The 57,211-nt window shown below is 36.5% G+C and overlaps 1 long non-coding RNA gene across 1 annotated transcript; it reads left to right on the forward strand.

Annotated features, from left to right (window-relative positions):
- Positions 1-8,726: 8,726 nt before the first annotated feature.
- LOC117796464 lies at positions 8,727-50,792 on the forward strand. The gene is made up of 3 exons (XR_004620991.1): positions 8,727-8,803; positions 28,793-28,930; positions 50,566-50,792. It is a non-coding gene; the product is annotated as an uncharacterized LOC117796464 (long non-coding RNA).
- Positions 50,793-57,211: the final 6,419 nt, after the last annotated feature.

Here is a 57,211-nt window from a genome sequence, read left to right on the forward strand (position 1 = left end):
GATATCCAGCTCGACTCAGGGGACCAGCTGAAAAAGGGGTCCCCTACTCCTCCGCCATCTTTTCTCCTCCTTCTTTTTTATGGATGGGTAATATTTCATTGTGTGTGTGTATACACATATACCATTCATCTTTATGCATTCACCTATCAGTGAACACTTGGGCTGCTTCCATAATTTGACTGTTGTAAGTAATGCTACAGTAAACATAGAGGTATATATATTTTTTTGAACTAGTGTTTTTGTAAATACCTAGTAGTGGGATTACTGGTCATATGGTAATTCTATTTTTAATTTTTTCAGGAATCTCCATACTGTTTTCCATAGTGGCTGCACCAGTTTCTCCAAAAGGTGCATCTTTTTCTCCACATCCTCACCAGCACTTGTGGTTTCTTGTGTTTTTGATTTTAGCCATTCTGACAGGTACAAAATGATATCTCATGTGATTTTAATTTGTATTTCCCTGATGATGAGTGATGTTGGTTATCTTTTCATGCATCTGTTGGCCATGTGTATGTCTTTTTTGGAGAAATTTCTATTCATGTCTTCTGCCCATTTTTAATTAGATTATTTGTTTTTTTGGTATTGAGTTGTATAAATTCTTTATATATTTTGGATACTAACCCTTTATTGGATATTTCATTTGCAAATATCTTCTCCCATTTGGTAGGTTGTCTTTTAGATTTGTTGGTTGTTTCCTTTGCTGTACAGGAACTTTTTATTTTGATGTAATCCCAGTAGTTTATTTTTGCTTTTGTTTCTGTTGCCTGAGGAGACCTATCTAGGAAAATGTTGCTATGGCCGATGTCAGAGACATTACTGCCTGTGCTGTCTTCTAGGATTTTTATGGTTTCATGTCTCACATTTAGAACCTTAATCCATTTTGAGTTTACTTTTGTGTATGGTGTAAGAACGTGGTCCAGTTTCATTCTTTTGTATGTAGCTGTCCAGTTTTCCCAATACCATTTGTTGAAGAGACTGTCTTTTTCCCATTGCATAGTCTTGCCTTCTTTGTCTAAGACTAACTGACCATATAATTGAAAGTTTATTTCTGGGATCTCTATTCTCTTCTATTACTCTGTGTGTATTTTTGTGAGAGTATTGTACTGTTTTGATTACTACAGCTTTGTAGTACATCTTGAAATTTAGAATTGTGATACCTTTGATTTTATTCTTTTTTTTTTTAAGATTGCTTTGGCTATTTGGGATCTTTTGTGGTTCCATACAAATTTTAGGGTTATTTATTCTAGTTCTGTGAAAAATGTTGTTGGTATTTTGATAGGGATTACATTGTTGAGTAGTATAGACATTTTAACAATATTTGTTCTTCCAGTTCATGAACATGGAATACCTTTCCATTTGTGTTGTTTTCCATTTCTTTCATCAGTGTCTTACAGCTTTCAGAGTATAGACCTTTCACCTTCTTAGTTCAGTTTATTCCAAGGTATTTCATTATTTTTGGTGTAATTGTAAATGGGATTGTTCTCTTTATTTCTACTTTTGCTACTTCATTATTAGTGTGGAGAAATACAATGGATTTCTGTATATTCATTTTTATCCCACAATCTTATTGAATTTATCAGTTTTAGTAGTTTTTTGATGGAGATTTTAGGGTTTTTCATATATAGTTTCATGTCATCTGCAAATATTGAAAATTTTACTTTTTCCTTACCAATTTGAATGTCTTTTATTTCTTTTTGTTGTCTGATTGCTGTGGCTAGGACTTCAGTTCTATGGTGAATAAGTGTGATGAGAGTGGACATCCTTGTCTTGTTCCTGATCTTAGGGGAAAAGCTTCCAGTTTTTCACCATTGAGGATGATGTTAGCTTTAGGTTTTTCATGCATGGCATGACTGCCTTTTCTATAGTTAGCTCTTACCTATAAAGAGGAACCAGTGCTGGACATCCTCATGATGCGAATGCCCCTGTAACTAGCACATTCCTGTTAACCTTGTGGAATGATATGTTCTCCAAGTCCTCCTGTGGAAAATACTTTTCTGGTAGGTTTTCTGGCCTGTTGTATTCACTCCAGTATACCCACTTTCCTGAGCGTTTTATTTCCTTTCTCCGGGGTCAGCTATGACAATTCAGGTATTTCATTTTTACTCAGCACAAGTCATTGCTTTCTCCAGGTCTCTGGTAGTCACCCTACTGGTGAATTTGCTCCATGCCCTTGGATCCTTCCCAGAGTGTTCGATCCTGTATTCTAAGAGAGTACCCCCAAATCAACAAACTCTTCCTATCTATTGTTATACTTAGCAGTTGCACTACCATATTGTGCCAAAGTCTAATTTTGCCCCACATACCACCTGGGATGGGTTCATCTTTGCCAGTCAAGCAGTTAGGGATACAGTCTCAAAATCCCAACTTACACTTGCTTTTTTTAGTCGTTCCTGGTACCACTGTGTCATTTGGGCCTTCTAAGAAGTGGACACTGAGATGAAGACAGGCATATAGCATATAAATGGTTTATGTGGGAGTAACACCTGAGAAAGAAAAAGGCAGAAAGTAGGATTGAGCAGAAAGAGTCAACAGTACCATGATGCAGATCTGACAAAGTCTCTGAAAGCTCAACAGAGAGGTCCAGAGTGAAGATGGCCTATTAGAAGAGTCTTGCATTGGGTAAAAGTCTAGGCCCTTGTGAGACATCTTGCTTCGTCATTAGCTGGGGCTACCACAAGAGGACCCTGACCTGAGCTCAAAAGCAGAGTAAAATAAGTGGTTTTTTTTTGAAGATTTTATTTATTTGAAAGAGATAGCATGCATGCACAAGCGGGGAGAGAGACAGAGGGAGACAGGGAAGCAGACTCCCTGCTGAGCAGGGAGTCCGACAGGGCTCCATCTCAGGACCCTGAGATGGTGACCTGAGCCGAAGGCACACACTTACCCGACCGAGCCACCGAAGCACCCCTAAAATAAATATTACTTACAGTGGACTTAATAAATTAATGAGGCAAATTTTAATGTGGAAATTACTCAGAATATGTTTAGTGTTATTTTAATGTTGTATTTCTCATAGACATAAAGAGAGAGAGCTCTTTCTTTCTTTTAAGCTATTTGAAGTCTTCAATAGACTCTGCCTTAGGGATCTGATGCTCACTGACTTCTAAGAATTGAGAAACGAATATTTTTACTAAGTCTACTTTCACAGCAGTGTGATTTTTTTACGTAGGATCAATAAGAATATTTCCTTCTTTGTACGAGGGTGTAACGGGACAAATCAATTGTGCAACAAGGTTATGCTTGAAGTGTCACATTTGAGAATAATTCTCCTTTAATTGTGTATCAACAAGGGTTGTCTGTACATGGAGACCAGCTCAGGAATGACACTAGCTGTTGACTTTAGCTGTGGAGGCTAGCCAGCTGAGTAATGACCGTTGCCTTGGAGACCAGAGGACCTGGGAACACTGCACTGATTTAAGGATCCTGGCTAATTCCTTTTCATGTAAAGCCTAGATGCCATCTTGGAGGGGAGGTGGGGGAGAGATGGATCTCATGCACTACATGTTTTACCCAAATACCTGAGTGTCACTTAGATTTGTTATTTTTTAGAGGGAGGGCAGTATTGACCCACAAGGGGGTGGTTTGGAAATGTGTAAGGATGGTTAAGGTTGTCAGCATACCAGGAAAGGCTGCTACTGTCATTTTGTAGAAGGAGGTGATGAGAGGGAGAGGGTGCTAAATGCCTGCCAAGCTCTAAGCAGAACTGTCCTACCCAGCATGCTGCTTGAGTTATCATGAGAAATATGAAACGGGTTGTTTAAATCTGCTCTTCATTTGGGTTTAGAGGAGTGGGTTAGCAGCTTGGGTGTTTTTGTTTTTGTTTTGTTTTGTTTTTTCTTTACACACAGCCTGGTGGGTAGGGCTCTTGAGGAAGATAAGATTCGTTTAAATCAAATAAAGAATTACCTTTGCTTCCCATATCTGATTTGTAATATGACCAGTCCTGTTACAGCTATACTTAAAAGCATGGTCAGTCCAAATACAAAAGAATTTTAGCCATATTTTTAAAGTTAGGAATATAGGTTCCGGGAAGGAACAAAAGACATCCTTTAATTGATTTTCTTTAAGATATATTTTTGTCCAGGGTGCCTAACTCATAGATGATCATGTTAGTCACACTGAAAAGCTAAAGTTTTGACCCACTGTTGTGTGACTCAATTCATATCATATTTTGAATGTTTTAACAAGCTTCCAGTGCTTATGTAACCCACATGTAATAAGTTAAAAGTGCTCTTGGAACTATTTCTGATGGTTTCTTTGAAAACACTTTAATTGGGGTGGCCAGCAGCTTTTAACTGCCCTAAAGGGATATTTTGATATGGGAGGCAGGTGGCAACAAAAACAAAAAACCCACTAAAGAGGGTTCTCTTGCCCTCCCTCAAGCCCACTCTCCACCTGTGTTTTTCTTTCTGTTGATCTTTCCAGAAAGCTGTTCTTTTCAGACAAGCATTAAAGTTTCCTGGAGGCAAATAGTGCTTTTTTCTGTAAGTGAAAATAGAAGCAAGGGAAAACAGTTTACAGGAGAAAGTGGAAATGAAGAGGAAAATAAGGTCTAAGAGTCAAGAAGAACAAAAAAGAAGCAAAAGAACAGTGAAAAAAGAGAAAGTAGGGAATTGGAGAGAAATAAATGAAATGGTAATGAGAGTGGATACAAGAATCCAACGGGCATTACCAATGACTTTGTAGTGCAAGCAAAAGGACAGGAATCTTTCTTTAGTACATGAGAAGGAGCTGATTACGGTGTGTGCTCTGTGCTGGAATCTCGGCACTACTTGGGCCTTTGGGAGATAGGAGGGAACAACTGGGACTAGCTGCACATGGTGGCCTCTGTGACAGAAGCTGAGAAAACCAATCCCAATTCCTAGGGAGCAGAAGAGCATGCTGGGTAAAACATGATGTCCAGAGCCAGATCACCTGAGTTTAAATTTATCAGCTGTCTTAGTTACTTATTGTCACATAATAAATTACTTTAAGGCTTAGTGCATAAAATGACACTTATTATCTCACATTTTCTGCAAGACAGGATTCAGGTGCATCTTAGCGAGGTCCTCTGGCTTGGTCTCTCACAAGACTGCAATCAAGGTGTTGGCCAGGGCGTCCATCATCTCAAGGCCCAACTGGGGGAGAGAATCCCTTCCAGGCTCACTCGTGGTTGTTGGCAGACCTCAGCTTCCCACTGGCTGTTGACGGGAGTCATCAGTTCCCTGCCAGTGAGGTGGATCTCTCCCTAGGAAGGTCACAATATGGTGGCTGGCTTCCAATAGCACAACCAAGTGAGAACGGGTGAGAGAAGGCACAGTTTAATCTCAAAAGTGACATCTCATTATTTTGACCATCTTCCTTTGGTTAGAATCAAGTCACTAGGATCCTCCCATGCTCAGGGGAAGGGGATGACCCAAGGGTGTGAATTCCAGAGGTCATCTCAGAGGCTACTTTATCACCCCAGCTGGATAGCCCAAACTACCACATCTAAGTTTCCTTCACTCCAAAATGAGGATAAATAATAGCATTTGTAACATTAAACAACACGATAAACAACGTTAGGGTATTAAAGTATAAAGTAAGATGATGTATGTAAGATGATAAACATGGTGCCTTACGCAGAATAATAATTTTGAAATGCTGACCATTTTTTCTCCTAGGGTTTTCCTTTTCCTTTCTCCCATGCAAGCAGTTGATTTTCTTGGCTCATTCCTGAGCAGTAAGCTATGGCAGAATGGGATGCTACAGGCCTTCTGGTCTTCCTGGTGTGGTTTCCAAATGCCTAGATCCTTACAGTAACAGAAAGTTTGGGATGGAGAACGAATATATGGGAAAAATCATAGGGAAAGAGCAGGTCCCAGGAAGGAAGGTCTTTTTTCCCCTAATTCTTTTGAATAAGCAATTTGGTAAAAATTGTACACATTTGAATAAGCAATTCAGTGAAGGAAAATGGCCAGACTATAATTATGAAGAGGGAAGGTCTCTACAGTATCATTCAGTCCTGCAGTATGTGTTTGATAATCCTTGGATTAAGTAGAATGAAAGTATCCTGAAAAAGCAATAATGGGGATTTCACTGCCTGAAGTTGAGGTTTATATTGAGTTAAAATTTAATATCACTTGGGGTGCCTGGGTGGCACAGCGGTTAAGCGTCTGCCTTCGGCTCAGGGCGTGATCCCAGCGTTATGGGCTCGAGCCCCACATCAGGCTCCTCCGCTATGAGCCTGCTTCCTTCCTCTCCCTCTCCCCCTGCTTGTGTTCCCTCTCTCGCTGGCTGTCTCTATCTCTGTCAAATAAATAAAAAATCTTTAAAAAAAAATTTAATATCACTTGGTAGTATTTTTAAAGTCATATATCTCCAGTTAGCAAATTAGTTAACACTGTATTAGAATACTACAGATACTCTGTCATACACTCAAAGCTGTGCTAGGAAAAAATGCTAACTGTTTGGACAGCTTAAAAGTCAATGTTTAATATATTGGGACATTTAGGTATAAAGGGAAATAAAGGACATTTCTCACGTTTGTGCGTTTGATCAGTAACTGGGAATTTTTAAGCACAGATCACAGTGAGAGATGCAATGAAGTATGTGAAGTTTAGGAACTTGTTCTCTCCTTTCAAATTTTCTGTCTTGTTGAGAATTTTTGTGAAAAATGTTTTTTCCCCCCATCTACTTGAGAGCTTCTGTGAAAGGCCTGATTTGCCATACAGTTCTCTTCTAAGGTTTCCCTCCTGATTTCTGAAAATCCACAGGGAGTAGGTCCTTGTTTCACAAACCTGTCCCAAGAGATAGAATAGCACAGTGGTTAGGCCCTAAGACAACACTGCCTGCTAGAATTTGTACCTTGACTCTGCCTTTGTACCTGACTTTCTAGCTGTTTGATCCTGATCAAGTTACTTAGTATCTTTGTACCTCAGTTTTCCTATCTATACAGCAGGAATAATAATAATATTACTTACATGGTTATTGTGAGAACGAAGTGAGATTATCTATGAAAATGCTTGAAACCTAGTAGTTCAAAGGTGTCTGGCTCAAAAAACATGAATGTATTATTATTATTACCTGGAAAAGTGTTGCTCACTTTCCCCCACAAAATCACTGCTTCAGGCTTTTCTGCTTATCACTATCTCATACGTACTTCATCTAGTTTTCTTATCAGAGTAGTAATGCCCCACGGACAGACATGGCTCCTAGCCCTTAATTGCCCAAAGCACAGCTTTGGCGTTTTATAAAACTTTACTAAAGCATTCAAGAGATGATAATACAATTCAGGAAAAGAAACCTAAGATGAAGCATTGGGTGCCATTTCTCCTAGAGTTCAGTAGTCATGCCTTTCAAAAAGCCTTCTTAGCAGGCCTCCTCCTTCCTTTCCCCTGCTTTGTCTCTGTGGCCCAGAGCTTGACTCATTTTCCCCAGATGGATGTCCCTTCACTCCTGCTTTCCCCTCTCAGGAGTGAAGGTCCCCCACTTGCTCTGTCTCCAGCTTTCTCAAGGAAAAGCAAAAAACCAGCCAACGTCATCATAATCTCTGCAGGGATAACACATAGCCTCAAGGAAAATAGAGCACTTTCCTTTCTCATTGTCTCATGCATTCCATTTCCATTTTCTCCTTTGCTTTGCTTAACCTAAAGGGCCATAAAAATACATTATTTTACCAAGGAGCTGTCTTTCCCATACAAATTTTCTGCCATCCCTACAACAGGCACAGATTTCACTCTGATTTCATCTATGTAAGACTCCATCCAAAAAACCCCCACCTCTTTATAGTGTGTCACAGTTCCTAAATTAATGTTTTCAGTACAGACGAACGTGGGGGAGATATCAGATCAAAATGGTTAGGCTGTTAGTGTGGGCAATTGCAGCGCATTTCTGCAAAAGAACCTTTGATAAACTGTATATAGTGTTGTCCAACAGAAATGTAGTATAAGCCACATATATAATTTAAAATTTTCTAGGAAGTAAAGTAAAAAAAAAGGTAAAATTAATTTTGATGTTATATTTTATTTAGAAAAATATGTCCAAAATATTATAATTTCAGCATGTAATCAATAAAAACATTAATGATGTAGTTTACCTTTTTTTCATGCTACATCTTATAGAAGTCCAGCGTATGTTTTACATTTAAAGTGGCTATCTGTTTGGACCAGCTACAATTTGAGGGCTCAATAAGCACATTTGTTAGTAGCTACCGTATTGGACAGCATAGAGTCATACTTCGTAATTGCCCCTAATGGGACAGTGTGATCCTTCACTGACTAAGAGTTGCTCCTGAGGGAGTTAATTTCTTCTGGCAGGCTGGCATTCCAGCTAAGCTTGCTTCTGTAGCCAGAGAAAGGCCTCAGGCAGAGAGATGCCAGTGCTTGTGCTAAAAAGCCATTAGGGGAACAGTCCAACAAGGTAGCCTCTGCAGAGGCCAAGGGACGTGGTCGCAGTATCAACAGTGTTCGGTCTGTCCTTTTGAAACAGTAGCTGGCACTGTTCTATTCCAGGGCAAGTTAAAAATGGCTAAACTGCAGATCAGGAAAATTACTGAACAAATGTTCTTTCTTCTCCTCAACAAGAAAAGGGTCTTGGCTCATGAATAGGAAATGAAAATGTACTGAGTTTTTTTTCCTTATACTCTCTACTTTCCCCATTTCAAGCCTGCAGGTAGATAGAGACCACTTTCCTCAGGGAAAGTTAGTGATAGGTCTGGAAATAGAAACCACTTGGCCTAAGATTTTGCTGGCTTTTGTTTTCTGCAGGCAGGAACACCTGGAGGGGAGAATGCTGTAGTGGAGGGGGAAGAGAGGCTCACATAGTGAGAGGAAGAAAGCTGGAGGTGAGTAAGTCTGCAAGTATGGGGAACTTAAGCCCCATTCAATGGTGGTGCCTTGTTGTGGGAGGAAAGGTAGGATGGCAGGATTGCAAAAGAATGACTCTCAGGGCACCTAAGGTGGGAGGACCCCAGGTTTGCCAAGATTTCATTGCCTTTAAGCCTGGCACAGAAGTCAAGTGCCCATGGGAATCTCTGCAGTGATGTACCAAAGATTAGATGGGGCCTTTCTGGAGATTTCTCTGGGTAAGACTTCTGGACATCTGCAGGGCCCTGGACCCTAATAAATTTGGATTCAATTTTTTTCTTTTGGATTTGATATTTAAAGGTATCAACATTATCTTTTAAAAGCTTTCAGGAGGTTTGCTGGAAGTATAGGCAGGATTAAAAAAATTTTAATTTTTAAAAATTCTCTCCTTTCAAATTTTCTGTCTTATTGAGAATTTTTGTGAAAAATGTTTTTTCCCCCCATCTACTTGAGAGCTTCTGTGAAAGGCCTGATTTGCCATACAGTTCTCTTATAAGGTTTCCCTCCTGATTTCTGAAAATCCACAGGGAGTAGGTCCTTGTTTCACAAACCTGTCCCAAGAGATAGAATAGCACAGTGGTTAGGCCCTAAGATATTTAAAATTTTTTTTTAAATTTAAAAAATTTTTAAGATATTTAAAATTTTTTTTAAATATCAGATTTTATGAAACCAGTATAAAAATTTCACTTTTCACACTCTAAGGCTGTCCCTATATATCTGTTTTTCTGGCTTCCTATTTTAAAAAAAGAACATTTTTATTTCAAATAGTTGATATTCTCACACATGCATACATGTATAATGAATTATACACTCCAAAAATAAAAATAAGACCTTGAGGCAGTAGCTAAAAAATTACATATGCATTTTAAGCAAGTTGAGAGAATATTTAAGTAGAAGCATCCTTATTATTGCTGCTATTTATGAATTCTAAAATTTTGTTTTCCTTTAATTTTAAATAAACATACTTTCAGGCTTACAATCTATAAGAATAGTGCCACAAATTTGTATATGTCTTTAAACAAGATTTCTCACATTTAACATTTTGCCACACCTGCTTTATCATTCTCTCTCTCCACATACACAAACATATGCACACACATCTCTCTCTCTGTCTTCACCACCTCCCTTTTGTGTGTGTGTGTGTGAGAGAGTCATTTGAGAAGAAGCTTTAAAAATTGTGTCTTTACCCTTAAATACATTAGCATTTATTTTCTAAAGACAAAGATATTCTCTTATGTAACCATAACATGGTTAGAATAGGGAAATTAACATTCACAAAATACTACCATTTTATCTATAGACATTAGGCAACTTTTGCAAATTTACCAGTCCTTGATGGCAAAAGGAAGTCCTAGATCATATGTTGCTTTCAGTTGTCTTGTTTCTTTTGTCTTTCTAGATCTAGAATACTCAGTTTTTTTTTGTTTATTTGTTTGGATTTTTTTTTTCCTTTTTTAAGATTGACATCTTTGAAGAGCATGGGCCAGTTATTTTGTAGAATGCCCTTCAATTTGGATTTGCCTGATGTTTTTTCATGATGAAATTTAGGTGATGTGTGCATTTTGGTAGGAAAGCCCCAAAAGTGATGATGTGCTTTTTTTCCTCAGTGCATTTTGTTAGGAGGCACATGATGTCAATTCCACTGAGTCTTATGAAATAAATATCAGCTAACCTGTGTTTAATCTAGTGATATAGAGACTTACATTATGGCACAACTTTTGTTACATTGTCCTTAATTGGTAAGAAACAACTCAGGCGCTGATACTTTGAATAGCACTCTTAGAGTCTACATTTGTTTATTATATTCCCAGTGTCCATTTCTCAACTTGTCTCTTTCACAAGAGACTTTAATTTTCTCTCTGGGGTTGCTTCTCAACCTGAGGAAACCAACTCCATCCCTTTACCCAAGCAGAGGAGCATGTGAGTAAGGTCAATGCAGCATTGCATTCCCCTGCAGTCAGTATTGTTTCAAGGATAAGATGTTACCAAGGCAGTCTTATTATAGGATGGAGGCCAACCTGAGATCAGTGGTGGCCAGTGAAGGAGGGAACAATTGAACAACCTAAAGAGAACAGATACACTACTGACTTTACAAATGTGGAGATTAAGTCTGATCTGAAACCTGCTTATGAGCTGTTTAGCAGCCATTCTAAACCAAGGTTTATACTATCTTCTATTTTTGATTGTGAGGGATGCTATTGTCAGAACGTTTGCTACAGGCATTTAGTTCCTAAAGCTGGGGACGGTAAATATTTTGTGATGTAAAGAATAGCTGTGAATAATAAGGAATTGTCTTAGTTAAAATGCTAATAAGATTTCCCAGCTGAGAATCACTTTTAGTGTTTTAGGTTTGGATTGGAATTTTTACTTATTTTGAACTGAAGGTATTCTGTGCAGGGATTATGTATGGGTACCTCTGGACAGTGTGTTTATAACTAGTGTCTGTTTTGATGGTCAGGGCTTATTTTGTCCTAGTTATTAAATGTTTTGCATATTACCCCAGAATTCCCTAGAATACCTCTACGTACTGCTATGTCTAGGGTGAGGCTTAGTGCTGAGCTTCAGTATTTTCAATGAACTCTTCCCCAAATCCTAATTGTATCTGCAAAGTCCAAATGAGGGAACTTCTATCTTGGTTTCCTGAGTTTATATTCCAACCTGTCTTCTTACTGGCTTAAACTCTATCCTCTTGGCTTGGTCTCCTAGACCCTTGGCAATTTCCTCTTCCCAGAAACTAGAGCCCAGTCACCATCATCATGTCAATGATTGGAGGACTCTCTTGATCAGGTATCCTGAGAGTACTGCATTTTGCCTATCTCTCAAAAATGCTCCCAGTAGACATTGTTGTAGCTACACAAAACCACCTGTGGAGCTCCCTACAGTAAGGATGCCATCCTTGACTGACTGTGAGCTTGTTAACCTCATCTGGGTACTGAGATTTGGTCTGATGCTTGCCTCCCACCAGGAGGCCAAGTCCTGCAGCACATTTAGTACATCCAGTCCGGCTCACTCCAATCTTATGCTGCTTTTTCTGTGTTTGCTCTACCATGCCTCATGCCTCACAGGTTATGACGGTCTCCTCAGGAAATAACTAAGGCTCTTCACCCTTCCAAGCCATTTTATTCTTCATCAGAGATAAAAGTGGAGAGATTCTTGGGTAGTTACTGGTAGTAGGTAACATATTAAACTATAGAAAGGAGATGTAAGACAATTATCTAGGTAGAGAAATTTATGTTCAAAAACTAATAGAGGAAAAAGAGGTGAGGTTTACTTTATTTATAGTTACTAAAATTAGCTTCTTATATTGATATTGTCATTGAGTGTTCCTAAATATTTGGTGAAGAAGGTTCCTAAATATTTGCTTTTAATCTGAGGTATTTTTTTATTATTTATTGAGGTATAATTGATAAATAAAATTATAAGATATTTAAAGTATACAACTTACTGTTTTGATCTATGAACACACTGTGAGAGGATTTCCCTTTTGAGTTTATTAACCTATCCATCACCTCACTTATTTTATTATTTTTTTTTTTGGTGACATTTAAGTTTTATTCTCATAGCAAATTTCAATTATACAATACATTGTTCTTGAATTTTTTTTTTAGTGTAGTCTCTACAACTAATGTGGAGCTTGAACTCACAACCTCATGGTCAGGAGTCACATGCTCTACTGACTGAGCCAGCCAGGTGCCCCACAATACAGTGTTACTAACTGTAGTCAGCATGTTATACGTTAGATCCTGATACCTTATTCATTTTATAATGGAAGGTTTGTACCCTTTGCCATCCTCTACCTATCTCCACCCCTCAGTTCCTGGCAACACTTTTCCACTCTGTTTCTATGAGTAAGACTTTTTTTTTTTTTTTTAATTCCACATGTAAGTGATACACGTAGTGTTTGTCTTTCTCTGTCAGGCTTATTTTACCTAACTAATACTCTCCAGGTTCCTCTGTGTATTCCAAATGGAAGGATTTCCTTCTTTTTTAAGGCTCAGTTATACTCCATTATTGACATATGCCACATTTCCTTTATCCAGTCACTGGACACTTAGGTTGTTTCCATACCTTGGCTATTGTAAATAATGCCCCAATGAACATGGGGGTAAAGATATCTCTTTGAGATAGTGATTTTGTTTCCTTGGATGAATAACTAGAAGTGAGATTGCAGGATCATACAGTAGTTCTGGTTTTAATTCTTTGAGGAACCTCTGTACTGTTTTCCATAGTGGCTGTTTAATTGCCAGAGGTGTACAAACACCACCCTTTACACCATATCCCTGTCAGCATTTGTTGTATCTTGTCTTTTTGATAATAGCTACCCTAACAGGTATGAGGTATTAGGTCATTATGGTTTGGTTTGCATTTCCCTGATGTTTAATGATATTCAGCACCTTTTCATGTACCTGCAAGCCATTCATATGTCTTCTTTGGGAGAAATGTCTATTCGGGTCTTTTACCCATTTTGCTTTTTTTTTTTTTTAAGCTATTGAGGTATATGAGTTCCTCGTATATCTTGGATCTTAACTGCTTATTGGCTATATGATTTGCAAGTATTTCCTCCCATCGTATTCTATAGGTTGCCTTTATTTATTTATTTATTGGCTCCATACTGGTCATGGAGCTCAATGTGGAGATTAAATTCATGACCCTGAGATCAAGACTTGAGCAGAGATCAAGAGTTAGACACAACCGACTAAGCCACCCGGGCACCCCTACTTTTTTGTTTTTACTGATGGTTTCTTTTCCTATGCAGAAGCTTTAGTGTGATGCAGTCCCACTTGCTTATTTTTGCTTTTTTTTACCTTTGCTTTTGGTGTGAAATCCAAAAACCATTTGCCACATTCAAAGTCAAGGAGCTTACATACGTATATTGTTTTCTAGGAGCTTTATGATTTCAAGTCTTATGTTCAGGTCTTTCATCCATTTTGAGTTGATTTTTGTGTATAGGATAAATTAGGGATCCAGTTTCTTTCATTTACATGTAGCTATCCAGTTTTCCCAACCTTTTAATGAAGAGGCTATTGTTTATTTTGACTCCTTTGTCAGAAATTAATTGACCATCTCTGTAATTATTCATTTCTGGACTCTGTATTCTGTTCCATTGATCTATGTGTCTGGTTTTATGCCAGTACTATACTGTGTTGATTACTATGGCTTTGTGATATAATTTGAAATCAAGAAATGTGATGCCTCCTGCAGTATATTTTGTTCTTCTTCCTCAAGGTGCATTGGCTATTTAGGGTCTTTTGTGGTTTCATACAAATTTTAGTATTATTTTTTCCATTTCTCGGGAAAATTTCATTGGAATTTTGATATGGATTGCATTGAAAGTGTGGATTGCTTTTTAACATTTTAACATTTAACATTTTAACTATATTGATTCTTGCCATCAATGAATATAGGATATCTTTCCATTTATTTATGACTTCAGTTTCTTTCATCAGTGTCTTATGGTTTTCAGGGTGCAGATCTTTTACCTCCATGGTTAAATTTATTCCTAAGTATTTTATTCTTTGTGATGCTATTGTAAATGGGATTAATTTCTCTTTCTGATAGTTGATACATAGAAATGAAACATTTTTGTATATTGATTTTGTAGACTACAACTTTACTAAATTTGTTTATTCTAACAGGCTTTTGGTAGATTCTTTAGGATTTTTTATATATGATATTATGTTATCTGCAAATGGAAATGATTTTATTTTTTCCTTTTCCAATTTGGGTATTTTTTATTTCTTTTTCTTGCCTAATTGCTCTGACTAGTACTTCTAGTACTATCTTGAATAAAATTGGCATTCTTGTCTTGTTTCTAATCTAGGAGGAAAAGTCTTTAGCTATTCACTATTGAATACAATGTTAGCTGTGGGCTTGTCATGTAGGCTTTTATTATGTTTACATATGTTTCCACTATACCCAGTTTATTGGGTGTGATATCATGAAAGGATGTTGAATTTTTTCAGGTGAGTTTTTGCATTTATTGAGGCAGTCATATGATTTTTATCCTTCATCTTGTTAATGTGATGTGTCACATTGATTTGTGGGTGTTTATCCATCCTTGCAACCCCGGAATAAATCCCACTTGATTATGGCATCATATGATCCTTTCTATTGTTGAACTCTCCTAATATTTTATTGAAGATTTTTTCATCTATGTTCCTCAGTGATATTAACCTGCAATTTTCTTTTCTTGTGGTGGTCTTGTCTGGTTTTGGTATCATGGTAATGCTGGCCTTGTAACATGAGTTTGGAAACGTTCCATACTGTTCTATTTTTTGGAAGAGTTTGGAAAGGGTTGGTATTAGTTCCTCTTTAAATATTTGGTAGAATTCACCAGTGAAGCCATCTGGTGCTGGACTTTTCTCTGTTGGGAGGTTTTTATGTAAAAATTCAATCTCGTTACTCATAATTGGTCTGTTCAGATTTTCTATTTCTTCATGATTCAGTCTTGGTAGGTTGTATATTTCTAGGAATTTATCCATTTCTTCTACATTGTCAAATTAGTTGGTGTATAATTGTTTATAGTAGCCTCTTCTGATACTTCATATTTCTGTGGTATCAGTTGTAACATCACTTCTTTTATTTCTAATTTTAATATATTTGAGTCTACTTTTTTTCTTGGTAAGTCTAGTAAAAGTTAGTCTATTTTGTTTATCTTTTCAAAGAAACCAGTTACTATTGTCATTGATCTTTTCTATTTTCTTTTTAGTCTCTATTTCATTTATTTCCAGTTTAATTTTTGTTATTTCCTTTCTTCTACTAGCTTTGGGCTTAGTCTTTTCTTTTTCTAGTTCTTCAGTGTGCTTGTCCTTCTCTCACAAGCGCTCCAGTTTGACAGCCATTTGTGCCTCTTGATTCTCTTTGTTGGCTTCCATTTTGTGGGTCAGCTTTTCTTGTGCTGTTTTACTGAAGTTGTTCTTTTCTTCTGTTGCTTTTTGAAGCACTTCTTTCTCATGTTCTCGTTTCTCAGCAAACTGCTTCAAGACCTGAGCTTCATGGGACTTGCTTTTTTCTTCTGGAGCTTTTAATTTCTTTTGATTTCCCTCCAGGGAAAGATCCTTCTTCTTTGGAGGGGAAATGGGGAATTCTGGGATGGATTCTTTTGGTTAAGGGCTGAGAATAAACTCAAAAGCTTGGCCTGAGGCCTGCTTCTCCAGTTCTTTCACTGGGATCTCAGAAAAAGCCATGGTGAACAGCAGACAAGAGACAGGCAGTGCATTCTGCAGATTCCACTGGCGAGGAAGACCATGCTTAGTCCGAGCTGCCTAACCATATTCTCCAAGATGGTAAATTTGATGTTATGCATTTTTTATCACAATTTTAAAAACTTTAAAAATATGATGTAGTTTTTCAACTGTGTGTGTAGATTCTGATGTATTGATTAAGGATATGCCACAGCTCATTTCGTAAATCATTTTAACTATGAAGTCACCTTCAAAACTTTATCTGTTTCCTTCCACTAGTAGGAAGTATATAGTCTTTTTTGCAGAAGAGAAAATGTAAACACAAACAAGCAAATCCCTTTCTCTTCCATGTGGTTCATTTCCACATCGCTTTAGAAATTGACTTAACTAAATCAATCCCCAGCTTTTCCTGACTCCATTTCCTTTAAGCTTAGCTTTGAAAGGGTCTGGAGAAGGCATATGAAAAGGTCAGAATCTATCTATTGCTCCTTACCCCATTAGAAAATTTCTATCACTATGTGTGTGCCCTTCCATTATAGGTACAGTACAATTTCACAAGAGTTGATTTGTGAAGGAAAGTGAGGAATAAAAAAGAAATGCAAGTTGAAGGAAACAAAATCACATCTGATATTTAGAAATATTTAGAAGGTTTCTCACAACTATTTTATTTAACATGTTTTCTTGACCTTACTCAAGTTGCTTTTCCTTTATTCTACGCTGGAAGATGACTTCATCTTTACTTTGTTCCTTCCCTTCTTTTAGTTCTTTTATGCTTTATTTATTCATTCATTAACTCATCAGGCATTTGGTGCCTTATCATCTTAATGAGTTTCTTTTAGGTCTTTAGTTCTTCACAACAACCCTATGACATAAGGCGGTCTGTAGATGCAATGTTACACCAGAGAGGAAGAAATGACCAGAGTTATTCTACTGTCAGTAAACTTGAGGGCCTATTATCTGTTTATTATCACATGTACTCCAGTGATTGCCCTCTTCTGGAGTCGATACTTCTCAATTTTCATAGGAAGCTATATTAGAACTATTTCGTTAGATGTTATAAAAGGTTAGAGAGTATGAGGCAGTAGGGAGAGGGTATATTTGTAGTCTGCCAGTAGTGTTTGATCTATCTCTGGTATTTAGAACAAATAGACAATAAATCTTTTTAGTTATTAGGGATCAAGTAACATTTCTTGAATGGCCAATGATGCCATCTTGTATATTGCTATTTTAACTAAGATTCCAGAGTATGAAGATAGAAAAGTTTTTTGAATGTCTATTGTTGCTAGGCATAGTCCTTTTTTCCTTATAATGTTATGATGTATGCATAATTTATAATCCTCTTTTATGTGAATAAGAGAATTGAATTTGGGTAACTGGCTCAAGGTCATCCAACCAGTAAGTGAAAGACAGGGGATCTAAACCTAAAATAATCTGTCTCCAAAGTGTCTCTAAGCTTTCTATCTTGATGATTGGCCAAATTTAAAATACTTACTAGCTACAATTTTATCTCAAGAGGAATAATTTTATGTACTATACCAATTTCACTTCAGGCATTCATAGATTGGCACTTTTAACCCTTTTTCTTGACACAAAGACATTTTCTCTTCATAAAGACATTTGCATGAAAATGAGCTAATCCATGTTGTGGTCCTTTATCTGTTTAATCCACATTATAGTGGTTTATCTGTTCACATTTTCCTTATTTCTTACCTGAAAGCATAAGCCTTGATGTGCTGAAAGACGACAAATAAAGAATTTGATCAAAAACCAGAGGAGAAAGCTGGAGCTAAGAGTCCCTGGAAACCAAAATGTGTTGAGTCAAGAGGAATGACATTGAAATGAGTAATGGTTGTTTTCACTGACAAGCACAGTCTCTGGGCATCTGCCTGTGGTGAAAGACATGGTAAAAGCAGGGACATTTTAAGTTTGTTAGTGTGCAACACTTAATGTTTGGAAATCGTGCTCTACGTCACGTGAAACATTCCTAAGTGTACCCATATGTCTCATTAAATGTAATATCTGCACAGTGAACAGGATGTAAATGCTTTTTATAGTTTCATTTTTGAAATTGTTTAGTTCTGATTTCTAAAGAATCATTGTGCTTACTAGAGAATTATTTTGAAATGAGACAATCTAATCTGCAAATTGTTCTGGGTCCTTAAATTGTTATTAGTATTAAATTTAACAATATATGAAATAAACATAACGTTTATTTTGTGAACATTTTTTTGTTTTGTGTTTGGAGTCAGTAACTTTTGTTTTGCAAACCAGAACAATGCTTTTTTAAAAGGATCTTTATTGATATATCATTTACATACAATTCACCCATTACATTGTACAGTTCAGTAGATTTTAGTATATTCACAGATAAATGCTACAGGCACAACAGTGGATTTTACAGCATTTTCATCACCTCGAAAAGAAACCCCATCCACTTTAGCTATTACCCTCCCTACTTGTTTCCCTTCACTCCCTCTTTAGCCCTAGGCAACCACTAATCTACTTTTTATCTCTATAGATTTGTCAATTCTGGATTTTCTATATAAATGGAATAATATAATATGCAGTCTTTTGTTACTGGGTTCTTTTACTTAGCATAATGTGTTCAAGATTTATCCATGTTGCAGCATGTATCAGTAGTCTATTACTTACTATGGTTGAATAATAATTCCATTGTATGGATAGACCACATTTTGTTTATCCATTCCAGTTGGGACATGTGAGTTATTTCCACCTCTTGCCTATAGTGAATGGTATTGCTTAAATATTTGTGTACAACTACTTTCAATTCTTTTGGGTATATATGAGAAATGGAATTACTGGATCATATGGTAACTCTGTGTTTAAATGTTTGAGGAACTGGTATTCCAAAGTGGCTGCAGCATTTTATTCTTACCAGCGGTGTATGAGAGTTCTAATTTTTTGCACATCTTGTCAACACTTGTTATTATCTGGCTTTTGATTCTAATGTTCTAGTAGGTATGAAGTGCTATTTTGTGGTTTGAATTTATATTTCTCTGATAACTAATGATGTTGAGCATCTTTTTATGAGCTTGTATATTTTCCTTGGAGAAATGTTTATTTAAATATTCCATCTCCTTTTTTTAAAAAAATGGCTTGTCTCTCTAGTATTGAGTTGTAAAAGTTCTTTGTATACTTTGTTTTTTTGTTTGTTTGTTTCAAAGATTTTATTTATTTATTTGAGATAGAGAGCAAGAGAGAGCATGAGCCAGACAACAGAGGGAGAGGGAGAAGCAGGTTCCCCACTGAGCAGGGAGCCCGACTTGAGCCTCAATCCCAGAACCCTGGGATCATGACCTAAGCCAAAGGCAGATGCTTAATGGACTGAGCCACCCAGGTGCCCCATGTATACTTTGGATACAAGTCCCTTATCAGATATAGATTTATTTTTTTGTCCATTTTGTGGGTTGGCTTTTTACTTTCTCAGTGGTATTCTTAGGAGAACAGACATTTCTGATTTTGATGAAATTTAGTGTATCTACTTTTCTTTTGTTGCTTATGCTTTTGATGTCATATCCAAGAATCTTCTCCACATCCAAGGGGACTTATGCTTTGGTTTCTTTTAAGAGTTTTATAGTTTTACAATTATGTTGTTGATCCATTTTGAGCTATTTTTTGTATATGGTGTGGGGCAAAGGTCCTATGTTTTGCATGTGGCTATCCAGTAATTCCAGCTCCACCTGTTGAGATACTCTCTATTAAATGGATTTGAAGCCCTTGTCAAAAATCAGTTGGCAATAGACACATGATTGTATTTCTTTACTCTTAATTCTATTCCATTCATCTATCCATTTATCCTTTTGCAAGTACCACATAGTTTTGATTACCATTGACTTGTAGTAAGTTTTAAAATCAAGAAGTGTAAGTATTCCTACTTTGTTCCTCTTTTCCAAGATTATTTTGTCTACTCTGGGTCCCATGTAATTTTGTATGAATTTTAAAATCTGTCACTTTTTACAAAGAAGTTAGCTGAAATTCTCATAAGTATTGTGTTGAATTTGTAGGTCAGTTTGGGGTATATTGCTATATTAAGTCTTCCAACCCATGATCATGGATGTTTTTTCCATTACAATTGATTTTTGTATATTATCTTTGTATCCTGAAAACTTGCTGAATTCATTTTTTTTAACATTTTTAATTTAAATTCAGTTAATTAGCATATGATATATTATTGGTTTCAGAGGTGCAGATTCATCAGTCTTATATAATACCCAGTGCTCATTGCATCACATGCCCTCCTTAATGTCTATCACCCAGTTACTTCATCCCTTTACCACCCTCCCCTCCAGCAACCCTAAATTTGTTTCCTATGATTAAGAGTCTCTTATGGTTTGTGTCCCTCTCTGGTTTCATCTTGTTTTATTTTTTCCTCTCTTCCCCTATGATCCTCTGTTTTGTTTCTTAAATTCCACATCAGTGAGATCATATGATCATTGTCTTTCTCTGATTGACTTACTTCGCTTAGCATAATACCCTCTGGTTCCGTCCATTTCATTGCAAATGGCAAGGTTTCAATTTTTTTGATGGCTGCATAATATTCCAGTGTCTGTGTGTGTGTGTGTGTGTGTGTGTGTGTATGTGTGTGTGTGTGTATACCACATCTTCTTTATACATTCATCTGTNTTCATTGCAAATGGCAAGGTTTCAATTTTTTTGATGGCTGCATAATATTCCAGTGTGTGTGTGTGTGTGTGTGTGTGTGTGTGTGTGTATGTGTGTGTGTGTGTATACCACATCTTCTTTATACATTCATCTGTCAGCGGACATCTGGGCCCTTTCCAAAGTTTGGCTATTATGGATATTGCTGTTATAAACATTGGGGTACAGGTGCGCCTTTGGGTCACTACGTTTGTATCTTTGGGGTAAATACCCAGTAGTGCAATTGCTGGGTCATAGGGTAGCTCTATTTTCAACTTTTTGAGGAACCTCCGTACTGTTTTCCATTTCTTTTAGTTTTAATCGTTTTTTAGTGCATTCCTTATGATTTCTTTGATTAGAGATCATTTTACTTCTTCTTTTCCAATCTGGATGAATTTTTTTTTCTTTTTCTGATCTAAATTGCCCTGGCTTGAACCTCCAGTACAATGTTGAAAGAAGGCCATTCTTGTCTTGTTGCTGATCTTAGGGGGAGGACATCTAGTCTTTCACCCTCTCATGTGATGTTATCTATATGTTTTTTTGAAGATGGTTTTATCAAGTTGAGGAAGTCCCTTGTATTCCTTGTTTGTCTTGTGTCTTTAGCATGAAAAGTTACTGGATTTTGTCAAATGCTTGTGTTTCTTTAGATAATCATGTGATTTTTATTTTTCATTTTATTGATGCGATGTATTACATTAATTGATTTTCAGATGTTAAACTAACCTGGCATTCCTGGGGTAAATCCCACTTGGTCATGGTGTATAAGTTTTTAAAAAATAAGTTAACGAATTCAATTTGCTGGTATTTTGTTGGGGATATATGTTTCCATATACATAAGAGATATTGGTCTGTAGAGTTTTGTTTTTTTTTTTTTTTCCCTCGTGATGTCTTTGTCTGATTTTGGCATCAGGGTAATACAAGGTGATAGTTAGGAAGTGTTTCCTCCTCTTATATTTTTTGGAAGAATTTGTGAAGAATTGGTATTAATTCTTTGTTTGGTATAATTCCCTAGTGAAGCCATCTGGGCTTGGCTTTCTTTGGGTAGGTTTTGGTTGATAATTCTTTTCCTCAATTATTATAGATCTTTTGAGATTGTCTTTTTCTTCATGAGTCAATTCAGTAGTTTGTGTGTTCCTAGAAATTTGTTATTTCATCTAGGTTATCGAATTTATTGGCATACAGTTGTTTATAGTATTCCTTTATTTATTTATTTATAAAGATTTTATTGATTTATTTGAGAGAGAGAGTGAGAGAATGAGTGAGGGGAGGGAAAGAGAAAAGCAGGCTCCCTGCTGAGGAGGGACCCTGGGATCATGACCTGAGCCAAAGACAGATGCTTGACAGACTGAGCCACCCAAGCCACCCCATAGTATTCCTTTATAATACTTTTTTTCCCTATAAGTATGGTAGTAATATCCTTTATTTTGTTTCTGTTCTAGTATTTTAAGTTTTTCTATTTTTTTCTTGGTTAATCTGTTTATAGGTTTGTCAAACTTGTTGATCTTTACAAAGAACCAGGTTTCATTTTTATTGATTTTGCATTATTGTTTTTATATTCCCTATTTCATTAATTCTTTCTCTAATTTTTATTAATAATTTTTATTTTTTGCTTCCTTTAGATTTAATTTGCTCTTCTTTTTCTAATGTTTTAAGGTGGAAGCATAGGTGTATTATTTGAGCTCTTTCTTCTTTCTACATATAAGCATTTGCAGATATAAATTTTTCATTAAGCACTACTTTAGATAAATCCCATAAGTCTTGTATGTTGTGTCTTTATTTTCCTTCACCTTGGAACATTTTCTGTTTTCTTATTTGATTTCTTCACTGACCCATTGATTATTCAGGAAGTCTGTTGTTTAATTTCCACATATTTATGGATTTTCCTAATTTTTTTTTCTGTTCTACTTTCATCCCATTTCGATTGGAAAACCTACTTTGTATCATTTCTGTCTTTTTAAGTTTTTGAGATTTGTTTTGTGGACTAGCATATGATCTATCCTAGAGAATCTTCCTTATGTGCATAAGAAGAATATATATTCTGTCATTGTTGGGTGAAATATCATATAGATATCTGTTAAGTCTAGTTGATTTATAATGTTGTTCCATTCTTCTATTTCCTTGTTAATCTTCTGCATAGCTGTTCTATCCATTATTAAAAGTTGAATATTGAAGTCTCCAACTATTATTGAATTGTCTTTTTCCTTTCATATCATTCAGCTAATAACTTTTATAATCTCAATTTTTTAAGGCACTCAAATATCACAGACCAAGATCACTATGCCTCTGGTGCTCAGTGGGGAAACGTGCAAGGTAAAAGGTCTCGAGACCACTGATAAGGTCTGAATGTTTTGACAGATATGAACTTATTTTGTCAAGATTATTTACTCTGGATTTGGATCCAGACCTCTGGATTTCCAGTGATCTAATTTCCAATGATTGAGGATGGTGGCTAAATTCTGGCTGCAAGAAGAAGAGAAAGAGAAAGATTTTTTAGCTTACCAAATGCCAGAAACAGGGAGAAATTCAATTTATGAACTGGGGGTAAAAAGAGACTGATTTCTTCCTTAGATATTATGTGTAGAGGCAACAAAACAAGAAAAGAATAAGAAATTATCACAATAATGTAATTTATTGTTTGGGAGTAAAACTGAGTAATTCACGAAGAAACTGTATTTGTTTCCATTAAATCCACTTACCTTCCAGTCACTATTGCTGAACTTAGATTCTCAAGAGGTATGATAATGAAAACATCCCTGGTCAAAGACATTCTTTATTTCTAAACAGGACTTCTATCCTGAGTCTTTTTCCACTTTTCTTTCCGTATGAGTGAGGCATAGTTCCGTCTTTTATGACTATCCCTTGAAATTACTATAAGACCTAGGTCTGGGCATCCAGGTGAGGTCCTTTCTTTCTTTGGGGGTTGTCCTCTTATCCCCTTAGCTAACTATGGTCAAAGATGTCCCAAAACAAAAGGCTGGATCCCCAAATGTTTGCCAAGAGAAGAAAAATTGCAGGATGTAATGCCATATTTCTGTGATCCTTTAATTCCATCCACAAAATGTTCCATCTGTTTATACTGAGGAAGAGAGTGAGTTCAAGGCATCATTTCATAGTGGCCTTACTGTGTATCCCTAACATGACATTGTGCCTTGATACATGACAGAACCTTTGCTTGCGGCATTTGAAGTGGGAGTGCTGCCGATGATTGCTTTGTCACTAACTCTGGCAAAGGGTCTTGTGGAAAAATACTGTGGATCTTATGAATTTCTTTTTAATATGTTAGTGTTTAAAAATACAACTATAACCAATGAGTAATAATGCTTAACAGACTTTAACTTCTTAGTAATAAACAATATTTAAGCTAAAAAAAGTCTATTAAGAGTAGAATATATGACAAGTTAAGTTTTGACTAGAAGTTACTGTGAAGTAAAGACCTAAGTAATGAGGCCCTACTTAGGGTGGGCTGGTCAGAGAGGGACACTACATAGAAATATCTGGCCCACCTGGAGACATTAAGAGGGTTTTAAGTGCTTAGGGTTCTTCACAAAGTGACAGAGTAGAGAGTAAGTGATGTTTGGAGGGCGCCAAAGAAAACTTTTCTTTTTCCTAATTTGCCTTCAGCTAACTCTGCTCTGTTAACATTAAACTGGGCATCACCAATTTCTGGATCTTAAGACATATAAAAGTAAAAAAGTTACGTATTACCTAATTAATTTTTAAATAACAGCATTTATTATTTTGGGACACTTTCTCAGATTGCATCAACCCATGACAGCAAGTAATGGTGGACATTTATCACTTTTAATGATCCAAATGAGTACTCCCTGTACTTCCTATACTGTTCCCCAGAGTTACTCAGAATAAATCCTTGGGAATGCAGAAATTCTATAGAACATTTACTTTGAGTTGCTTGTAGGACTTGCTGGTTTGAGCCATAAGTCTTCAGAAACTTAGCAATCTTTATAAATAGTTTTACTACCCCAAGTGAAGCAATAATTCCAGGAGGGAATGTCCTTTTGGGGATTCTGATTGCACTCAGAGTTGCCAGAGAGGTGCTATTGATCATAGAGATTAAAAAAAAAGAAAAGTAAAGCTCTGTTCCTGGAGCCCCAAGCTCTGTTAGAACAGGCTGTCCTACATCTAGAGACCCCAAGAAATGAAAGACCAGGCCTTTGGGCATTGTCTCCAGAGTCCTAACCTGTGTTAAGACTGAAGGAGTTAAAGATTATCACAGGAAGTGTATGTGGAACTGTAATATTGTGTGCGTGTTGGAAGGAAGAAGCAAGAAGGAAAGAAAGGAGGGAGCCAATTCCGGATCTTGCATGAGTTTAAAGCTTGAACCTGTATCGAGCAAGTTAAAGCCAAATTCTCAATCTCAAAATCTCAAATGCCCTTTGAGTCACTCAGGACTTTGCTTATAGAACATCAAGAATAAGACAAAAGAAATCCTCAGGCACTGCACCTGCTCAAGCTTCATTCTTGTTTCCTCATATCTAAGATCTGAGGGATTATTTTTACGCTGGGTTAAGGTCTAGAGTAGGTGTAGGCCTGAGCTTCCTTCCAGCTGCCGCTCCTGGGCTTCTTTCACCCATCCTTGCTCTTGGGTTTCTCTAGATGTTACTCTTCAAGGCAGTAAAGAGAGAACTGATCCCTCTGGCTTGATTTGTAATCCCTTTGTTTCTCCCTGTGAGAATCAAATGAGGGGAATGAACTTTGATCCCCATTAAAAATCACTTCCTCTCCCCTCTCTCAACCCTCCCTTCCCTACTGACCTTTTTCCACCATGGTGGTAATCATTGATTGTAATGTTGATGTAACAGTGAATACTGGAGGATCCCATTTCAGCACTGATGTACTGAAGGTCTTGTTCTTGAACTTGGATGAGATCAAGGGAGGCCTCTGCAAGGTCATGTCTCTGTTGCCATAGAAACTGAGAGGAGAAAGTTGTTTGAAATATTAACAAAACAGCAGTTTGGAGGTGATATATTTTTTCTCATGTCATGCTTTTAGGAAATCATAGTATTCTTATGCTTTACAGATGAGAAAATTGAGTCTCAGCCAGATTAAGAGACTTGCCTGAGGTCTCAAAAGGCACAACTCGGGCTTCTTGACTGGACTAGTTTTCTTTCCACCATGCCATGGCTACTACTAAACAGTTTATTATTTTATGTTTTATTTATTTTTATAAAAGGTTGTGACCAAGGAAATTCCCCCACCATAATGTCTGAAGTTATCTGATTCAGGTTAGAAGAATGAAGTCTTGGGAATATTTCCTAGTAGAAAAAGAAGGGAGAGGAAGAAAAAAAAATTAGATTAGGTATTCTATATCAAGGACTATTTATAATAAAGAGCTGGTAGATACCACGTGGTTGTTTTATTAAATACAGAGTGAATTTAAAGATCTACAGGGACTCACTAAAACTGTTGTGTCATTGGATTAGAAAAGAGCACTCACATGAATACAGGGTGTTTTTCGGTTTCTTTTGATCTTATTTTGGTTTGTCAAATACAGTACCTAAATGAACAACTTCTGGTAAATGACTTGTAAGGAGTAGGGTGTAACAAATGATGATTATGAAAAACATCCTTTAGTAAGATGAGTTTAGGAGCACTGCATATGCGTATTTGTCTTTCTTCTCTCCCACAGCCCACTTCCCTTCTTCACCCTGAACTGCTGTCCAAAGGGCCAGAACCAATATGTATTTCTACTAATTGTATATATGTATACTACTTTCTTCACTCTCTTGCTAACCCTGGGTCCTATTAATGCCTTTATAAAATTTTAGCACTCAAATATGGTAAAATTAAATCTTAATTTACAGTTTCCTGAGTACTAATAAGGTTGAGTCTATATTCTGATAATAGTAATAATAATTAATATTTATTGAGTGCATATACCATGACAATTATGAATTAGAATATCTGATCCTCACATTGTAGATCAAAAGACATAGAAGGATCAATGACTTGTCCAAAGTCACTCAGCTAGGAAGTGATAACCTAGACTTGAATCTAGATGGTCTGAGTCTAGAGCCTCGTACTCTTTAGATTATGAGTTATGTTACCTTTTTCTTCATACCTTTATTGTTCATCTGGATTTCCTTTTATGTGAATGATCTGTTTTTCATATCCCTTGTCTTTTGCTTTATTTACATAGCCACTTGATGATGAAATTTTATTACCTAAATGAGAGTGATTTTTTGTTGCTGTTGCTATGTTTCCAATGCCTTGGACCTGTAGCAGATCAAAAGAACCAACTTGTAATAGATCAACAGGAAATGACCAGTAATTTTTAGAAATTCTTGGACTTGTAAAATGATGTAGCAAACCATTAGGGACTATCTTATGTTTTGTTTTGATAATGGAGAAATTTCTGTGTCTTCATTTTCAGTGCCTCAAAATAGTAATTTAAAATGGTTATTATGTTTTAAAAATGAATATTTAGTGGTTAGGCCTACTTAAGACATTCCTAAATTAAGCACTTAAAAAACCCTACTCAATTTTATTTTTTTCCAAGGAGATGTAGTTGCCAAGAATATTTTAATCTATGAGAATATTGCACAATTTTAATTGGCAGAAAACATTTGTACCAACCAAGTTAAAAATTGCTTGAGAGAAGCTTCCAGTAAAATTGTCAATCTGAGATGTTGACTACTTTTTTCCCTGTTGAAATAGTGAAGGTCACACATTCAGTTAGTATGTTTTGGTTAGTTTTACAAAAATGAATACAGACCAACTTCTGCTCTTTCTCTTCATTTTTCTGGATTAATTTGTTCACAGAGTTTTTGCCTATCAGTTAAATTCTTTATTTAATTGCTTTTTAAAGGAATACAGAAAAGTGATCAGCTTGACTTCAGTAACATAAACTAGCCAGAATAAACACACACACATATATGCACACACTTACTCACCGACACACACTGCCTTGTGTTTGAAACCAAGTGAATATTTCAAATATTGTTCTCAGTTGTTTGAGTCTAGAATTATATGACAACTGAAATTATTCTATTAAAACAGGAAGTAGAATGAAACCAATGCTCAAATATTGGCTAACCATGGACATTTCTTTGGAAATGCTTAGCTCACATTGTTGCTATTATGTTTGTGGTGTGCCTGCCCTAAGTACAGGTGAAAGACGGAAGGATTTGCTTGGCTGGTATCGCCAACACTGGATGTTGGCCCAAACTGAGGATGGATCTCCTTCCCATTCCTGAGAATGGCTATACAGGCAGAGTCCCCTGGGCTCAGGCCACCCCTTTCCTTCTATCTACTCCAGCCTAGGATTGTCTCACCCTGTGTCTTTCTTTTTCTCTTGCTTTTTCAAAAGCATCTCTTCCGTTGCTCATTTTCTTACTATGTTTTAATGTAGATTCTATGGAAGCAAGAGGAAAAAGGTTGAACAGAGGTAGGAAAAGAGTAAGCCTATAAGCCACTAAAGTAGCTGCTGTTTCCTTTCTTACCCTTGTTCTCTTTTAGCCCCAGGACTGGTTCAGATTGTTGGAATGTTTCCCTTCATTTCTCAAAACCTACCCCTTTTCCCATTTAGCTTCTTACAAAGAGACTATGTCCCATATGCTCTTATGAAATGCTTTAGGATTCTTCTGAACATAAGGCATATTTTACTGCATAACCCTGCCCTTACCACCTATGTCCTCTTCATCTTTTCTACTAGCATTGAAGCAGAAAAATTAGAAAAAAAAAAAACTAGGTATGTAGCAAGCAGTCTTTTAAGTCACATTTTGATTTATTCATTTATTATTTTTTAGCTTTATTACAGTATAATTGACAAACTTTTAAGGTATTTGAAGTGTAAATTACGGTGATTGATATACATATGCATTATGTAAGTCACATTTTATCTTTAAATCACATTTTATCTTTAACTATTAAAACTGTGAGAAAAGCCACAAAAATAGTTCTAAGCCTGCTTTAAGAACAAGAGAAAAGGGTAAATGCTGTGAGATTGCTGTTTCTCTCATTTGGCCTGAGAAAAACCTGAGGCAGAAACAAAAGACATAGTATCAAAAGTAGAAGTAACTTGGCTAATTCTTGAGGCTTTCAGGAGATAAGGAAGGGGTGACAGGGTACTCACCAAGACGATGGCCTTATGTATCATTATTCCAGTTCTCAAGAACTCCACCAAGCCATGTTCTGTTGGAGCCCCTCCCCAGGACATGAGAACTGCATCCAAAACTTGGATTTGGGGTGTGAAGAGGTCTCGGGGAACAAATGGATGGAACCACAGGCGAGTCTACTCTGTTGGTATGTTTTGTTTGGTGAATATGCTGGTCGGGTGGCTTGCTTCCTTCCTTCCTTCCTTCCTTCCTTCCTTCCTTCCTTCCTTCCTTCCTTTTTCCCTTCCCTTCCCTTCCCTTCCCTTCCCTTCCCTTCCCTTCCCTTCCCTTCTCTTCCCTTCTTTAATTTGAAGGCTTTCAGGTGTGGAGTCTTCAGTTTACCACTGACGCCACCACTGCCTGTTACTAAATACACAACAGTTTCAGTTATTTATGTTGGCTGCCCAATCCTGAAGACATTCATGATCCTGATTACGACCCCGTAGCTGGAAATGAAGTATGGGGAGATGTGTTTTTACTTCTTCCTAGGAGTTTGGTAGGGTGAGGCCTATTATGGCTAAATCTTAGGAGAAAGGGGAAAGGGCTTCTCCAAAGCTCTGTAAATGTTTTTATTTTATTTTTTTAAATTCATTTCTTTTTTTTTTTTTAAGATTTTATTTATTTATTCGACAGAGATAGAGACAGCCAGCGAGAGAGGGAACACAAGCAGGGGGAGTGGGAGAGGAAGAAGCAGGCTCATAGCAGAGGAGCCTGATGTGGGGCTCGATCCCATAACGCCGGGATCACGCCCTGAGCTGAAGGCAGACGCTTAACCGCTGTGCCACCCAGGCGCCCCTAAATTCATTTCTGAAGCTAGCTTCATAGATTGTATTCTCCACCGTTGTTTACCTTTTTAATACACAGACCTTCATTTTGTTCCATACTGGCAGTGTTCATGCTGAAATGCTGAAAGCAGTTGCCTACAGGAATGTATATATTTACATTTATGTATTTATTGTTCTTTTGAAAAACCAATAACAACAAAATAGAGCAAATTCTGACACATACGTACACCCACATAAAAGTTAAAAATAGAACTATCCTGCAACCCAGCAATTACACTGCTAAGTATTTACACAAAGAATAAAAAAAAATACTGATTCGATGGGATATATGCACCCCTATGTTTATAGCAGCATTATCTACAATACCCAAATTATGGAAAGAGCCCAAGGGTCCATTGAGGAATGAATGGAAAAAGAAATTGTGGCATATTACTCAGATATCAAAAAGAATGAAATCTTGCCATTTGCAATGATGTGAATGGAGCTAGAGTGTATTATGCTAAGTGAAACAAGTCTGTTGGAGAAAGACAAATACCATATGATGTCACTCATATGTGAACTTTAACAAACAAAACAGATGAACATGGGGGAAGGAGGAAAAAAAAAAGAGAGGAAGGTAAACCATAAGAGAGACTTCACTATAGAGAACTAATTGAGGGTTGCTGGAGGGGTGGTGGGTGGGGGATGGGCTAAATGGGTGATTGGGATTAAGGAGGGCATTTGTTGTGATGAACACTGGGTGTTGGATGATGAATCACTAAATTCTACTCCTGAAAGTAGTATTACACCATGTGTTAACTAACTAGAATTTAAATAACAACTTAAATAGCTCAGCTGTTTAGTTGAGAATTCATTTGTTGAAACAAAAGAATTCATTTGTTGAAAGTTGTAATTTTAAATTTAATTTATTCACAAACATTGCCTATAATTTTTGATATAATGAAGCAAGAGTATTACTGTAAGGAATTTCTGGCTTTGACCTCATTCTTTCCATACCTGGCAATGTATTCTATTTTCTCTTTGCTGTTGGCTTTTATTGGTAGTTTCTGTGAATAGTGTGACTATTTGGCTATAAAGAATCAAAAACTAAAAGAAAAAAAAANAAGTTGTAATTTTAAATTTAATTTATTCACAAACATTGCCTATAATTTTTGATATAATGAAGCAAAAGTATTACTGTAAGGAATTTCTGGCTTTGACCTCATTCTTTCCATACCTGGCAATGTATTCTATTTTCTCTTTGCTGTTGGCTTTTATTGGTAGTTTCTGTGAATAGTGTGACTATTTGGCTATAAAGAATCAAAAACTAAAAGAAAAAAAAAAGACAACATAGAAGGGTCCAAGAAGAGGAGTCTTTTTTTTATTGTTAATTTTCCTGCAGAATCAACCAACCAGTGAACTGTCTTAACTTCATTTCTGGGGAGGAGTTGGGAGAGAGATAGACGTAGATTGAAGAAAAATATCTGATAAAAATAAATCAACAAATTTAGTATTTGGAATGAAAATGAAATTTAATAAAAGTGTTTGTTGTCATGTGAATGAGAGTCTACAGAAATGAATAAAAACTGAAAAATGGTTACAATGGCAAATGTTATGTATTTTACTGCAATTAAAAGATGGAAGGAAAGAGAAATCAGTAAGAAGTGAGAAAAGTTATGAATTGTAATTTGATAGGAGAACTTTAGTTTCTGAAGATTACAATGTTAAGTATGAGAATGGCTATTCAAATAAAGCTAATTGGCATGTGTAAAATCTTCAATGTCAACTACAATTGAGTTTGGATATTTTTCCCCTAGGAACTATGATAATAGTTTAATCAAAACAGCAGGACCAGCAAAGCAAAGGAATAGAAACAAAACTTGTGGCAGAGAATATTCTTGGAAATTGATACCTTTCGCTAGCATCCTGTGCAATTTGAAAGCAGATGTTTTAAGTGGATGAAGATCAATTAAGTGTCTATTAAGAAGCTGTTTTAGGATATTGTATCATTAAGTAATAGCAGTTGCTGATTTTCTTAATTGCAAGTAGGAAATGTGAAGAAGAAATTGGAGTAAAGGGGACATCTTGGAATTATATAATTGACCTATAAAACCTCTATAGTTGTTATAATTCTTTGTAGCTCATTGTACTTTTTAGAATTTCAGTGGTGGGTGTTCTGGGCAGCTCAGTCAGTTAAGCGTCTGCCTTAGGCTCAGGTCATGATCCCAGGGTCCTGGGATCAAGTCCCTCTTTGGGCTCACTGCTAAGCAGGGAGCCTGCTTCTCCCTCTGCCTGCTGCTCCCCCTGCTTGTGTGCTCTCTCTCTCTCTCTCAAATAAATAAGTAAATAAAATCTTAAAAAAAAGAATTTAGCTGTGCTTATCAGTAAGGAGAAGAAACTAAGACAAGGAGGAACCTGGACAGGAAAAACAGGTCTCTCTCCTGGATGATGGCTCTTAAAACTCTTGGAGCTATGGATCCTTTGAAACTGATGAAATTCATTTGCGTATACCCAAAACTGTATATAAAATTAATGTTGAGGGTTCATAGATTGTTTGAAACTTGTCCATGAATCATACAGAGTTCTGTGGATCTAGAGAGAACAGTCTTTGCTCTAAGATTTGCTTTGAGTTGGGTAGTTAGCAGTCTGATCCCCAGAGTAAACTTTGGCTCAGTGGTGGTCCACTTTGGAAGATGGTAGATAGCAGTAGAAGGATTTAGGCAGTGCTGACATGTGAAGCTCAGGAAGCATCAGAATGAGTTCTCCAGATCATCACATTATGCCAAACCACACTCCAGAGTACAGCTGAGAACAGAGGGGGCAGGGTTTCAGCTCTCCATAAATGAACAGTTTCAAATAGTTAACCAGGCTCAGAATCCTCACTAAATAGGACAGCCCTAATAGAACTATAGTACTAAGCCCGAAATTGAGGCAAATCTAGCCTGGGTGAACCCAGTAGGGATTTGAATACTATATGCTACTTGGACGGCCCACTGGAGCTAAGGGCTTATGGTTGCCAAATGGCAAACATTCTGCAACAAATGAAATTTGCAGGCATCAAGGAGGTTCTTTTTGTACTTCATGCCCTGTTTGTAATTACCTTAGGAATTTTTAGAGCTAAAACCTGTGACTGACAATCAGAGACTGTAGTTTGAGTATAGCTAAAAATGTGAGATAGAGTTCATGGTGCCTGTACATTTTATTTCTGGACATGAACTTGGACTGAAGTATGTGGAAGATATTGCAGTAACAATACATTTACATTACTGTTATTGTAAATAACATTTACCCTTTACATAGAAGGCCACACATAAAGCCACTTTGTATAGAAATGGTATCTTAAACACTGCTGTTCTCCATGGGCCAAGGGCAGATTAGAGCCTGTTGTATTATGTGGTTTCCTAGCAGACTGTCTGAATCAACCCAGTTGTTAAGCATGACCATATTTTTTCTCTTCCAAGTTAGTAGTTGAGGCTGTTTTAAGAACACATTTATTATTTGGTATTTTTTTCCTTCCTGTTAATGGCTTGCACCATCAGACTCATCCATCCCCCTGACCGTGGCCTGATTCAGTGTGTCATCTGGCATAGCCACACCTGCCACATTTCAGCCCTGCTCTGTCATGCAGAAAAGTCCAAGCAACATGCTGTTTAAATGGAGCCATGCTGGCAGTTTCCGTTCATTCAAATAACATCTGTGAGACTGCATGGATTAACATTCAGATGACAGAAAGCTTTTTTTTTATTCAAATAAACAGATATGGACTGGTTCATTTTATCCATGGGCAGCCACTAGAGCAGACTCACATCTCCTCATTGGCATAAATCAGTAACTATTATTTTACTAATGGTTTTACATCTAGCCTGCCAATAAATTTAGGCCAGGGTCCTAGGACCCTTATGGAGAAAACTTCACTGAATGTGCAAGTAATACTGTGTTTCTTATTATTGGGATATTGCTCTCAACTAAAAAACTTAATCAAGTGTCCCATCTGATCACTGCACTGAAAGAATCTACTTTTGAAACTGCTAGGTTTGCTCAAACTCATCCACATACCTGTTTCATTATTCAAGAGGATGGGCTGTAAGGCATTGTGTATGTTAGAATGACAGTCACATGTCAGGGATTGCTTTTGGTCAGTCAGATAACTATTACATGACCTGTGACCTTGAAGAAGACTGAGGGGGATGGTGGAGGTCAATATGCAGAGCACAGGTGTTTCTAGTTTTTTCTATTTTGGGAGCTGATGATAGCTTTATCTCCACATTAGAGTTTGGACACCTTGCAGAGAGCTGCTCATCAGCAAGTGTAGACCTAAGGACAATTTACAGAGCACCAGTCATAGAGAAGATGGCTTTATGTAAGCTGCTTATTTGTGTTGCATAGGACAGGTAGTCTTAGTGAGTGAAGAATTGCTTTCTTATCGTTGTAAGTGCTGCATCATATATATAACCCTAGACACAACCCTGGAGTCCATTGCTTTTAAACTCTCTTTTCCTGGGCCGTACCTAGAAAAAATTGGAAGGTAGAGTAGTGTCTGATGCCTTTCCTGTTCTTTGTTTCCACTCCTAAACCTTTCTCCCCTCAGATACTCTTGGTGTCTAATGTCCCCTTTCTTTCTTATCTCCATTAAAGCCTACATCTTGTTAAAAAAAAAAAAAGAATGATATCCACATCCACATTAAGTTTAAAAAATAGCCGATTGCTGACTTTTGATTTACCTGAAGCAAACAATAAAACTGGACAAAATACATGAAACAGTGGTTTTCAAGACATCAGATGAAGGACAATAATCTCTGAGAAATGGGAAAAAAATGGCTCTAACTTGCTACATGAGAGAGTGCCACGCTGTGGTGTGCTGGGAGGAGGGCAGGGCCTACGTGTAGCCTGGTGGACTTTAAGTCGAGAAAAATGATGTTTTTGGTTATCTTTATGACTGGGGATGCTGTAGACGTCTAGTGGTCAGCAGTTGATGAAACAGTCCTGAATACCAAGGAACTTTTCCAGCCAAACTGTGTGCCACTGAGGAGAAACACAGATAGGTGGTCTCTGCCAAGAATGCTGAGGCGCATTAGGGAATACACAAGACTTTCTAGTGTAATGACACAGAGATGCTGAGGACAGAACAATTTCTGAAAACGTGAGAATGATTTAAAGAAGAAAATATTATGACATGGCATGTATTTCGACCAATCTGAAGGCTTCAGGGAGGATTTTGTTTAGGATATTGTAAAACCCTGTGATCCTGAAACACCCTTTCACCAGTAATACATTCTGATCACCTTTGAATTTTAATTTCATCTTGGCATTGCCTTTTGTGAACGGTTGTCTTTAAATAAAGAAACATATGGTTTTAATGTGGCTTCATGAACCCAGAGTCCTATTCCCGCAGATGAAATGGCACTTGAAGCCAAGTGCAGCCTGCCCACCTCAGAGCATTCTAATCATTAATTATAAGTAAACATCTTGCCCTCTTGGTGATAAATGAAAAGAAGCAACTCGTCCTATTTAATGACCATTAATTATGAAAGCAAAATCATAATTATGCCAGAAAAACAAATCTTTACTTTCATAGAATAACATTATTTTGTCTTACAGTTTATTAACATAGCTAGAAATTAATACTTGCATGTTAACAGATGATTGACCTATTCAAAAATTTAGTTTTATAAAGAGCTTGCCGTTGCTGAGGAGAATTGAATATAACTGTTGGCATTTTACTTCCTTTGCTCCATCAATGCTCTTTGAGTGTGTTCTATGGAGAGGAGTAGAGCCAGGTGCTGAGACACAGAGTGAACAAGACAGCCACTGCCTTTGCTCTCTTCCCTGTTTAAATTACTGTCAGTTCATAAAAGTGAAGTGGTTGGAGCTGGAGAGGGTGCTTCTAAGTGGGTTTAGTGTTGAAAAGATGCAGAGAAAGAATTACTGTGGAGTAGAGTGGGCGTTGGAATCTGGGGGACAGCTCTGGCACCAGTAAATGACTCGGAGCAAATCGCATTACCCACTGGGCATCAGTTCCTTCATCTGCAAAATGAATGAATTGCTCTTTGATCTCAAAGGGTTTTTTCAGCTTTAATTTATGAATGGAGGAAATTTGCTCTTTGGCATGAGGGATGGGCCTTCCTCCCAAAGCAAAGTTATATGCTGAGCCGAGACCTTACTTTTTCCTCGCCTGATGATTCTCTTTCTGCTACACCCTGTTGTACAGAGCAAGATGACAGAGTGGCTGAAATCATGGACTTTTCATTCTTTTCTCCTGATCTTTTTGCCTTAGGTGAGAATTATGGTTGTCTTAGATCCCTCAGGAAACTTTTCAGAAGGCTGAGGGCTCTTTAGTTCTGATGATTATTTATTCAGTACAATGCATGGACAGGCCCAATGTTCTTAATACTTGATTTATTGTAATGAACTCTGACAGCCTGACTTGGCCTAACTTACTACATTTGTAGTTTTATTGAGTGTCTTTCCTGTTATTCTGGTTTATCATTGATGTCCTACAGTTATTAATATAAAAGCTTAGAAAAATTACTTTCATATTTTCATCTGGAAGCAAGTAGAATAATAGCATTATTTATTTGCCATGGCAGTACTTTAAACTATGTCTAAGACATGGTAAACATTCAGTAAATGATAGCTGCTATCCTTTTTCTGATTACTCGTTTAAAAATGTTTTAATGTTTGTTAGGGTAAATATGCCCTCATTATTTTACTTTTCAAAAAATTGTTGGCTATGACTACTGAATGTTCTTACAGATGACCTTTAGCATGCTTTTTTTTAAGACCCAAAGGAGGTTAGGGGGAAAGAATGGTACTGTCATATTTACAGCATAATTTTCCCTCTGTTTCAGTTACCCATTGCTGTGAAACAAGCCACCATAAAATTTAGCAGTTTAAAACAAGACCGGTTATTTCTCACAATTCAGTGGGTTCACTAGGCAGAGTTGGGCAGTTCTTCTGCTCCATGTGGTGTAGGCTGAGGTTGCCCATGTCGTCATATTCAACTGGGAGCTCTGCTGCATTTGGGCTAGAAGGTCTGAGAGGGACTTTCTCACGTGTTTGGAGCCTCAGTGCTCACTGTTGCTTAGGTGCCTTACGTCTTGTCCACATGGCCTTCCTCTCCAGCTAGCTAGTTCCGACTTCCCTTCTAGCATGGCAGCATGCTTCTAAAACTGCAAAGATGGGAGCCACGGCTGTCTTAAATCCTGGACTCAAGGCTGCAAACATCACTTCCACAGCATTCTAATAGTCAAGTCAAGTTACATATTTAGTCCAGTTTCAAAGAGTGGAGAAAAATTTCTACTTCTTGATGGAAGACGTAACATACCCATTCAGGGAGGGGAGAGTTCGATGGTGTCTAGTAATGAGCCAGAGCCAATGTTGATTAGCATGGCAGCAGTCAGGAGAAAATGCTGGACTTGGTGCAAAAGAGAGGGAGACAAGCTGGCACTCATTGAAACCTCTGTACCTGTCACTGCACATTACTATTGTCAGTTTCAAAGAGCAACGGCTGCTGCTTCACTTCGACCTCCCAAATGCTGTTCAGATATTTCTTTTGGTCAATTCTTTTGGTCAGAAGCATACAGAAAGGAGGAATCTAGGAACATAGCTTTAGCTTAACCTAGTTGAAAATGTAATGATCCAGTGCACTAGTTAAGAATGTGGCTTATCTCTCTATTCATTCAAGTCCCTGTTTATACCATTTGAATTCTGTGATGTGTTTTATAGTTTTGTTCATATAACTCTCTTCATATTATTCACATGTATTAATGAGGTTTCATTGTCTTCACTATCTTCACTGCTTTTGTGAATGGCATTCCCCCCTTTTTTTGTTGTTGTTTGTTGTTGTTGATTGTTGTTAGTATTTATGTAGCACTTTTCAAAACAGGTTATTGAAATAATTAGTTCTCATAACCCTTCCATCAACACAATTGTATTTTGTAGACAAATAATCATGTGCAGACATTGAAAGTTTCACTTTCTTCTTTCCAAAATTTAAAACATACAGTTTTTGGGGCGCCTGGGTGGCACAGCGGTTAAGCGTCTGCCTTCGGCTCAGGGCGTGATCCCGGCGTTATGGGAGAGCCCCACGTCAGGCTCTTCTGCTATGAGCCTGCTTCTTCCTCTCCCACTCCCCCTGCTTGTGTTCCCTCTCTCGCTGGCTGTCTCTCTGTCAAATGAATAAATAAAATCTTTAAAAAAAAAAACATACAGTTTTTAAGTCTGGATACACTGGTTAGCACTGCTAAGGAGGTGCTATATTTGAGATTCACTTCCTAGGGTTCCATGAAACTCAAGAATACACAAAAATAAATTTATTAAAGAACTTACCAGTGTCACTGCCATGTGAGATTCTGTACTCAATGCTGACACAGTACAACCTGTAATCATAAACATCTATTTTTCTGACTAACATTGTTCAGGCTCCAGAGAAATGCTTCTCCCCAACTCTTGGTCAATGCCCTTGAAACAAAAGCTGATAAAAAGTTCTGGAGATTGTGCTACTGTGAAGGTCTGTGGATTGAACCACTGCTGACATTGGTGATGGACCCTATTTTGGAACAGAAGAAGTCTTTGAACAACAGAAAGGCTTGGGTCATGGAAAAGACATATTCATTAACTCAAAAAAATCCTTTTTGTCATATAGCATGGATATAATAGAATTTTGTGTGCATCCATTTTCTTGCTTCCCTTTATGTTCTAATTCAGTTTTAGAGTGCTTATGAATTATCACAACTTCTGCTACAGTTGAGCTTGGCAACTGGGGAACATTTTGCAATATTAAACAATTGTTACTTTAAATTTTGCAATACATGTAGATCTACGTATAATGTATGAAAACTAATACAATTCTTTACTATATGGATCCGATGTTGCTTCAGTGATGGTGAAAATTTCAATGTAAGTGCTATAAACTGACAATGAAAGTAAATATTTTGTAATATTTTCTGTAATGATAGTTTATAATATGTGACCCATTATAATGTTTGAACATAATATAGAGAATTCATGGACATTTGTGAATCCAAGCATTGCTTTAGGATGTTTTACTATCCTTTCAGTTGCTGCTGTCGTAGCAAAATGAAGTTTCTCCAAATTGAAATTGTCCAAAAAATTATCAGAGATATACGATGATTCAGGGAAGGTTGTCTAATTTGGAGTTACTGTTAATAGAACACAAGATACGTTATAGTCTGGACCATAAGAGCCTAATTATTGATTTCATTGAAATTAACTAAGAATGAATTTATGGAATAAATCTGTAATGATTTATATTCTGTTTATATTTTTATTACTCATATGTCTACATCCCATCAACAGAATATGAAGATAGGTGCACTTAGTTAAATCTAGCCATCTTTGATATTTTGATGACCTTTTAATCATTTAAATTTTTTTTTGTTATTAGGGATGATAAGTAGGTGAAACCAAAAAACAGATTCTAGGTTATGAATGTACTTGTGAGTCCCCTTCAATACATGACTGTAATGCTCTGTTGGGAAGCACCCTAAGATGGTGGGGGACCTCACTACTTGGAGAGGAGTATTTGTCAAGTTATGAGAAAGAACATATTTTAATTACTAGCTTTTGGGCCTGATTGTGATTTTTTAATTAAAAAAATCAATATAATTGGCATATAACATTACATTAGTTTCAGATGTACAACATGATTTGATATTTTTATATTATGAAATGATCACTACAATAAATCTAGGTAACACCTGTCTCCATAAATAGTTACAAAATTTTTGTGTGTGAGAACTTCTAAGATCTACTCTCATAGCAACTTTCAAATATGCAATACAGTGTTATTAACTATAGTCACCATGCTGTACATTACAGCTCCATGGCTTATAACTTACAATATAACATAACTTATTTTATAACTAGAAGTTGGTGTCTTTTGACCTTCTTGACCCATTTTGCCCAACCCCTGACCCCAACCTCTGGCAGCCACAATCTATTCTCTGTATCTGTGATTCTTTTTAAGATTACATATATAAGTGAGATTGTATGATATTTATCTTTTTCAGTCTGACATAGTTCACTTAGCTCAGTGCCCTCAAGTTTAACCTGTTTTGTTACAAATGGCAAGATTTCCTTTTATTATGGCTGAATAATATTCTATTATATATGTACACCACATTCTCTGTGTCTTAATTCATCAAGGACACTCCAGTTGTTTCCATATCTTGGCTATTGTAAATAATGATACAGTGAACATGGGGGTACATATATCTTTTTGAGTTAGTGTTTTTGTTTTCTTTGGATAAGTAACCAGAAGTAGAATTGCTAGATCATATGGTAGTTCAATTTTTAATTTTTTGAGGAACCTCAGTACTGTTTTCCATGGTGGCTGCACCAATTTATATTTCCAACAGTGCGCAAAGGTTCCCTTTTCTCCACATTCTCAGGAACACTTCTTATTTCTAGTCTTTTTGATAATAATCATTCTAACAAGTGTGAAGTGATGCCTCATTGTGGTTTTGATTTGAACTTCCCTGATGATGGTTTCTTTTGCTATGAAAAAACATTATAGTTTGATGTAGTCCCACTTGTTTATTTTTGCTTTTGTTGCCTTTGCTTTTGGTGTCAAATCCAAAAAATCACCACTAAGACTGATGTCAAGGAGCATACTGCCTTCATTTTTTTCCTAGGGGTTATATGATTTCAGTTCTTGTATTCATATCTTCAGTTTGTTTTGAGTTGATTTTTGAATATGGTGTAAAATAGTGGTCCAGTTTCATTGTTTTATGTGGCTACAGTTTTCCCAACACCATGATTGAAGAGACTGTTCTTTCCCTATTGTATATTCTTGGGTCCTTTATTGTTGTGAATTAATTGATCTTATATGTGTGGTTTTATTTCTGTGTTCTATATTCTGTTCCATTGATCTTTGTGTCTGTATTTGTTCTAGTACCATACTGTTTGGGTTACTATAGTTTTGTAGTATGGCTTGAAGTCAGGGAGCATGATACCTCCAGTTTGGTTGTTCTTTCTCAAGATTGCTTTGGCTATTGAGGGTCTTTTATGGTTCCATACAAATTTTAGGATTGTTTGTTCTATTTTTGTGAAAAATGTCAGTGGAATTTTGATAGGGATTGCAATGAATCTATAGATTTCTTTTAGTAGTATAGGCACTTTGATAACACTGATTTTTAAATTCATGAACATTGAATATCTTTCCACTTATTTATGTCTTCTTCAGTTTATTTCATCAGTGTCTTATAGTTTTCAGTGCATGGGTCTTCACCTCCTTGGTTAAATTTATTCCTACGTATTTATTCTTTTTCATGTAATTGTAAATGGGATTGTTTTCTTTATTTCTCTTTTTGAGAGTTTCTTATTAGTGTGTAAAAATGCAACAGATTTTTGTATATTGATTTTGTATCCTGACAGCTTGATTTTTAACTTCTAATTGTTTAGTAATATAGTACATGGACCTCATTTTGTTCTCTTGTCCCAGAACCTACAAAAGTTAGAAGAAAGCCTGACCAAACCATATTAAATAGTTATGCCAGTTAAATCCCTATTTTGATTCTTACTTTAATAGAAGGGTTTTTATTATTTCTTGGTTTCATATAATGCTGGTTATTTTGCCACTTGGATTTGTTATTTAATTAATTTCTCAGTCAGCCAGAGTATTTCCTTGAGTAAATGTTAGGAAGAATTCATAATTGTTATATGTTCCATATTAAGGAGTATCTGGGAAGGTCTTTGTGTTGTCTCCACATATACTCTCTCACCGGTCTGTTGAATTCTTATGTTACTATCTTTTATTCTAAAGTGTTTCAGTTGTTCTTATATTTGCAAAGGATATACTAATACCGATATGATTTTTTCCTATTTCATTCAGTTCATTCAACAATCACTTATTGTGAGTCTACTGTCTTTGTCTAGTGGGGATAACTTGATTTCTCCTTGCTGGATGTTTATAATTTTGATTTTGAAATATACTTATTTTTATTTTTATGTGTATCTCTTTACCCTTTCCTTCTGAGTTTAGGAGAATTTCTCTAGCTGATCTCATTAATGTTTATGGTATTTCTGAAGTATGTAATCTGCTTTTGCTGTAACTATAATACTTATAATTCAACTCTTACCTTTCATTTAAAAGGAATTTTTCCTGATAGCAGTGTTCTCTCTTTATAGAAACAATGTTCTCTTAAAGATCTTTGAGATTATCAATTGATATTTTAATTGTTGATTAAAAAATCTGTTTCATAGGATAATATTTACTTTATTATTCATTCAGCAAAAATGTATTGAACACACATTATGTGACAGGCATTGTTCTAGGCACTGAGGATATATCAGTGGGCTAAGAGATTCTATATCGATACATGAGCTAAAGGGATTTAAAAATCCCTGCCTTTAGGAAGGTTACATTCTAATGGGGGAGGAAACATTAGTGAGGAACATAATTTTTTGAAGGTCACACAATCATTCACATGTTCAGTGACTTGCTAGAAAGACTCACAGGACTCAGAGGTAGTTGTAGTCACAACTATGTATACAAGTCAGAATATGCAAGGGAAAAGACATATTGCGCAGAGTCTGGAGAATTCCACCATAGCCTTCTGAAGGTCTCTGTCCCACGGGCTGGCATGTCACAGAGTACTTGCTTCTTCTTCCAGCAATGAAATGCAGTAACACATGAGCAATGGGGTTGTTTTCTGCCCAGAGAAGCTCACTTGAGACTCGAGTCCAAAGTTTTTATTATGGGCCATATGTAGTCAGCCACACATTACCAAAATTCCAGACTCTCAGAAGGAAAGCATTTGTTCATCAGTTTAAATCACACTGTTTTCATAAATAGCCTAGGCAAGTAGAGCAGAGCTCAGTACCCCCAGCATACAAATCAACCTTATTAGTAAGTAGAATAGGGTACATTCCAAAATCCAACTTACCAGGCCCAGCCAAGGGCCAGCCCCCCAAGCAGGCCTTTTTAAAGAACAATAACATCAGACCTTCTTTGTGAACAGTTTCCTGCATAATACCAAACAGATAAATCTTATAGTTTAATATAACATGATAAGTGGCATGAAAAAATAGCAGGTCCCCCACTGTTCTCTCTGGAACTTTTTCTAGCATTGACCTTTGTCCCCCCAAAGCTGCCCCAGGACCAGTCCTCACACCAACCTTCTGAATTATGATTTTTTTAAAAGATTTTATTATTCATTTGAAAGAGAAAGAAAAAGAGAGAGCATGCTTGCAAGCATGAGCATAGTTGGGGGCAGAGGGAGAAGCAGGCTCCCTGGTGAGCAGAGAGCCTGATGCAGGGCTTGATCCTGGGTCTCTGGGATCATGACCTGAGCCAAAGGCAGATGCTTAACTGACTGAGTCACCCAGGTGCCCCTGAATTAGGTATTTGTTTTTGATTTTATTTATTTATTTGACAGAAAGAGAGGCAGCAAGAGATGTAACACAAGCAGGGGGGTGGGAGAGGGAGAAGCAGGCTTCCTGCTGAGCAGGGAGCTCGATGCAGGGCTTGATCCCAGAATGCTGGGATCATGACCTGAGCCGAAGGCAGACGCTTAATGACTGAGCCTCCCAGGCACCCCTGAATTAGGTATTTTTAAGTTAGATTGGAGTTATGGCTGTGTGAATAGAAGGCATAGACCTGGTCTGGGAATGCATTTCAGATCTCTGTTGTGTAGGTCAGTCTGGAATCAGCTGGAGCAGAGACCTCTTTCTTTAACTGGCGACAGAAGCTATTGGAATCTATTATGGCAATTCCCTTTTGAATTTGCATATTTGCATTTAAGAGTGCTTTTTCTTCCAGGGTTGGTAAATAAGTGGCACCTAGAAACACTCTCTGGATAAGAGATGGGCCTGCGAGCGTCCTTCAATAGATGGATTGTAGTGCTGTTTTGGGAAGGACCCTAAGGTAGTGTCCTCACTTACCTGGAGAAGGTGTCGTGATTGACAACTGATGGCTACTGTGGCACTGGTGGAAAGAGTAACCACACTTTCCATGTATTTGGCATTTCTGTCCTAGATCTAGTGAAAGGAATGACTGCAGTTACATTTGCCAGCACTGTTAAAAGCAAATAAAGGAGCTCTTTGGGAACTGGAAAGGAACTAATTCTGATATCCCTCAAATGATACCGTAGAGCCACTGTTACAGAGTCTCCAAGTTGTGTATAGTACCAGCAGCAGCATGAGCTTTCTTGCCATTAGTCCTGAAAGACTCAGTTTCATATAGCTGGATGCGCCATCCTTTAATTGGGGAAGAGGTCCAAGAGCTGCTGCAGTCATTAAAAAATGGCACTGTGCTCAGAGAGAGGCTGGTTTATACTGGTATGGAAGAGATTTGGAAGATGTCGTCAAAGTCCAGAAGCATGGCTGGGATCTGTTCTAGTTAACTATAATTAGAAGGCACTTGGGAGGAATTTGGGTGAGAAAGAGAACCTTAATGGGACCAGATGTTTATGGAAAGCTAAGTAAGTGCTTAACTCTGAAATAATTCTCTGTATGTGTCCTGTGGTATAAGCCCCTTAAGGGCAGGGCCTTTGTTACCTCTAGTCCCAGTTCTTAGCCAAGGCCTCTCTGGGCCCTCGGTATACATTTATTGAATAGCAGCAAGCTCTCGTTGATCAATCTTATGGCTTCTGAAGTCCAAATTAGTCACTTGGTTTAGATGTTTTTCCACATAAGAACTTAGACATATGCTATGGAAAGATCGTTGCTCCCAGGTTAGTGTTTTTAGGCACATCAGTAAATAGTATCATTCTTTTCGAGGTTCTCATTTGAAATCTCTGGAAAATGATGTGTTCCTTCCAGGGAAGTTGTGAGGGTTAAATGAGAAAATTCACAGTTTCCAAAGGCCCTTTGCTGGAACATAATAAATGTTAGTTTCCTTATTTTGTTTCAAACATGACACCTTAGGAAAAAATATAGCATAAACTACAAGATGAGTATAAGGTAATAAAATTCAAAATGGCTTTTGAAGTTTATTAAAGTTGAGTACTCTTGCCTATATAGTTTTGCTGTTTTTTTGTTTGTTTAAATGTAGCTTAAACTAAGAATTAATTCAAACAACTTTTTCAATTAATTTTGGCACAAAGAGAGCTAGTTTGCTCATTATGTTATTACTGTCTGGAATACTGTTTTCTAGTTTAGTTTATGACTTTGGGAAAAGCTTTTTGGTCTGATCTAATGTGCCTTTTGAGAACAATTAGACTTGAGTGGATTTCAGAGAAGTATTCCGTGAATATTTTAACTCTTTTTTAGTTCTGTGCCACTCTTAAAAAAATAAAGACATTGATACATATGTAAATCTTTAAGATGATTATAATCATGTTCACTATCCCTAACATTTGTAGGGTTATCTGAAGATTCTCAAAGTCATTTAAATAGAGTTCTTTCAATTTTTATATCATAGATCTCATGTCCATTTTTTTACTTCCAGGTGGGAAAATACACCATAAGCTGAATGGCAAAGTCTATCGGACTTGCATGGCTTCTGATGGAGTATTTTTATTCCTTAGAACTATCAGATAGGACTAGTTTTTACTGAGTTTCTGGTTTGTGTATGTACCAGACAAAAAGAAGTGAATTATTAAGAAACTAGAAAAGGAGGACTATTCAACTTTAATGGAACTTATTTCCCAAAATTTATAGTTGTCTCCAGAACAGTTACATTATGGAGGGAAAGGCCAAAGTTAATTCATGATCAGAAAGTATACAGTTTGCCTGAATGATATTGTTATTTCATAAATAAATAGAGCACCAAATACTAAAGATTTAAAATTTTTATTAAAAAAACTACTCCCTGGATTTTTTTAGCCTCTAGCATCTATTTTCAATCTGAAATTTTAGCAGTTTGGATACTTATTTGCTCTAATTTTCTTTTTATATATTTGAGAATAATGTTCTTTTTTCTTTCTTCTTCTTCGTCTTCGTCTTCTTTTCTAAAATAAGCCTCTGGCAACATCAGCTTGAACAGGAATATAACAGAAATAAATTGACTTCATATTTAAAAATCTCAAAGGACTTAAGATACAGTTGAAAATGCATTAAAAGAAGGAAGTATTCCTTCAAATATAAAAATGACCAGTTTGAAATTATGCTTTTAAGAAACAATTTTAATGTCATGATGAATTTGAAACAGTTGATATTCTATGGGAATATCTAGAGACTCCTTAAAATGATTGTAAGATTATCTAGTAGGATCTCAGTTTTGCATTAAACTTCTGGAAATTTTAATGAAAACGTCAGTAATTGGAGTCAAAAAATCTTTAAAGATAAAAACCTTTATCACATGTAAACAGAAATTGCATGTGACTTCTGTTATGTTATGCTACAAAGCTTCTCAAAGTTGTCACATTGTTTAAATCCCAGTGAAAGGATTGGAGCCAGCTCAAGCCAAAATTGTAAAATATAGTAGATGAAATTCGTGTTTACTGCCCAGAACTTCCATATTTGGTGGCTTTTTTACATTCTTAATGTGAGTATCCACCAATCCCCATGTAATTATAGATATACAGTGCTTGTATATAGCCCTCTATGTAAAAACCTGCTTGTAGATAAGGAAAAGATAGTAGATAACCCTACGTTTATTTAAACAACTGGAGATTTTTTTGTCTACCTTTGAGAAATTAAAAAAAAAAAAAGCAAGTTTTCTTTGCTGCTATCAGTGTTCACAGAAGGCACGTATCTAAAAATACAAGATCCTACACTTTGCATCAACTCAATAGCTGCTTTCATAATATTGTCATGAATTACTGAGCCAAGAAAAGGCCTTGTACATTACCTAGTCTGGTTCTTTTATTTATGGAGGTGATGGTGGTGGGTGGTTGGTGAGCGGAGAGCATGGACTGAGGCCCAGAAATGATGCAGTTTTGCCAGCCTCACACGTGTAGTGTCAGTGGAAGATTGAAAGCCAGGCTGCCTGGGTGCTCACACAGAGCTCAGCCTTGTGAAAAGCAGTGTATCATGTGCTGATGAAGTGCACACACTCTGGAGTTAGACCTTCTGGGTTTAATTTTGACTCCAGCTCAACCGTTGCTATTTATTTAACCTGTGCCTCAGTACCTGTACCTATCATAGTCTTAGTGAGAAGATTAAATGAACTAAATGAAACTTAAGGTAGCCTGGCACAGTGAGCACTAGATAAGTGGTAATAACATCATGTTGTCTTGGGGAGGCTGGTCTGCTCTGTCTTCTCACCTATATTTAGAATAATTTCAGCGATTAGTAGTTTCAGCCTGTACTGTAGTGTTATATGTTACTTTTTCAGCCCCATTAGAGAGGTTATTCCTGCTGACCCACGACTTGACCCACGGATTAAATGCCATTAGACCCACCATAAAAAGGAGCATTGGGCTATATACCCCTGGTATTTCTATCTATTAAACTGAAGTTCATGTAAGTCAGTTCTTTAAGTATAGGGTAGAGAGCCCTTTGGAAGAATTTTTTCCTGCCTGTTTCCAGGGAAACAGCTATTTAGTTTACTTGAATATTTCCCTAATGAACCCTATTAGGGTGATGAAGTCACACTTGATTTTGTTTCTTTTGCACCTACTAATTGTTGCTGCTGCTGCTGCTGCTGAAACGGCAATAGGCTCTTCAGCCTGCTTGACCGTGAAGACGGCTTAAGTAAATGCGACCAGAACTACCTATTTGTTCTTTCTGGTCTGGTTGGCAGACATTTCATCTCTTCATCTGTGTTAACCCATGACCCTCTTGTTTTAGGAATTATTCAAGTGATTCCAGAAATGTAGTACTGTGATTCCCCCCACCAATGGTTGCGAGTTATAGTTGACATGGATGCTAAATTATTTTAATCTCGACATATTATTAAAAGATGTTCCCATTGTAGACCACCTTGCTGAANCAAGTGATTCCAGAAATGTAGTACTGTGATTCCCCCCACCAATGGTTGCGAGTTATAGTTGACATGGATGCTGAATTATTTTAATCTCGACATATTATTAAAAGATGTTCCCATTGTAGACCACCTTGCTGAATTTTTTTTAAAGAAATACTGCCCCCTTGTGTTGTATAGGATACACTCTTGAATGAGGGTAATTTAAGAAAGAAATGCTTGTAAAATTCTCTTAATTCTCCTTAAGTATAGTAGATCTCACTTAGAAAGAAAGTTAAATAACGTGTATTGTGTATAAGACCTAACGTATTAACAAGTAGTAACAGAAAAAAACCGGGATGCCTGTTTCTTTTATATAGTATTATAGGGAGTGGCATAAAGTTGCATTTTCGAAAGTTTATAATCTATCTTTAGTGAAGTTTCTTTGTGTCTTTGTTTTGGTCTTCACACACCATTTTACCTGGAAGAAATACTACTACTATATTAATTGACTTTTAATAGTGCTTTACAGGTGACAAATAACTTCTGTTCATGTGATCTCATTTAGTCCTCAAGTTAACTGTGTGGGAAGAGGTATTACTATTATTTTCTCCACTTTATAGAAGAAAAAAAATGATCATAAAGAAAGTCGAATAACTTACCTAAACTTACACATTTAGAAAGTGTGATTGGTAAGAACAGAAAATTATAAGTAATGCACCCCCACTTATACAATTAAGGTCTTTTGACCTTAAATGCTGAGTCCTTTCTATTATAAAGCACCAATTGCTAAGACATTCAAAAGTCAGTATAGCAATCATATGCTTAAATTGTAGAATCAGAATTTTCAAACCATCATCAGACTGAGGCTCTGTTACATTTTCACAGCTTCATATTCTATACTTACCTCTTTGATTTATGAAACACAGCATTAGATTGCTGTTCATGTCATTTGGTAAATTTAATTTGTGGGTTAGTCAGCATTGTGTAAGAGTGCCAAAAAAGAAAAAAAAAATCAAATAAGCTCACTTGTGTTCTGTAATTGGAAGTATATTTTATAGTTCAGAGAAATCATTTGAGCTGAAGAAGTTACTCCGAGGGAAATGTACCAATAAAATATGCTAAAATAACATACAAATCAAATATTACATAGCTAAAAGGTGTTTTTTATTTTTCTGTTTTACTTGAGCAATGAATGAAATTCCCATAGTTAAACTTTTCAACAATATGGGAAAAGGAATTAAGAGGTCAAGGATCTTTTTTTCTCCTTGCCAAAATCCCATTTTCTTCTCCAGAAGTAAACACCATTAGCAGTGTGGTATACATTTTTCCAGTCTATTTTCTTTTTAAAAAAATTATTTATTTATTTATATTTATTTATTTGAAAGAGAGAGAGAGAGCGAGCGAGCATGTGTGCGCATGAGCGTGGGAGAAGCGGAGAGAGGGACAAGCAGACTCCATGCTGAGTGCGAGCCAGTCCGGTGGCAGGGCTTGATTCCAGGACCCTGAGATCATGACCTGAAACTGAAATCAAGAGCCGATCAACTAACTAGAGATACCCAGGCGCCCCGCCAGTGTATTTGCTATTCACTTACATGTATTTTATGCATAAAGACAAATAATATATTATTTTTAAGGTCATGTGTAGGATTAATTTGCAAGTATTCTGTTTACTGCTTTTTTCACTGAAAAATATATGGGAGGGGCGCCTGTGTAGCATAGTCGTTAAGCGCCTGCCTTTGGCTCAGGGCATGATCTCGGCATTCTGGGATCNCCGCATGAGCGTGGGAGAAGCGGAGAGAGGGACAAGCAGACTCCATGCTGAGTGCGAGCCAGTCCGGTGGCAGGGCTTGATTCCAGGACCCTGAGATCATGACCTGAAACTGAAATCAAGAGCCGATCAACTAACTAGAGATACCCAGGCGCCCCACCAGTGTATTTGCTATTCACTTACATGTATTTTATGCATAAAGACAAATAATATATTATTTTTAAGGTCATGTGTAGGATTAATTTGCAAGTATTCTGTTTACTGCTTTTTTCACTGAAAAATATATGGGAGGGGCGCCTGTGTAGCATAGTCGTTAAGCGCCTGCCTTTGGCTCAGGGCATGATCTCGGCATTCTGGGATCGAGTCCCACATCGGGCTCCTCCGCTTGGAGCCTGCTTCTTCCTCTTCCACTCCCCTGCTGTGTTCCCTCTCTCGCTGGCTGTCTCTCTGTCACATAAATAAATAAAATCTTTAAAAAAAATAAAAATATATGGGAAATCTTTCCATACAAATGCATATAGAACTTATTTACATTTTTTTAAATTGCTGCAAAGCAATTAATGGTATTACTAGGATTAAATTCTTGCATCATTGGTGATTGTTTAGAATGTTTCTTATTTTTTCACCATTATAAATGATACAGAAATTACTTTTTTCTGCATGTGTCTTAGAGAACATTCATAACTGCTTTTCTAGGATAGATGTGTAAAATTGGAATCACTGTGTCAAAAGGTATACATATATTTAGTTCGATAGATATGGCTAATATGACCTCCAAAAGGCCATTATATGTTTATACTTTGACAAAGCATGTGGGGGAATGTTGCTGCAGGAGAGTGTCTATTCCCAACACTCTCCTCAAAGTTAAATCATTAATATTTTATTTATTGCTAATGGACTGGGTAAAAAATTTTATTTCATTATAGTTTTAATTTATATTTTCCTGATTACTGGTGAGGTTGGGAAATTTAACATCTATTTGTCATATATATTTTTTCTTCTAAGAATTGCTTGTTCATATCTTGATCCCTTTTTCTATCGAATTTTTGGCTTTTCATTACTGACGCATAGGAATTGTTTTTATACTTAGATTTTACTTGTTGTGTTTTATATATTGTAGACTTTTCTTTGTCTACTTTAAAAATAAGGTTTTGCGGTCCTCTTTTGGACAGAATTTATACAATTTTTATATTCAAATGATAGTCTTCTTATAAAGCCTGTGGTTTTGTCTTCCTTTGTGTTTGACATTTCATGACAATAAAAATTTTGTCCAATGTTTTTATAATTTATGGTTTCATTCACTTCCTTTCCCCTCAAATGAATGGCTTATGGTCCAAATAGTATTTATTAAATAGCTTAATATATTCTGTACTGATTTGAATATGGTTCTAGTATCTCAAGATCTAAGTTACAGTAGTTTTTTTTTTTAATTTTTTTAGATTTTATTTTATTAGGAAGAGTGAGTATGCACATCACACATGGCGGGGAGGGGAATGGAGAGGAAGAAGGAGAAGCAGATCCACTGCTGAGCAAGGAGCCCCAAACAGGGCTTGATTCCAGGACCCCAAGATCATGACCTGAGCTGACGGCAGACACTTGACTAACTGAGCCCCCCCAGGTGCACCTCTCCATTTATGTTTTTGGTACAGTTGGTTATCCAATTGTGAAGGAAAGTTAGCTGTTAACCTTGTTATCATACTTAAACTTCAGATGGAATAAAGAGGTAAATGTGAAAGTGATGTGATGTGTCTTTTTATATTCCTTATTAGCATCTTTCTTGGGTATCTTATTTTTGTTCTATTGTCAATGGAACATACTTTTCTGTATTGTTTTATAGTTGATCATTGTTGGTGTATTAGCAATCCATTAATAGTGTTTGTGTTTTGATCTTGTATTGGCCCCCTGTGGAACTCTCATTAATGCTAATTATTTCTCAGCTGATCTGAGAATTAATGATTTCCTCTGCCAATAATGATGTTTGTCTCTTCCTTACAGTCTTTTTATTTTTATTTTTTTCTTATCCCTTATTGGGAACTTCTAAAACAGTTTGTAAAGCAAGGTGGCTAGATGACATTCATGCTCTGTTCTTGACTTTAACAGGAATACTTCTAATGGTTATCATTAAATGTAAGATTTCCTATAAATATACTTCACCATATTAAGGACTTTTAGTTCATATTTTATTAAGTATTTTTACGAGAGATTTTATTAAGCCTTTCTTTTCTTCACATAATCATGTGATTTATGGTTACATTTTTTGAATGAATTACCTTAATTTAATTTGGTTTATTAAATTTGGTTTGTTAAATTGAACCACTCTAGCATTTCTGGGATAAGACTCAACTGGTCAAGATAAGTTTTTTTTTTTTTAATTTTATAATGTACACTTTTGATTTAATTTGCTAATTTATTTATTGCATTTGCACCTATGTCCTCAAATTGGTCTCCTTGAGCTATCTTGTTCAATCTTGGAATCATAATAATGATTCCTTTGTAGAATAACTTAAAAACACTTTAATTAATTAATTAATTTGACAGAGAGAGAGAGCACAAGCAGGGGGAGCAGCAGGCTGAGGGAGAGGGAGAAGCAGGCTTCCTGCTGAGCAGGGAGCGTGGATGTGGATGTGGGGCTCCATCCCAGGACCCTGGGATCATGACCTGAGCCGAAGGCAGGTGCTTAACCTACTGAGCCACCCCAATTTAAAAATGCTTTAAAAGCTTTCCTTTTATGTTCTGGAAAAGAACACTTGTGTATACGGTAATTATTTATTGAAAATTTGGCAAAACTTCTGAATGTTCTTACTTCTTGAGAGGTAGACATTTGACCACTTTTATAGTTTACTCTTTGATTATTGACCTAGTCAAAATTTCTTCATTAAGTTGGAATAATTTTAGCAATGTATATGCATCCAAAAAATTATTCAAGCATAGATGATTAAATCGATGGCAAGAAGTGATAAGACATAGCATTTTATTACTACTTCAGGTATATTTTCTTTATTTGTAGTTATATTTCCTTTTGTATTTATCACATTATTTTGATCACACTTGCAAAGGTTTTTAAATTTTATTTTATTCACCTTTTCGAAAAGGTGGCTTCTGGTTATATTGATGAAATTATTTCTATTTCTATTTTTATCTTTATTAATTCATTTATTTTTGTCTTTTGTTGAAACTTGTTTTTATTATTAATTGTCACTAGTTACTGAAATTTTAACCTCATTTCATTCATTTTTCTTTCTCTTGATTTGCAGTAAGTATAGTTGGACTTATTAATGTTATCTTCTTGCATGTTTTTCTATTTTCTTTTGTCCTTCTTTTCTTCTATTTTTCTGTCTGCCTTTTGTGGATTGTTTTTAATTACAGCTTTTAGGAAAACTTCCTCATGGTTATGAAAGCTACATTTATCTTCTTACCCTAAATGTTTTGAACACATGTTAGATCAATGCATAAGCTTCTGGTCTTTTGACAGGGTGTAAAATCAATCTAAAGAAAAACTTAAGCACTTTTATTCTGTTTTCTCTCCTGCCTTCTATTACTAATGTTAAGATCATCTGGTGTTATAGATCAGATAATCAAATAATTCTATTTGTATTATGCTTCAACAATTATTTTGGCTAGATTAAGTACATATGTTCTAAGTAATTTTAGAAGGATAGATAAAATAGACGGGCAGCCTGAAATCCAAAACAGAGTTCTCAGGAGTCCTTTCTGAGCTTGGGGTGCCATAGTGAATGGATGTTCTTCATAGTAGAGACCCTGAGGGATAAAGCAGGAACTTTGACTTTTCCCAGTTACCTAAAGTCAGTACCTCATTGCCTCAGTCTCCTTTTTTCCTCTCAAATATCTCTGGGGAGAATGTTCTGTTTTGTAACGTGTACAGTCTTCCAGTCACATCTATAATTGCCAAGAGGCTTCATATCTCTATAGCCAATGCTAGGTTTTCTTTATTTCATAGAGAGAAAGAACTTTTAGAGAGAAATGTTGTTTTTTACAAACATTTGATCTAAAGTAGAAAACTATACCACAAATAGAAACAAAACTTATTTCAGTAACAACATGATAAGAGCTCAATTCATTTATGCCTGTGTCCTCAGTGTTATCTAAGAAAACTTCTTAAAATATATCTGTCTCAGTTTTCTTATAGATAAAATGGGAAAAAAGAAAGCTCTACCTTTAAGGTTGTTATGAAGCCTAGAAATAATGTTAAATACAAACCATGGCACAGAGTAGATGCTCACAAATGTGGTAGTTTGTATGATATCCCTTATTCTAGTACCATTTCCCCCCCATGAAACTCTTAGGGTTATTTCCTGCCCACACTGATAACTCTGTGGGAGTCCATCTGTTAAGGGAACGCCGACCAATGATATATGTGTACAAATATAATTTTTAATCTGTTGACCTAGAGATAAGCTGCTTTTCTCTAGTCTGAGAATTTAAAGATTATGGAATCATGAGAGGGGCTACAAATTCAAGAGAATTGCAGCAGGGCGCCTGGGTGGCTCAGTCAGTTAAGTGTCTGACTCTTAATCTCAGCTCAGATCTTGATCTCATGGTTGTGAGTTTGAGCCTGCATTGGGTGTGGAGCCTATTAAAAAAAAAGAGAGAATGGCAGCAAAATATCAGTGGTGTATCTTCTCGTTATATTTTCCCATGTCAGTCATTTTATTTTTTACTATTTTTATTATTTTTAAAGATTGTATTTATTTATTTGAGAGGGAGACAGAGAGAGAGCAGGAGTGGGGGAGGGGCAGAGAGAGAGGGAGAAACAGACTTCTCACTGAGTGCAGAACCCAACGTGGGGCTCAATTCCTGGACCCTGAGGTCATGACCCGAGCCAAAGTCAGATACTTAACTGACTGAGCCCTCAGTCATTTTAAGGCCATCTTCATGATTTTTGCCTTCTAGACATAACAGTTATTATTATGTAATATTTAATTTATCTTAATTCAACTCACTTATTTTATGTAGCCTTATATTAATCAATGATACCCCTGAAAATATAGGTATGGCATGCCAGTTATATGTGCTGTTTGTTTGAATGGTTATTATATATATAAAATACAATTATTAATATAAAATTATTCTTTTGTATGTCACCTAAAATTGCTTTACATAGTATTTTATCAGTGCTATGCCTATTTTGGGAAAGTCTGTTTTTTTAAATTTTAAAGTAGGTACCACACCCAGTATGGAGCCCAACATAGGGCTTGAACTCAAAACCCTGTGATTAAGAGTCAGATACTTAACCAACAGAGTCACCCAGGCATCCCAAGGGAAGAGGTTCTAATGAGTGCAGTGCTCATTCTCTCCCCACTCCAATTTGTTATAAGCTTGGGTATCCAATTAAGCAACTAGCTAACTTCCTCCTTCCCTTCTTTCTCACTTGCTGTTTATTCTACCACCCATTTACCCTTTTATTTACAACTTAGTGCCCTGTGCTATACTTGACACATGGTAGGTACTCAATGGGTAATTGTTGAGTAATGAACTTCAAAAATGACTTGAGGTATCTAATTGTATATATTTGTCCTTTCCATTTTTATTTACATTTTATCCAGTGCATAAACATATGGCAAACAAGTAAAGATCACAATTGTGCCATGTACACAGTATACTAATTTACCTGAAAATAATAATAAAATTCCTAGATATGACAAAATCCAACCATATTACTATTTTTTTATAGCTGAGAATAGTGAGACTCAATTCATAAAGTAATTTACCAGAGACTGCCAAGTAAGTTAGTCCTAGAGCTTTATTTTGAACCCAATATACTTGGCTATTAAGGCAATCCCAGAACACTTGGGGATATTTTTCAACCAGCTTGGAGATCAGGGAGGCAGAGTTTTATTACCTGTTGTCCATTGTCCATCCATTCCCCCTGCCTTTCTCTCTCTTCAACACAATTCCCCCTTTATGTATTCATGCACATACCAGTATTCTGTTTTCTCCATTGCTCTTGGGAATTGAGCTAGAAACTCTTTGTAATCACATTGTACCATGACTTATTTTTCCAATTTAGGGTGGAAATACATTTGAATAATTTGCAGATTAGTAGCAAGGTCATGTAGTTTGTACTTCTGTCATTTGTATTACAGAAACATACTTTGTAAACACAGCATACTTTGTCTATTTAGACCATAGTGGGCAAGTTTGGGTTTCATAATCAAATAAGGATTGCATTAAGACCTCCAGAAAAAAAAATTTTTTCATTGACTTTGTATTCTAAAGCTCTTTTATATAAGATGATTTGTATCTGGCAAAAGATGTGAAGTTCTGATTGAAAAGCAATCAGATGAGAGCCGTATGCATTTAGTAATGCTGTGTAATCTGATAAGCTTTTCCCAGCTTACCTCCACTAAGCATGGTGGACAGGAATACAGTTTTCCTAGAAGAGATGAGCTGTAATTTATTCTAACGCCAAGGACAAATTTATCCTGTAGTTTCCAGTATAGAGAACTTAACAAAAGGATCCATCTTTTTAAAAATATGCAGAATTCCTTCATTCCTTTTATTGATTAACCTGATACTCTTTTATTTTTCACAAAGATCTCTGGCCATTGGAATATTACTCTGTGAAAATTACGGCTTAAGGCTTTTCTCTAGAGAATATATGACAGGTGAACAAAATAAATTATTTCTGAAAGTAAAAAAATCAGAGCTACCCCCCTGGAAAACAGAAATTTGTCCTTTATATTCAGCTCCTCATTTTATGTTCAATGCCTTTGTTACAGGCACAGACATAGATTTTCCCCCTCTGTCTCTCCATCCCTCATACACTTGCAGGCACTTATGCGTGCATACAACCCCCCCATCTCCTTCTTTGTGATTTATTGGTCCTTAGTCCTTGTTTTAGGTCCCCCTGGCCTGGGATCTGCCACTTGTGAGCCTCACAGGTCAGTGGTAGCCCTTTGACTACCCAAGTTTTTTTGTGTATAGGCTCCCTTTCTCTGCAGCTGTTTTTCTTTTGTCAACACATACTTTAATAATAGGTCTGTTTTGTAGCTCAGCTCTCTGAGTAGGAGCTCTCACTTTGTTCAGTGGCCATTAGTTGATCTGCTAAAGTCACTATCACATGCTAAGGGGAAAAAGGTGGAAGATTGTATCTTATTTTTTGTAGCATGTGAATTTTCATATATAAATTTATAATCTAACTTCTGGAAATGGAACATGTCAGGCAGAAAGAGAGGCCGGAGGAAGAGGTTGCTTTGGACATTCGTGTGGTCTGATGATATCCCTCAAGGCACTTGTTATATAGAGACTGGTAAATGTGGCTGTGTTGCGTTGATTACATTAAAATTTCCCTAAGAAATTGGGTCAGATATTATGTCATTCATAGGGGAAGTCTCTTCTTCCTTCTTTTCCCCTTCCTTCCTTTCTCCCAACCCACTGTTTTATGGATTATATCATAGCTTAAGCTTTCATTGTTTCATTCTGTCTATGGGTCAGGCCTCTGAAATTCTGACCAGTTTTCCAGCCTTAATTTTGTCCATTTCCCATCTTCATCCTCAGCTCTTCACTGATATTTATGCAATTTAAATCTGTCATTTTAAAGGTCTGAAATATTCACAATCACCTATTAATGTTGTGATCATGTCAAGTCAGCCTGTAATGGAATTAATATAGGTTGCGAATGTGGTTAATTCCAGTAAAGAAAAGCCTTTAATTATTTTTCCCATAAATCAGATAATTTCCTTAATGCTCCACTTCAATTTTTCTTGTAAGGGAAACATGAGGTATAAAGTCTGAGAATTTAAGAGACTATATGGGCAGTGATATGCCAAATTTATTTGTGAATGTGCCAATTTCAGGGTCAGGAAATTAATATTTTTATTTTTTTAAATGTTTTTAAATGTTTTTTGTTATATTAGTCAGCATACAGTACATCCCTGGTTTCTGATGTAAAGTTCGATGATTCATTAGGCGTATAACACCCAGTGCACCATGCAATACGTGCCCTCCTTACTACCCATCACCAGTCTGTCCCATTCCCCCACCCCTCTCCCCTCTGAAGCCCTCAGTTTGTTTCTCAGAGTCCATAGTCTCTCATGCTTCATTCCCCCTTCTGATTACCCCCCC

This window comes from Ailuropoda melanoleuca, chromosome 2 (assembly GCF_002007445.2).
Source record: "Ailuropoda melanoleuca isolate Jingjing chromosome 2, ASM200744v2, whole genome shotgun sequence".
NCBI lineage: Eukaryota > Metazoa > Chordata > Mammalia > Carnivora > Ursidae > Ailuropoda > Ailuropoda melanoleuca.